General features: G+C 44.1%; 2 protein-coding genes across 2 annotated transcripts; both read right to left on the bottom strand.

Annotated features, from left to right (window-relative positions):
* Positions 1-20,934: 20,934 nt before the first annotated feature.
* Positions 20,935-29,800, bottom strand: LOC132321197 (syntabulin-like). Its single transcript, XM_059834766.1, is given in 7 exon segments — positions 20,935-20,985; positions 21,230-21,431; positions 21,433-22,347; positions 24,295-24,470; positions 25,415-25,622; positions 27,515-27,617; positions 29,731-29,800. Coding segments are annotated over 7 exon segments (1,725 nt in total).
* A 15,409-nt stretch (positions 29,801-45,209) lies between these two features.
* Positions 45,210-66,731, bottom strand: LOC132321196 (E3 ubiquitin-protein ligase RBBP6-like). Its single transcript, XM_059834765.1, is given in 18 exon segments — positions 45,210-46,743; positions 47,462-48,463; positions 50,034-50,071; positions 50,073-50,136; positions 50,494-50,835; positions 51,517-51,574; positions 51,668-51,746; positions 51,827-51,923; positions 53,010-53,359; positions 53,806-53,909; positions 54,635-54,807; positions 56,319-56,458; positions 57,294-57,390; positions 57,509-57,597; positions 60,426-60,462; positions 61,126-61,164; positions 62,949-63,048; positions 66,566-66,731. Coding segments are annotated over 18 exon segments (4,509 nt in total).
* Between the last annotated feature and the right edge of the window lie 5,358 nt (positions 66,732-72,089).

Raw genomic sequence — 72,089 nt, 5'->3', positions numbered from 1 at the left:
TTATTTTGCAAGCCTGATGTAGACTCTTACATTCAAATTAGATGTTCTGCTGTCAGCTCCAGTTTGGGAATAACTTGGGAAATCAAGGCATTTTTTAATAACCTTTGCTGCATTGTGACTGTATCGTTCAGAGACTTGTTAGGCATTTGAGCAGGGATTTCTTTTGAATGTTAGTAAGGCAAATTTCAGAATTAGGGTCAGGGAGCCTGGTTTGGAGTTTTGTTTGCCACCCTACGTAGTATTTGGTGTGTTTCCTTGTCTGAAAGCAGCTTTCAGAAACAGAAGGAAGTATCACATGTGTATTCTAATGTGTAGAAATCGCTTTGAATGCAATGATTTTACCCAGAAGGGAAAGAGACTTTTGAATTACGTTTCAAACAAAGAAACAAACAAAACCCGACCAAACAAAACAGTGAAATTTTATGAAGGATCATTTCAGCTGAAAGCAGTATCAGAACACCAGCTGAAATAAACTACTCCTTAATATCGCATGCCTGTGCGTACCTGTGCATTATCCTTCTGAAGGATTACCAGCACGTTAGAATACAGTATTTGAACAGCCTAAAATTTAAACCTATTAGAATTTAAATGATTCACTTCTTTTCTGTCATTTGAGAAAAGTATAACTTCATGTTTTGGTGTCAGAACTGCTTCATGTCTTCGTAGTCTAGAAAGCTGCTTGACCTGAGCTTCACTGTTCCCACGCAGAGAGGGTATTTGTTCTGTCCCCTTCATGCATTCCTGATGGCGAGCTCATGTGCACAAAATGCGTAATGGGTATTAGCAGAGGATGTTACTGAAAGTAGTTACCTGGAACTCAGGAAATTGAGACTATAATGCGGAGGCGTGCAAATAAAGGTTAGAATTAGCCTTCGGTAAGTTGAAATGTCAGAGGAAAAGTTTAATGTGTTCCTCAGACCAAGCAGCAGTCCAGCCTGTGGCTAGAATTCAGAAGAAGAATGTGGAATTAGTTGCAGGTGTACTACTTGACTTTGTGCTGTCTGCATGAGTATACCGGTAGAAACAACCATTTGCTGTTGATGGTTCAGCTATTGAAAGTATGTAAGATTCTCATTTTACTTTGTCTGTTATGTTTAGAAGGAGCAGTTAGAAGCGGTATTGTCAGCTGCTGTCCGGACAGGTTCTTTAGAACTTCTGACTGGGTGCATTAAACAGTGGGCATCTGAAGGTAATACTTCTTTACATTGTTTTTATGTTATATATTGGTTAGTTTGAAGTTGTTGATTTGTTTCTTTTTTGTTGTCTCTTTTTAAAGAGCAGCCAAGTTCTGCTGCTAATTACGGCTTGTTCTTGAGTGGACATGGAACAAAGTGATCTCTACAAAAGAAGAATTGGACCAAATATGTGAGTACTAGTGTAGTCATTCCACAAACATAAAATCATTCCTTCTAATTGAGCTTATCCAGTAATCTGCTGGTATATGGCATTGCACGCGGTTCTTTAAGTGTGCTTTGAAACTCTGAAATTGCTCTGTAGGCTAATGCTTTAATGTTTGTTCTTGAAAAGGTGTTCCGCTCTTTGATGGCTCTTGCAACTTCATTGACCCACAGACGTTACAGTCTCTTCAGCACTGCCAGTTGCTTTTGAGCGACCTTAGGACAGTCTTAAACTGTTCTCTAACAGAAGCACAAGAGCTGACTGAAAAAGGTTTGTCATAGTATTATTAAATCTTTGGTATGCTTTCTTAAGGTTTGGAATTATGCTTGGGTTGTAATTGTGGGAACGTGAGCTTTTGTTGGGTTTGGTGATTGGAAGACGGTTAAATTTAGCTGGGCGAAGGGGCTTAAATCTGAGAAGCTGGGACGACCACTCAATATGCGTTGAGTTCAGGGAAACAGTTTCTTGTGGAGTTCATGCAAGCGGCTAGGGGAGACTACGCTCAGCAAGAAGCTATGTAAGCAACTGGGTTGAAATTGCAGCACCTGAATGTGGTAATGCTCAACATCATTCTTTTTAATTCTTAGCCAGCAATTTATAATTGCATGCAAATATTGAATTGCAAATTACTAAAAAAGATAAAGGAAGCGCAAATGAGTGACTTGTAAAGTAAGTTACTTGAGTTTCTATAGCTTTTTAGATCATAAGTTGTTCTTGGCATATTGAGAAAAAGAAAGACTGTCCCTTTGCTCTAGTAAAAATCTCTGCTACTTGAAAACCAGGTGTCGTCTTCATGCATGTATTTAATAGTTCAGGCTTAATTTTGTTTTATGTTAACCTTTGGCGAATCTGGTTCTTTGGAGGGGTTGCTTTCTCTTTTGGTGGTGATTGTGGGTTTTTTCTTCAAATAAGAAAGCGATACAGAGTAGAAAATGCAAAGACGAGAGATTTCTACCGGGTCATTTTTGTATTTTCTATGTAGTATGATGAAGGGAGTTTTGTAAAAAGGAAAGGAATTGCATAACAAAAATCATCCTATGCCTTTTTTCAGGTTTTGCAGACTTGACAAACAAGAAGGTGGTAACTAGCCTCATTTCTTTGTATGCACAAGTGGTCATCTGGTTCTGTCGAGCCAGTCTCCTTCCGGAGGGTTTAGGTAAGCATAAACCATAAGACATTTGTACCAAGGAGACTGTCCAGTAAGTGATTCCTAGGAACACATGCTTAGCCACGCTTTTGTAAATGTTTCATCAGCAGCAACTCCTGTTGGTTCAGTGACAACGTATGCCGAGAAGCTCTGGTGGTGAAATTGAGATTCTACAGGTTTTTCAAATACATAGCGTAGAATAATGCAAGCAGTTTCTTTCCTGGATGTTTTTTTAGAAATAGCAATAAGGCTCTGATTCAAGGAGCTGCTTGTGTCCACAGCCTGAAATACTTGGGATTTTAGACAAATTACTGTTAGGCAACAAACGCCTGTTGGAATGCTTGTTTGGACAGTAAAAGCACTACCTGCATGTTTTGAACTTTTTATGTATTGCTTGAGGAAACAATACGCCTTGGAAATGCTTCTTTATTTGCATGGATTATAAGTTCTATTGTCAGCCCTAATTGTCTTTACAAATGCTCACATGACATGTTTAAAAAGCCATTCCCTTTGAGAACTGGTGTTTTTTATAGTGAACTTCAGCTAACGCTACATGTTCTGAATGCTACATCAACTGCAAGCTTGAAATGGCGCTTGAGACAAGAAGGAATTGAGTTTTGTCTCTTACATCTCTTCTGGCAAAGGCAGAAATGGGCTTGGCTTCTTTCAGAGTTGGAGGCTTCTTGATGCTTACCTTGTGTCTGTCTTTTTAGTCAAAAATTTTAGTCGAAAAACGTGCTATTGTTTCTTTAACTTGCTTTTACGTTATTGCCTGTAGATGATGATATGCATTTGTCTCGACCTTTCTACAACTATCCTCTGATTCAGAGCTACTATGCTGGTCAGCGACAGAAACTTGAGCGTTTGTCAAGGTAAGACTTACTGGAAAACTCTGGAACACTTCCACTGCAAATTTAGAAGTGGAAGGGAACGGCTTTTATCTCAGCCATTGTATTTGCTGTGCTTAATGCATTTGCCGGCCATACTCGTGACTTCAGTGATGCATGTGTTCTCTTGAGCCCAGGGGTTACTTGCCCATGGTAAAATGCTTATATATCCCTCGGCTTAGTACCACTTGTTGGTATCATCGTTTTTTGTAGGGTACTTAATTCATTGGCTCATCTGTATAATTTGTCACTACTGGAAAAGATCACGTGACCAGGCTAGGATCAGTCGTGTCTGGTTCAGGAAAGCACAGCGTTCACAGAACAATTGTTTTGGACACAGAAGAAAGCATGTTTAAAAAGAAAAAAAATCATCTCTTTTATGGGATAGTAATAGATGGTAATAATTGTATTGGCCTAAAGCTCCTACTCGCAAGTACCTTTGTGTAATTTCGTAAGACAGTCAGAGTTACGTGTAGTTGGCACACCTAGCACTCTATCGGCTAGTGCATAGAAGTCCCTTCCTAACGTAAACTCTCTTTCCTGGACTAGCTTGCTAGCATATAGGTGATAGGCCTTGGATTAGACGATAATAGATTTTTCTTTGGAAATGGTACTGGAAACTAAGGAAAGACCTAAACAAGCTTAGGCTATGGCACTGTGAAGAAGAGGCTGCAAGATGAGTTAAGGTGGAAGCTGCAGCGTATTAGGTATTGACTGTAAAGTTCATCTTTCTGAGCTTAATTCTCAAGTAACTTGCACACAGGCTCATGTGATCCTTAGAAACACACAAGCTCTGGTGTGCTTTTGGCACTTGCTATCGTCGGGAAATTAAAGGGTAGCGTCGCAGTCAGCAGAAGGCTGTGATGGACTTGTGACGAATGTAATTGTTAAAAGTTCAGCCATGCGTAATTGTAATTCTATTTTGACCTCTGTTAATAACGGAACATGATCTAATGAACATCTTTCACCTGACTCAGAAATTTCTTTCACGTGCATTTCAAGTCCTAATCGTGCCTTTGTATGTCTGTTACTTTCTTTGACTCCTGGGAGCTTTTTTGTTTGCTTTTGACTGGAGGAAATCTGTTACACTGCGAGGGTGGAACTTGTGGTTTACTCTGCCTGAATCCTTGCTACCTTCTGTTCCAGAGGAAAATGGGATTCTGACTGCTTGATGATTGATGGAATGGTTTCCCAGTTAGGAGACCAAGTTGAGAAGTTGTGGCGGAGAGATGAAGGAGGAACTGGGAAATAACATGCTAGTTTACATGTGAGTGTTATGTTCACAGAAAACAAGAATGACAACAGCAACAACAACAAACCCTCACCCCCCCCCCCAAAAAAAACCCCACCCAAAAGGCAGTGATTTATGAAAGACAGGAGTTTTTTAAAAAACTTTCAATTTTTCATTTCAGGCACTGCTGGATCTCTATTTACTAGAAAGCCTTGAAGAAAGTTACAAGCATGCAATTGTATCCTTTCTAGTTATTTTTATTACACCTTCAGTATATGCACGTAAATGTTCTTAAATGCTTGTCACCTACGTGTTTCATAACATTTTTTAATTTATCCTTCAAACACAATGCAAGTGAAAACATTTCGTTTAGAATTAAGTCCTAGACAGAAGCATTGTTTTAGTTCTTTGTACTGTGCATTTCTTTTTTCTTTTTTTTTTTAATGTTTTGTTGCAAAGCTTTTGTTCTGTTAAAAGTGCACGCCCACAGAATAGTAAACAGAGGGAAAAGTCATTGGGCAGAAACTTAATTTCTAAGCTGCGGAAATATCCAGAATTGCTTTTGTTGTTTGTTGCCTAAGCCGAGAGGAGAGCCTAGAGAGCAAGGGGTTTAAAAACTGTTGTACCCCAGAGCTGTCTTATTAGAGTACATCCCTAAAAACAGATGTCAGAAAGCGAAGATGACACTGCCAGTGAGTGATCCACATACTGGTGTAAATCCCAATTTAATCATTCCGAGCTGAGTTGTGTTGTAAGGACACCATAATTTACATTGGTTCATATACTCTGGAAATGAGGGAAAAAACCAACTGTAGAATTTGTTTGCTTTAATAACTAAGCGTGGGATGTTCAAATGTTTTGAATGTCCAACTGGTAGCTCCACTGACTAAAGAGGGAGCCTGAGTTTCTAACTGAAGTAGTTAAATACCCGAAGTTAACCTTTTTGAATGCCTTACAGAAACCAAAGAGCCTTTCTTTCTGGTTATTTATTCAGAATGCAGTTTTGTGGTTAGGACCCGAGTGTCGTCAGGTTAGAATAGCTTAAAACGGCAAGACTAAGCCATTAGTATTTTCTGCTTCCTACCACTTGCATATCCTTACTTCCTGATGTTTTTCTAAATGTTACGTGATAAATTTTGGTCTTACAAATTTATTAGCCTTAATTAGGTACGTGATACCAGGCAATTTACTTGCTGCTAGATGTCATGCATTCCTTTCCGAACAAAACAGAAACTTTAATCGACTCCTTCCCAACTGCCTTTGCTATCCCTTGGGGTCTTGTTAAGCTTGTTCAAGGTTTCTGGCTTCTAGATCACAATGATTATGAAGTAAGTATGTAACAGTTTAGCAAGACATACATTGCAGTACAAAGCGATAATCTAGAAAGCAATTTTAATAAATCGGTGCTTAGCTAGTAACAGGTGATAAAACTTCAGAAGCTTTTTTGTAATACTGCCACGACATCTTCAGCAATAAATTATGCTTTGAAATGTTTGTTTCAATGACTTTGACAGGCAGTTGGTGAAAAGGAAGACAAAGTCCACTTTAATAATGCTTGATATTTGACTTTTCAAAGCCATCCGTTTAGGCTGTTTTCGGCAGACCAGTTGAGCACTTTCTCCAAAACAGTGGTTTAGGTACTTTAAGTACTAAAGCTAAGATCATAGCAGCCAGAGTTGAGACAGAAGACTGCAAAAGTGACTTTTCGACCTAATCCATGTTCTTTCTGATGCTGAAGGTTGTTCTTTGCCTGTCACAGCGTTGATGGAATCGGTTTGTCTGGGAGAAGAACTTATTATTTAGTAGTGTATTTATAAAAAGCCATGTTTGTATACAGAGATATGATGAACCTAGAAAAGTGTGACCTACTCCTTTTAAAACACTCACTTTGTTCTGTATGGCTAACTGAATGCTCTAATGCTTTTTCCTGCAAATACTTGTTATTTACATGTCCCGTATCAGATATTTCATTGGTTAGTCACCTAAGTTTATTTAACACCCGTTCACCCTTCCTTAAGAAACTTTTGAATATTTTTGTTGCCTGCGTGTATGTATGTATCTTAGTAAACGTGATCTCTGACTTCTACAGAATTCACTGGCCCTGCTCTTTCATCCAGCTACAATCAAAACTGTGTCATGGCAACATATGAGAATTCTTCAGTCCCTCATGTGCCAAGGAGAGCATAGGCGAGCCCTCAGATACGTACAGATGATGAAGCCCTCAATGTCAAGCAGTAGTGAAGCACGGCTTTTCCTCACTGTGTTGTTGTCCAATAGGTAAAGAAATATATCCCCCCGTTTTGGCACTCAAATATTGTGACAGGTGGAGAACAAATAATACAAATCATGACGCCCTAAATTTCCTTTAAACTTTGAATACCACAACTTTGGGGCATCTTTTTGGTTATACTATTAATATTCCTTTACGTCCCAAAAAAATTAATTGCAGGTGCATGGTGGAGGCTTGGGGTCTGTTGCAGCAACATACCACTAATTTAAACCTAGAAGAGCTGTTAAAACACATGTTTGAAGTCTGTCAGGAGGTGGGACTAATGGAAGACTTACTGAACCTACCTTTCACAGGCCCTGAACGAGTAAGTGTGGACAAGAAAATAAAAATCTTAATCGTCTCTTTGAACAGAGAAGAGGCAGATTCATAATCGATTTTTGAAATGTGTTATTTCTCATAGGAGTGTTTGGAGAAGTTTTTACAGACCACTGCTGGTGTTCAGAATCGCAAACTTCTTTTAGTCCAGCATCTGCAGCGTACCAACTATATCCCAGCACTACAGTTGAATCGGACAATGAAGGTTAATCGCATGGTAAGCGTTAAGTGTGCAAGGTTCTCTTAGGTGTTACTAACCGTTTTTGATAGTACTCAACAATGCTTGGGGTTTTATACCGTTCTTTGAAATACTAGGAATAAGCTTCTACACCTTAAGTTACAGCCGAACCTAAAAGTTGAACAAAATATTCCACTACTCCAAAGCGTGTGCTGATGGGTAGCACTTGCTGCTGTTCTGTGCGGTGGATGCATTTTACTATATCTGCAGAGGACGTTTATTCACTCATTAGAAATAGCACAGGCAGTTCTGTGCAACGAACTTCTTGTAATTCGTCAGCGTTCTGCTTTACGCTTTTCATTCATCAGAATGATCATGATCCTCGCTTGAGAGAGAGAGCGCTTGCCAGAAATTCTGTATTAGACCAATATGGCAAGATCCTTCCTAGAGAAAGGAAGCTGGATGTAGAGAGAGCCAAGCCTTACCATTTGCCTTCATCGGTCTTAAGAGAAGGTAATTTTTCGGGGGGGAAATACAATGGACAGCTAACCATCGCTTTGATTCCACGAGGCTGAGAGTTTTTCCCTCTGGCTTTACAGTCGTAAGACCAAAGCCATTATCAACAGTAACAAAACAAGCTAATGCAGGAAATGTGCACCCAAGAGCAACTTTCATCAGTAATGTATTGTCCAAAATTGGAGAAGGATGGGGAGCAAACAAGCAGAAAACCAGTTTCTCACAGCATGATAGGTAAGCAGCCTTTTAACAAACTTTAGTCTTGAGCTACATGTTTGGAGAGAGAGAGAAAAATCCATTTGAATTGCGTTAGCGTTTTGGAGGGAAGGTGCGCCTGAATAGAGCTTTGTCTGGCTTTTTTGCGCGTACAATATGTAGCATTTAAGAATCAATACATCGTAAGTAATATTTGGAGAGTGAGTTTTTCTGCTATGATAATAGAGCGGAAAAGAGGCTAGTAGTTGTCAGATGATTTTCCTGCAGGTGGTATGGTCAAATAAACTTGGATTCTGGTATGTTTGGACTTCAGGGGAATGAAAGTCATTTACATTTTCCTTTTAATTCTAGTCCTGGAGTGACAGAACCACCAGTCATAACACATCCTCTCCCTGATGCAGAGTCGCGCAATGCATCTGTTGGGGCACGAGTTAGAAAATTTTTAGGAAAATGTTCCAGGTATAGTAGATCTACAGAATGAATATTTCAAAAAGGTGTTGCTTCTCATATATATATATTTGTGTATGTGTGTGGGTGTGTACACTTCCCGTGCTTGCAAAGCGTTCTGTTTGCATTTAGTTTTGTGTCTGTTAAAGAAAAGGCCAACTTAGGGACACAACTAAATGGAGAATTTGAAGTGGTCCCAGCATTGAAATGTGGATGCATTTTCTTCTGACACGAGAATGACATCACTTGTGCAACTTAACATTGGATTACTCTTGCCTCAGAGGCAGTGATTTAGGAAATTAAGTACGAAATGTAACGAAATAATTGAAAAGAAGAAAATGCCTCTGACTTGTTGGTGGGCCTGAGACATCACCCCAACAGCGAGGGTTCACCTGTATTTCTTGTTCATGGAATGTTTTTGAAACGTACCATCTCAGATTTCTTGAACGCAGCATGATTCTTTCCATTGATTTATTTCTTTTCGTATTTTAAATTGTGTACCATAACAGATTGCTGGGTTTGCTGGCTCGTCCTGTTCCTTCACGCTCTGCAGCACGGGGTGGTAGCTCACATTCGCCATGCAGAGCTTCTACTTCATTCATGCCATCCAGCCCACTGAAACCAAATACGCATGGTTCCGTCTCACAAAAGAAGTTTTCAGGAGCATCAGAGCTGAATTTACTAGAGACTCCTCTTGTGGTTAAGGTTCGTACTGTAAAAAAACGGTAACAACCAACCAAACAAAAAGCCTGTAAACTTTGTTTAAAATGAAACCACCAGAAAAGTCTTTAGAAACAAACACTGATTGGTCTCGAGGAATGGAAAAAGGTTTTCGGTGTCCCAGACTTCAGATGAAGTTAAATAGGCTGTCAGTTAGTTAGCTCATCTCGGCTTTGGGAACAGAAATCTCAGAAATGGAGCATGTGATTGCGTACACTGAATACTCTGTTCTCTGTCCCTTAACCGCATAAACTTTTCTCTGTAGGAGAGAGTACATTGTATGTTTCTAACTTTACATTCAGTGGTGATGTGAAAGGAAACGCAGTATTTCACTGTCCTCAGTTTTGTCTCACTCAGTTGGAAGTTAGTCTGTTTGGTAATTAATAATGCATTAACAGACTTTTTTTAACTCTAGGTCATTGAAGATAGTGCGGGTAAGGCACAAACCTCAGAAGCAGCACCTGAAGCATCACCATCTAGTGAACTACATCCGTCAGGCAATCTTCAATACAGCTATAATACCACAGAGCAACAGTTTCCATGGGATTTGCCTGCTAACCAAGATGGTGAATGTGATGCAGCTGAGGGAGATGGAGAGCAGAGTAATTTTCCTTTAGTCTTGGAAGGAGAAGGTGGTGAAGCAGAGATGGGAGACCCTACACTGTTAAATGCTTCTAAACCGTCTGGCACAACAACAGGGGAAAAACCTGTGAACAGTTTAGGAAATACTGAAAACCAAGAACATGTGACAAATTCAGTGTCCCCTGTAACTAGTGATCAGGAATCTCAAAATATTGCAGAGTCACTCCCATATGTGCCTGAACCCCTTAAGGTAGCTTTTGAGAACATATTGTATGTAATCAAAAGCACAAGAATTAAAGAATTGACATCTGGAGTTGTAGAACAATCTATTCATGAAACCACAGGCAGAAAGGAAACTAGATCCCAGAAGGCAAAAGCTCCCTTACCAACTGTGCCAGAAGAAGTGGAAGATGAAACCAGCACACGTCAAGTAGAGCATGCCGTCACTCCTAGAAGACGCGCAAGGGGACAACTGACTACCAGTCAAACTATTCCATCGGCAGGCCATCAGCAACTACTGAAGACAGCCAAACCCGTTTTGTTAGGGCTGTCTCCTAGGAGAAGTACCAGGCAAACAAAAGAAGCATCTGAGTCTTCTAGCCTTCAAACAGAAGAAAATGCTCAAGTTGATGAGCACATACCTGTGATTCCTGTTACTCCTAGGAGAGGTAGGAAGCCTAAACGGGCCAATTCAGAAAAAGTAGAAAGCAGCCATTCTGGAGGGATTCTCCAGATCCGCATGTTTTGAGTAAGACAGGTCAAAACATTTGCCTGTCCTGTTTTAGACGTCTTGTAGTTGGAGAAGAAATCCAGGGTGCTTTTCCTTAGAAATAATGCTAAGGTCCTAATCATTAAAGAATAACCGTATAAAGAAACTTTGTCGTTGCTGGACTGTGGTACAAAGAGTTCTGTACAATTTCCGTAGTCTGGAAGCATTAGAGGGCAGTCAGTATAGCTCTTGTTTGGCCTGAGCTAGCAAAATTATCCCAGTCCTGCATGCTGTCTGCAAAGGTAATTGCTGGATCTGGAGGAAGCAGACAGTAGAAACAAAGAAGAGGAGGAGGATGTTTCTAGAACGGAACCTGTTGAGATAAAAACAGGTTAGCAAGCAGTTGGGTTTCAACGCCACCAGTCAATCTCTAGAGAAAAGAACAAGCAAGGACCTTAGCTGCATTCTTGTAGAAGAGGGGAAATGGAGTCAAGAAAGGAAAGGAGCGTTGCTGGAATGAGACAGGTATCCAAAGAGAAATGAGAAAACTTGCTACCGGATTTTAAGAAGGAGGGGTGTTTTCTGAAGTTTTTATGTGTTAGGTCCGTAACATACCAAGTTTAGTTTGTAAACAGAATATCAATGGCCATTTTGTTTTCTTGACTGAAATTACGCATCAGACTTCTTGTTTTACTGGAAAGAAGACTTCAGACCTCCTGTGCATTTGAAGTCTTGGTAGCATTATTTTGTTAGATCACTATCGTAGGTGAAATGTGTAAAGGCTCACTGTAAAATCATATGATCATTTTAAAAGAAGTGATGTTAAGTGCAACAGGGAAGTCATCCTTCTGTCTGTTTTTGTAGGATTTGTGGAAGAATCAAATGCTGACTGTCTTACCCTTCCTGAGGATGGTAAATTGGTGTTTAAAGCTGCTGAGGCTGCTCCTTTGGGGACTGCACGTGAAGGGTAAGTTTATAAAACAGATACACCGTTGGGTTCACACAACATGTAACTGCTGGCTTTCCTGTGTTTGAAAACTATGATTGCGAGCCGGTATTGCTTCTTTCCTGTGTTCTGATATACAACGGCTTTTCGATTCCTTTCTGGCTGTGAACAGAACTAATTTGGCGTGAACAGAAGTCAAATTGACTAGCTGTCCATTTGAACCTTTTTTCTGAAATCATTGCAGACCCCCAAGTACAGTGATAAAGATTTCATTCAACAGGCTATATGAACCTTTGAACGGTTTGAGGGTTACTAAGCCGATACTGTGAACAGAAGCCCTGCTTTTGTCTGAAAATGGTGTAGCTAAAAATTACACCTGAGATTTCTGTAACGTTAGTGAGTTTATCTGGGGGCTTTGGATACTTTCTGGCAGTATTTTAGACACTTAATTTCTATTTTCTGTGTGTGCTCCATTAGCATCTCCTTGCTTATGGAAAGGGAAGCAGTTTTCTCACCAGATACTTTAAAAGCTGCAAGTGCTTAGCGAGAAAGACAAACTGTTAGCAATGAAACAACCCTTGATTTCAAGTGGTAACATACCCTGGTACAAACTTTTGTTCGGTTTGTTCTAAACCTCCAATAGAGCCGTTGCACTCTTTCTACAGAAGACAAATGGTATCTTGTTCTTCAATATTGCTCTGTTGTTATGTTATTATCTAGTGTTAGATAGCCGGGAAGAATGCTAAGGACTTGATTCATTGCATAAGAATGAGTCACAAATTGAATGCAGATATGTTGCTAAAGGAATTTCTGATTTTTCTTAATTTTTTCTGTTTTGAAACATGAAGATTTTACAGTGAGAAAGCAACTTGTAAAGCTCTTCAGGGTTTGTTTTGAAGCTTACTGACGACTGTCTCTCTCTCTGTTCATGAAGTGAAACACACCACCAGGAGTCCAAAATGTCCTCTGCATCAGAAGAAAAAGCCATACCAGTTGCAACAAACCCACAGCTTTTCTGGATCCCATCACAGGGTGATAGCTCACATTCGCCATGCAGAGCTTCTACTTCATTCATGCCATCCAGCGTACTGAAACCAAATACGCATGGTTCCGTCTCACAAAATGAAAAAATTCATGAAACCACAGGTAGAAAGGAAACTAGATCCCAGAAGGCAAAAGCTCCCTTACCAACTGTGCCAGAAGAAGTGGAAGGTGAAACCAGCACACGTCAAGTAGAGCATGCCGTCACTCCTAGAAGACGCGCAAGGGAACAACTGACTAGCAGTCAAAGTATTCCATCGGCAGGCCATCAGCAACTACTGAAGACAGCCAAACCCGTTTTGTTAGGGCTGTCTCCTAGGAGAAGTACCAGGCAAACAAAAGAAGCATCTGAGACTTCTAGCCTTCAAACAGAAGAAAATGCTCAAGATGATGAGCGCATACCTGTGATCCCTGTTACTCCTAGGAGAGGTAGGATGCCTAAACGGGCCAATTCAGAAGAAGTAGAAAGCAGCCATTTTGATGGGCAAACATCGCCCGTCAGTACGCAGTCCGTAGCTGTTACTCCAAGAAGTGGATTAAAAAGAGCAAAGGAAGCCGCATCTGAGCTCATGGAAGTGGCTAATGAGGAAACTTCTCTTGCTGGAGGTAGCATTATTGCTTCTGCTGCTTCCAAAATGACTAGAGGAGGAAAACGTTCAGCAGGAGATCAGGGAACTGGCCAGAATGACACTGATCATGAGACAAAAATGGCAGTCCGTCCCAGCAGAAGAGCAAGAAAACGGGAAATCATTCTTTTACAGTTTACTGAAAATATTGTCAAGGATCAAGAGGTGCAGCCTAGTGACCACCTCCTTTTTCCTGTGCCAACTAAGAGAGGCGGAAGAATAAAGAGGAGTTCATTGGAAGCTTCAGAAAATTCTGACCTTGATCTGTGTAAACCATTGCTGCCTCAAACAGAATTTCAACTTCCTGTCACTCCTAGAAAAAGTGCTCTGAAGAGGGCACACAATCTCTTGGCAGGCACAGAATCTGTCTTTACTCAGGAAGACATACGTTCAGGAGGGAGAGCGGAAATCTGTGATACTCCTAAGAGAAGAACAATAAGTGTTCCACATGCTAAACCAGAAAAAATGGCTACTCATGAGCAAACACCCGCCCGGACGGCTGGGGACTCAAGCACACCCAGGAGTACAGGAGGGACAGGGCGGTGCGGCAGAAAGAGACGCTCAGTATTGGAGGAGAGCACAGGGGAGGAGGCCTTCCCCCAAGGACCTGGTGGCAATCCTTTGCTGCCTAAATCCACCAGGATGTGCTGAAATACTTAGAATTTTAGCAGATCGTATGGCAAGAATATGCCCAGTGTGCAAACAAGGCCGCAGATAGCTAAGTAGTTTAATTCCCCCGTCAGAAGTTCCTTTTGTTAGGAATTGTTCCATTGTTAGGCAATGCTTGTAACCTGTTAGCCTAGGCCAAAGGGAAAATACTACGAAAAAAATAGAATTTCAAGTAATAAGCTAGCATTTGTTTCTTATTTGGTTTGTACTTTTGTCTTCTATGCAAAACTTGCAGGTTTCCATTCCAGAAATGCTTTTTTCACCAAAGTAGTCAAGGTACTGAGTCTCTTTGATAGGCTTGGCAAGAACTGTACCATGGTTCCTTTTGAATTAAAGCTGTTCCTAAAAGAAAACGCATTTTCCAGTGCACTGTGCTATGCGGCTGACCGGTATGTGAGGTAGAGGGAAGAAGGCATGTGATGGTTACTGATCCGTCCCTTCGTTCAGGTCACTTCCTCCTTGGCTCTGTTATCACCTCGCATGGTTCCAGAGCAGGCTTCTCCCACAGCAGTCATGGATGCCCTGGCCCCCTCCCAGAACAGACTGGAATCATTCCCAGTCCAAACTGGATCCGCTTGCCCCCTCCCAGGACAGACTGGGATCATTCCCAGTCCAAACTGGAGCCCCTGGCCCCCTCCCAGGACAGATTGGGATCATTCCCAGTCCTAACTGGATCCCCTGGCCCGCTACCAGGACAGACTGGGATCATTCCCAGTGCAAACTGGATCCCCTGGCCCACTCCCAGGATAGACTGGGATCATTCCCAGTCCCAGCTGGACCCCCTGGCCCCCTCCCAGAACAGACTGGAATCATTCCCAGTCCAAACTGGATCCGCTTGCCCCCTCCCAGGACAGACTGGGATCATTCCCAGTCCAAACTGGAGCCCCTGGCCCCCTCCCAGGACAGATTGGGATCATTCCCAGTCCTAACTGGATCCCCTGGCCCGCTACCAGGACAGACTGGGATCATTCCCAGTGCAAACTGGATCCCCTGGCCCACTCCCAGGATAGACTGGGATCATTCCCAGTCCCAGCTGGACCCCCTGGCCCCCTCCCAGTACAGAGTGGGCCTTGACCCAGTCCAAACTGGATCCCCTGGCCCACTCCCAGGACAGACTGGGATTATTCACAGTCCAAACTGGATCCCCTGGCCCCCTCCCAGGACAGACTGGGATCATTCCCAGTCCAAACTGGATCCCCTGGCCCCCTCCCAGGACAGACTGGGATCATTCCCAGTCCAAAATGCATCCCCTGGCCCCCTCCCAGGACAGACTGGGATCATTCCCAGTCCAAACTGGAGCCCCTCGCCCTTTCCCAGGACAGACTGGGATCAATCCCAGTCCAAACTGGATCCCCTGGCCCCCTCCCAGGACAGACAGGGATCAATCCCAGTTCAAACTGGATCCGGTGGCCTCCTTCCAGTACAGACTGGGATAATTCCCAGTCCAAATCAGATCCCCTGACCCACCTCAGGACAGAATGGGCCATGTCCCAGTCCAAATTGGATCCCCTGGCCCACTCCCAGGACAGACTGGGATCATTCCCACTCTAAACTGAATCCCCTGGCCCCCTCCCAGGACAGACTGGGATCAATCCCAGTCCAAACTGGATCCCCTGGGCCCCTCCCAGTATGGACTGGAATCATTCCCAGTCCAAAGTACATCCCCTGGCCCCCTCCCAGGACAGACTGGGAGCATTCCCAGTCCAAACTGGATCCCCAGGCCCCTTTCCAGGACAGAATGGGCCCTGTCCCAGTCCAAACTGGATCCCCTGGCCCCCTCCCAGGACAGACTGGGATCATTCCCAGTCCAAACTGGATCCCCTGGCCCCCTCCCAGGAGAGATTGGGATCAATCCCAGTCCAAACTGGATCCCCTGGCCCCCTCCCAGGACAGACTGGGATCATTCCCAGTCCAAATCAGATCCCCTGACCCACCTCAGGACACAATGGGCCATGTCCCAGTCCAAATTGGATCCCCTGGCCCACTCCCAGGACAGACTGGGATCATTCCCACTCCAAACTGGATCCCCTGGCCCCCTCCCAGGACAGACTGGGATCAATCCCAGTCCAAACTGGATCCCCTGGGCCCCTCCCAGTATGGACTGGAATCATTCCCAGTCCAAAGTACATCCCCTGGCCCCCTCCCAGGACAGACTGGGAGCATTCCCAGTCCAAACTGGATCCCCAGGCCCCTTTCCAGGACAGAATGGGCCCTGTCCCAGTCCAAACTGGATCCCCTGGCCCCTCCCAGGACAGGCTGGGATCATTCCCAGTCCAAACTGGATCCCCTGGCCCCCTCCCAGGATAGACTGGTGTCGTGGTTTGAGCCCAGCTGGCAACTAAGCACCACACAGCCGCTCGCTCACTCCCCCCCTGCCCCAGTGGGATGGGGGAGAGAATAGGAAAAGTAAAAGCGAGAAAACTCGTGGGTTGAGATAAAAACAGTTTAATAAATGAAATGAAGTAAAATAATAATAATAATAATGATAATAAAAATTGTAATGAAAACAACAACAAACAAGAAAGGCAAGTGATGCAAATGAAAACAATTGCTCACCACCCTCCGACCGATGCCCAGCCCAAGCAGCGGTCCCCCGGCCAGCCTTCCCCCTAGTTTATATACTGAGCATGACATCATATGGTATGGAATATCCCTTTGGTCAGTTGTGGTCAGCTGTCCCGGCTGTGTCCCCTCCCAACTTCTTGTGCACCCCCAGCCTACTTGCTGGCGGGGCGGTGTGAGAAGCAGAAAAGGCCTTGACTCTGTGTAAGCACTGCTCAGCAGTAACTAAAACATCCCTGTGTATCAATACTGTTTTTAGTACAAATCCAAAACACAGCCCTATACTAGCTACTATGAAGAAAATTAACTCTATCCCAGCCAAAACCAGCACAACTGGGATCAATCCCAGTCCAAACTGGATCCCCTGGCCCCCTCCCAGGACAGACTGGGATCATTCCCAGTCCAAACTGGATCCCATGGCCACCTCCCAATACAGACTGGGCCCTGTCCCAGTCCAAACTGCATCCCCTGGCCCCCTCACAGGACAGACTGGGATCATTCCCAGTCCAAACTGGAGCCCCTGGCCAGGGGGCACACGTTTGAAACGGAGGTCTCGCCAGCTTGTGTTCTGCTGGCACTGGCACTGGACAGGTACGTCTTTGTGTAACACCACCACCCCCAAAAAAAACCCCACTCCCCCCTGAAACTGAAGTCCAGTTCTGGACCCCTTGTGTGTCTTTTAGCGGCGAGTCATTTTCTTTCAGGCGACGTGGATCCAGACGTATATCCTGTGTCACTTCACTGTTGAGTGCACAGACTTCTTGTAAACCTCAGCTGCTCAGGTCACATCCTCTGTCGGTGTCGGAATAAGAATTTCAGGTAAGACGGATTGATGTCTGCGTGCTGCTGGGATTGTATTTGGGAGATCACAGACGGCCTTCAGCTTTGAGGATCAAATGTAACCATGATTCTAAACGAGAAGTAGAAATACCTTGTATATATTTGTACTGAACAATAGACTACAACACAGATCCTGAACACATGAAAGGGAATGTTAGAAGTTATCATCTCATCTGACCATGAGGAAAATGTTTGTAGTACTTGCGTTACAAAGAGAAGAGCTGCTGATGCCTCTGCTGAGGGAAAGCGGGGGGAACACAACTCGATGTTCTAGACAAGTCAAATTGTTTTGGTCTGAATGCGACAATACGGATAATCGTGGTACTCAAAGCATTCGACAGATTTTTCTAAATAGGCTCAAGGCCTTGTAACTGTCCTGTGCTCTCACTGACTCACTTACTCTGAATCTTTGAGAACTGAGTGGCTTTAGGTTGCACAGTATTTGAACAAATATTACTGCCTAAGACTAGATTAGTCTGAGAAGCTGTGCTTACCTGAAACATGTCATTAAAGAGTTTAAAAACCCCTTTGCTTCCTGCCTGATGAAGAATGTCTGCTTTTGCTTTTTTATCAAAGTTTTTCTAAATACTTCACCGTTTCCCATGGGAGATCATAGTGACCGCTGCAGGAGAAAATGACTTGTTATGGCTGACCTGCAACTCTAAATGTACTCCTGGTAGAGGCCACTATGGTAGAGCACAAGTTAGAGCCGAACACGGAAGTGGATTTCTTGTCACTTTGTCACTTGCAGCTTCCTGCGCTACCATGGCCATTTACCACACTGCAGTGGTTACCAGCGGGGGCATCACCACAGAACAGTGGTGCACACCGCTCCTTTCTGAGGAAGGTTGATGTTGTGAACGTAGGGGAGCGATTTAACCACTTACTTCCATTGGTAAATTCGTATTTCTAGCAGAAATTCTTTTATTTCCTACAGTTAGGGAAAAAAATCCTCCCACCTTATACTCGTTACATAGGTAGTATAACTGAAAAAAATTTGCATCCTCCTGTTCATAAAGCTACTGTGAAAACTCAGTTCAGTTAACAGCACTTCTCAAATGCAATTTTTGTACACTTACTATATGTATTTACAGTGGAATTCCTCTCGGAAAAGTGTGCAAGGTAAATATGCAGTAGAAGGCAACAGTGCTTTAATGAAGAGGAAAAGTTAATGTCTGGGGGAAGGAAAAGTGTGTAGGAAGAGGGGAGTCCCTGTGGTTCTTAGGTGCCGCTCAGAGCTTCGGTGAATACCTTCTCCATCTTCTGCTGTGTGGATGCTATTATCCCTGAATTCATGGGTTGTATGGATTTCCTGTCTTGTGACAGATGAGTGAAGGCAGCAAATTCTGTGCCTGAGCCTTAGTCCCTGTGCATACAGGTGTTGTAAATACTCTGATTTTCTAAAATAATCAAAATATGATCATATAGAAAGGTTAAATTTGATTAATAAATAAAATAATAAAATACAAAGGCATAAGTTAGGATTTTTCAGTTAGAAACAATAACCATAGGAACCTCACCAGGGAGTCGCTGTTCCATACCAAGGAACTAACAGTAACGAGATGCAACGATGAAGAATTGAATAGAAAAGTCTTGTTTGAGTCCTGTGACAATGTGACCTGATATGCACCAGTGATGCTGCTTGGAAAATTCCTTACCTTTCCCACCTTGATTCAAATATCAAGAATGCCAATCAATAAATATTAATAGAAATAACCACTGATTGTTTTAAGGATGGATATTGGTAGAATAGTATAATCCAGAGAGCGATTAATAAAAATTAAATTATATATATTCTGTATGAAGGTAACTAGGTATGAATTATCTGTGATTTAATCATAAACTAACTGTTGAATAATGTAGCATCATGAATAGGTAGAATTTGCTTGTCAAGACAATGATAAGTTGTAGGCCTGATCAGTAAACCGAGGAAAACTTAGGAAGATTCCAAGAATGGGATTTCACAACCAAGCTCAGCATGCACAAAGATGGGGTTCAACTAAAGGACACCATGAGGAAGACTATGGACGACCACCAGAGGACCTTGGATGACCACCTGTGTACCTGAAGGCGCATGCGTCACGAGCATTTACATATATTAATGAGTTCTCGGAAACGGTATGAGTATGTTAATTGTTTATTGGAAATGTGATGAATATGTATACTTTGATTGTAAATAACTTTTGTAGCAGAGAAACTAAGCACGCACACGAGGTGGAGTGATCCCCTGTGCGTCCAGCGCTGCAATAAAGAAGTGTCTGCTCACCTACATACAGTGTGTAGGTGACTTTTTATATTACAGATTTGTAACACAGGGAACAGTGAAGTTGTAAAAGAATGGGAAGGGGTGGGGGGAGCTATCGGCCTAGATCATCTCTGCCTAGAAAAACAGAAATTTTAACTAAGTCATAAGTAGGTTCTGACACAAGTTTTGTTTAAAAGAGAAGTAACTGAGCAAGCAAGACAGTAAGAATTACCTTCTTTGTAAGGTGTTGATGAAAGGTTGGGTGGAGCCAGACAAACTCCACTATTTCATCTGTTGGATAGCATTGCCCTCATCTGACCTAGGCACAGATCTCAATATGGGACACGGAGAATTCGTGGTTTGATGGTCACAGTGACATCTCATTGGGCACACGGAGACTGCATGCCTCTCGGCCGGGTTAAACGAGGCCTTCTGGATGTCTGTTAAATGCCAGGAAGACTGATACTCTCCTGGCAGTGCAGAAATGAGAAGTTGCAAGCTTCTGGAAGATTGCATTGGGTTAAAGATGAGGTCACTTGCATCTTTAATGCAGCGTGGATGCGGCAGAGCGGCTGGCCTGCGTGTCCACAGACCGGCTGGAGCCTTTTTCTCTGACTGAGTGCTTATGCTCGGAGCTGAAATGAGGTGTTCTCCGGGTCCTGATGGTTCCTTATGCCCTGACACAGTGCCCCTCCAGCTCTGCCTGTGCCTGATAGCTCAGCTGAGATGGGCCATTTTGTATAGCTTTGCTACAAGAAAACACTCACACATGTTTAATATTTTTAACGTGCTTTACTGAACTTGTGATTATAAAGGCAATTTACAATAAAGCAATTAAATAAACAATAAGTTAAAACACCATACATTTATACAAAGTATTTCAAAGGGCTCAAATGACTATCAGGTTCCAACTCATTAAGACTTTAAAACAACATCAATCTTCAAAGTGTATCCACACCTATACTTAGCATTGTAACATGTTTGAAGACTCCCATCAACGATTAAGAGCACTGCATGAGACAGGCATGAATGATGTGCTTGAAGCTTCCTGGGAAATACGGGTTTTACCTCTAAATTGAATTGACTCTTTGGACAACAAATTGTAAACACTAGCAGCCTTTCTGGAGTACATGAGTGATACCCTTAGTGGGAACCAGTCTCCACGTCCCTCACTTAACACTGTAGTTTCACAAATGTTTCAGGTTAGTGCTGCCTAAAGACATGCCCCACCTTTCTCCGGCCATCTGTTCCCATGCGCATCTCGTGCTACCCTTGAGCCAGCGCAAAGCACTTGTACGTTTGCTCAGTGAACCGGCCAGGGAAACTGATTGAGCTTCAAGCTAATTCAGCAAACAAACATGGCAGAGCGCTAGCTGTAATTCTGCTTGATTTCCCTGGTCATGTTCACTGTGCAGATGTGCTGGCACCAGAAAGACATCAGCACAGGGGAGAGACACAGTGCCTGGGAGCAGGAAGACTATTTCTGTAGGCAGCAGTACTGTTAAAAACACCAGTTAAAACCATCTTGTGGAACTACAGGGTTCAGCTTTTTCATTTTGAAACAAGAAATGTGTTTTCGAAACAATTTATAGCGCCGATCAAATAGTCAGGAGCAAAATAGTGGACTATCAGAATAGACAATAACTTTTTATGATCTCTCTCACCCCTCTTTCTCTCTGCCTCAGCCAGCCGGTGCCCGGGGATGGAGTGGACTTCAGGTTTTCATCTCGAAGGGTGTATGGTGTAGAGTGCAGGGCCACCAGGCCGCAAACACGAAGCAATGCTCCAATACTGTAAACGGGATCTGTTCCTCCTCTCCGAGTATGGAAAGCCCACAGGATAGTTGGTACAACAGGGGCTGCTACAGTATCTCTTCTTTATTCCTGTCTTGACATACCCAAAGGCTTCATCATCATGAGGTTCTGTAAAATCACGTTCCTTCACGAAATGGTTTTCATTAACTCCGTGCTCCACCTTCCTGCATGGAGACTCCATAGGTGACAAAAGGATGGCAGCGTTTAGATGACTTGGAGTTAAGTCCACTACGATACCAGAGTCACTGAACCTTCCAGGAGAAAATTCACCCAGTTCCTTCAGTGAAGACGGTGGGCTTAGAGGACAGGCGTCTTGAGCTCTGAAGATGTTTTGAATGAGCTGCTCCACATCTAGGCTAGATGCCACCACGTCAGTCTGGATGGCCTGTTCCACCATCACGTTGCTGACTTTCTCCTCCTCCTGGAAAGAAGTTAGTTTCTCATCCAGAACACTTTCAAGCATCTCTTGATTCACAGCAGAACTGGAGGGAGCTGGATCACTCAACTCAGAGGTTATGGTGGTGAAACTGTCTTCACAGGAATCAGTCCCGTTAGCTGTGCCCTCATTAAAAAGCAGCCCACTATCTGCCACCTCCTTCAGAGCTTGGTCCTCTGTGGTGAGGCTGTCTGGCATTGTGGCACACACCACCAACGGCTTCCCCTCTGAGTCACGCCTGTGCTCCAGGCACTGCTCATCTCTCACAGAGCTGCTCTGAGCCATCTCCATGCTCTGCAGCAAAGATTCCAGTTTCTTGTTTTCAATGCTAATGTCTATGAAGTATTGCTGCATTTTTTTGTCTTTCTCAGCCAAGCTGTTTTTCATGCTTTCAATAACCTGCTTGAGTTGTTTAACTTCCCTTCTTGCTTCCAAGGCGGCCAGCTCTGCCTCCACACGATGACACTCTTCCTCAACCCAGTCTTCCTTCATCCGTCCCAGCTGAGCTTTGAGTTCTTCTATTTCCATTTCCCTGTAGCAAAATAAAAAAGTTACAACGCTTCTGCTGACCGGTCAGTTAAAGAGTCAACGTGAGGCTCCACTGCACTGGGATGGCTATGCTGCGGAGATGCTCCAAGAAAGAAGCAAGCTTTTCCATGCAGCACTTGCTGCTGCCTTCGACGGAGCTGGCAGAGATGTAAGTCGGCTGCCCAGACACGCCGGCTGATTGCTAACTAGAGTCACCGACCTCGCCACACAGCCAGCAGCCTTGTGGGCTGTGCTCTGATCCTGGACATACTGAGGTGCAAGTGCTGGCTCTAGGTAAGGTCCAACCAGTGCAGCGCTTAACATCTCACCTACTGCCTCACTCTGGAGGAAATGGAAAGCTGGAGGCTGGAATGCTGCCCGGCAGAAAAGGACCTGGGGCTGTTGATTGACAGCCGGCTGAAGATGAGCCAGCAGTGTGCCCAGGTGGCCAAGGCGGCCAACAGCATCCTGGCCTGTATCAGAAATGGTGTGGCCAGCAGGAGTAGGGAGGTGATCATGCCTCTGTACTCGGCGCTGGTGAGGCCGCACCTCGAATGCTGTGTTCGGTTTTGGGCCCCTCACTACAAGAAAGACATTGAGGTGCTGGAGCATGTCCAGAGGAGGAAGGGCAAGGAAGCTGGTGAGGGGTCTGGAGCACAAGTCTGATGAGGAGCGGCTGAGGGAACTGGGGATGTTCAGTCTGGAGAAGAGGAGGCTGTGGGGAGACCTTATCGCTCTCTACAGCTACCTGAAAGGGGGTTGCGGAGAGGTGGGTGTTGGTCTCTTCTCCCAGGTGACTAGTGACAGGACTAGAGGAAATGGCCTCAAGTTGCGCCAGGGGAGGTTCAGGTTGGATATTAGGAAAAACTTCTATACTGAGAAAGTGGTGAAGCATTGGGACAGGCTGCCCAGGGAGGTGGTGGAGTCACCATCGCTGGAGGTGTTCAAGGAATGTGTGGACGTGGCATTGTGGGACACGGTTTAGTGGGCATGGTGGTGTGGGGTTGATGGTTTGACTAGCTGATCTCACAGGTCATTTCCAACCTTAATGATTCTGTGATTCTGTGAAATGAGGAACTGCTGCCTGGATGCGTCCCCTGTGCCTGCCAGCAGCTCATCACGTACAGCCAGAGCCAACACTGGCCTCAGACAGCAGGAGGGCTCGGGGCTGCAGGCATCTGGCTTGCTTTGCACCCACCCAGCCCAGCGTGGAGCCAGAGGCTGCTGCCTTGACTTGCAAGCAAGTGGGGAGAGGGGGCCCTTACTGAGATCCAGCCCTCCCAGATGCAGAGGTCGGGCTATCCCGAGCTGGTCCAAGGGGTCCCTGGGACTCTGCCTTGGGGCTCCACTCAAACACCCCTTTGTGCCCGCTTGGGCTGTGTGTGCTGGAGAGCCAGCTCTCAGAGTGCAGCTTTAGTAAAAGAGATGACAGAGAGGACGTCTGTTGCTGTGGAATGCACATTGTCGCTTTTTTGCTCAGCATCCATACAAAGGGCTCTTGCGAAAAATTCAGTATCTAAGCGACAAAACCACAAGCAGGCACACTGGTTGGTCTAAGAGCTTTTCTTTCATTAGGGGAGAAGGGGGACAGCTGTAGTCATCTTTCACTGAATCAAGTAGAACAGGAGACTAAGGTAATAACATGCTTGCAAGTCGAAACTCTTATGTAGAAAAGGTCTCAATGCTAAATTAGACTGGTAAAAAATGACCCTTTAAAAACATTCTGCTAGGGAAGTTCAGAAAAGGGAAAAGAGGCAGCCATATTCATAACTAAACTGCATGGTACGTATTCACGGAGCATGCTATGAAACCTGAAATACCTGAAACGAACCTGATCAGATTGATCATATTTCAAATTTCTTAATGAAGACTTTATGTGGTCCAGAAGATTCCCACCCCTAAATGCTCCTGAATTAGTCTTTCTAATTCTGATTTCTGAAGTGAAATATACCTTTCTTTAAGTTTGCTCTCAGATTCCTTCAGCTTTGTTTTCCAATGCTGCACTGTAAGTTCCTTCTGCTGCAGAGGAGTCAAGCACTGCTCTGGATTTTCTGGCTTCACACTGTGATTGTCACCACAAGAAATGGTGACAAGAAAGAAAAATCAAACCATCACATAACATCGCTCCTACAGTTCGTAAGTCCTGGCAAAAAGAAAAACATCCCATACACTAATACAAAGCTTGACTCATTTGGGGCTCCTCACCGCCTGCACAAGTGACTCCCTCCGGCAAATCAAAGTACTTGAGGAAATGGCTGATTTGTGGCTATAGTGCAAAATTTGCTATTTGTTATACTTGTCTTCAGTGCAGGGAGACATTTAACTTTAAAACACGCAGCCAACCCCTCACCCTAAACAGGTGGTGTGCCCAAGGGCAGGCAGCCGGGCCACCGGCAAAGGCACCCAGCTGCAGACACGGTCAGGTGAGGTAGTGTAGGGACTGCGTTCAGCTCCACATGTGAGGTAGGAAGCTGAGCACCCTGAAACCTAGATTCATCCTGTCTGGCTTTAGGTGCATATCTGACATGCTTGGCTGTTGAGTTGCCTGAAAGAGAGAGAGAGAGAGAGAGAGGGCAACAGCAGCAGCGTGGTGGCAATTTCTTCTCTGCAATATGTGTTGCATGCTCTGACAGGTATCTGTTTTCTTTCCTGTACGGGAAACTGCACAGAGAGGTGCCTAAGGCTGGGCAGGGTGAATTTTCACCTGAGTGTATCATATTTTCTATACTACCCCATCCAAGACTCTCCAAAGCGAAAGGACCCTTATACAAAAGAACCAGTAAATCCACATGGGAATTGATGCCATGAAACCACATGAAGGAGCCTGCCTTGGAGTGAAAAACAACTATAAGGGGCTTTGACTAAAAGTAACCTTGAATTTTACAGTGCTGAAACAATAAAGCTTTTACAGGGGATGGAGCACCCTGTTGACTGGCGAGCCACCAATATGAGGAGTCACACCTATGCTGAGGAGCAAGTTGACCTGCACGGCAACCCAGACAGCCAATGCCACATTACCGTGCAGAGACGGTAAGTCAGTGCGCTGAACACTGGCATGCTGAAATAAAGACTTGCCTCATCACTGAGCTGCTGTCGCTTCCTTTGCATGAGCCTGGCTTGCTCCTGCTGGCTGAAGAAGCCCCGTAATTCTGGCGGATGTTAGCAGGACACAGCTGGCTTTTGCCCAGTCTTGACAAAGGGTCCTTTTCACGAGAAGCAGGTGGGCTGGCTCTGGACTTGTAGGATAAGGATCCATTATTCCGACCATAAGGGCCACGGCTGCAGGGGAAGCAACACGGTTAAGGCATATTGGATTATCCTCATCACGCAATCCATTATGTGTCTTATTTTACACACAAAGTTGTCTAAACACTAAAACAGACAGGTAACTGTGAGTGGCTGTGAAGAAAGTCAGTCCCAAAGTCATCAGCCACTGCACGTTCTTTCACTGACTGTGGGGCACTCAGTCTGAATTACGTGATCTAGGAAAACCTCAGCCATTTTCACATTTCTCAGTGGATAGCACGATTCCCAGTGACTCCATCAGATCATCCACGTTCCCTGAACCTCTGACTCCATTAAGTAATGAGAGAACTGCAGCCTGGACTAGTGCCAAAAGAACCACGCTTCAGCCTTTCCCAGCCAGGTCTGCATAGAGATGCCTGTCCACGGAGGTCTGCTGTAAGACTGCTTTCAAGCTCCTCAGCAAGCAGCCGGAAGGATCACAGCGTGCAGCGAAAACAGATTTTGGTTGAGCCACTGTTCTTTCCTGCCTTTGGCATACCGGCTGCTTCAGCTGCCATTGTCAGCTATTCACTTGCTTAGATATAGTTCAAAACCCACTGTGAGCAGTCTGAAAGAGTATTAAAAAAGCACAGCCTTTTCTTTCTTCCTTCCAGTTTCCCCTCATACATATCTACCTTTCTTTTCCCACTCTTGACTAAATAATCGGACTGTCAACTGTGTGCTTGACAGCAATTGGTATCGGCATTGCCTGACAGCTGCCAAAGGGCTGGGGTGCTCTGAGGACAGCTTCTCGAGGGGCATTCCTCACTTGCTTTGCCTTCTGCACTACTACGCTGCTAACTTCGTCCTCTCATGCCAGTTTTCTTCTAAACTGTAACGGAAGGGCTGGTTTCAAAAAAATATGGTAAAAGGCAAATCCAGACAGCAAAAGAGAAACCTTAAACATAAAAATTGAAATACCACAGAATTATGAAGCAAGCTCTCTTCTCAAAATCATCTGACTTGGTTTCCTCCCTTCTCCGAAAATGGAACCGTTTATAAGGAACAGGTGATGGAGTGGCTGCTGCAGACCTCCATCGCACTGCTGCCGTTTGGGTCATTTTATAACCATTTTACAATGAAGTGCAGGACTGTGGCTTGTGACAACGTGGAAACGTTTCACAGCGACTTAAGCCAAACAGTTAAAAGAGAACATATTGCAAAGGAGACATCTCTTTCCACTCGGTACAGTACAGCATCAACTCTTGTGTGAGGCAGAATTTGCCCAGACTGTGCGTAACACAGCCATGCATTTGAAGGAGCATTCTTACAGAGGACTTCTGTCCAATTAAGTAGGTCAGTATGCTCTAACGTAAAGTTACATTTAAATGCACAATAATCTATCAAATGACACATCATCTTACTGCAAGTAAGGTGATTTTAGGGCTTCATATTATATCTAGTATTGCTTTTTCCCCCAGCCAGTACTTTGACTTGTTAGATTTAACCTAGAGAGCACTTAAGTAACATTTATTTTTCCAACAGTCTCATGACACAGACAGGAAACTGCTCATTAAGCATCATTCTGCCAACCTCTGTACACTGGGGCAAGCTGCGACCTTGGAGACGTGTGTGCCTTAAGCACAGGGCTATCCCACTGCCAGTCCCAGCCTGCCTGCCAGCTCTTCCACAAAGGGCAGGAAACCAGTCCTGTCAGTTTGAACTCTTTGGTTTTGGTCTCCACACACAGCATTTGTATTTTTTTTTTCTTCTTTCTCATATCACAGGTCTCATCAACATAAGTACTGCCCGAGAGCACAGCATCACCCAAATTGTTTTACAACTCACAATACTGCTATTGTCTGTATTAGCTGCAAGACCTTACAGAGTAGTCTACCTCTGCACTAGTGACACCTGCACTATTCACGAAAGATTGCTTTGCTTACTTGAGAGAAAAAGAAGATCTTTTGCTTCCAGCAGCAGACACGTGGACTTCAGGCGCTGAAATACCGCCCATGCTGCCTGAAGAGCTGAAATCGGCTTCACTCCCTGGCAAGGAAAAGGGAAGAGTAAAAACATGATGATAACTCAAAGTCTGTTTTCAAAATAACAATGAATCACAAGCATCCTTCCTTTGTCCATCCTGTGTGCATTTTAGAAGTCGCATGAATTTTCAAACATCCCTGAGGACAAGCGCTGGGCTTGTTCCAGATTTTCAACGTGTCTTCAGAACCGGCACTTCAACAAGAGCAGAAAAAACATTTGAACACAAACCCCTCATGCTACAGAAGCCATTGTAGGACGCGGCCAGGAACATTTGTTGTGACAACCTGTTTGCTTTCTCACAGCCATCAGCACGTGAATGAGGCTGCTCACGTGGCTCCTTCAGAAGCCCAGTGATTCGGAACACACAATTGTGATGTCAAATGAGAACCAAAAATAGAGCGAAGGCATCTAAAACACAACCTCCCCAGGATTTAGATATCTAGGTACATAAATGCAAGTAAAATCCCAGTGTTTAAAGGGGCCAAATGTTCGAAATGCCACCACTATCTCTCTGCAAAGACCTGCTTAGGTCTTTATGGTCGAGCTTCCACTTTTGAGCCCAGTAACCACCACTTACCCCATGCTCTTATACCACAGTGGAATCAAATAAGTGAGATTTGCATGACTAAGATAAAGACATTTGCTTCGCTTTCTATGCCTACACATAAATAGAGATACATAAACAGAAGGAACATATAGACATATGCACTCAATACTGCTCAAAAAGTGTTAAAAGGAATCACTCTGAGGGAAACAAATACTTTTAGGGAAGTAATTTGGCCACCAAAAAACAAAGTTCAGCGAACACTGAAACTGTTTATGATTTGAAGTCAAACATGGCCAGAAAATGGAAAACCAGAATTTTCTGTTTTCTGTCTGAAATAACGCTTTCATTTTGAAAACTGTCAAATTTCTTTCTTCTTTTAAAAAGGGGTGAAAACATTAAAAAATCTCCCCAGTCATTCTAAAGATTTTAGGTTGAGTATCATCTCTGTTCAGTCTGAAACACAGGTTTTCTTTAATGCATTGATTTGGCAGCAAAGCCCCAAATCAGTTATTCTCATAGCTCCACTTTGAACATAACAGGGTGTCAGACAAAAAAAGAAATAGGGGATGTAAAGGAAAAGAGAACAGGGAATAATCTACCAATTCCTGAGTAAACATTGCTCAGAAAACAGTTCCAATCCCAGGATTCTCATTAAAAAGGCGTTAATAACCTGCAGGAATCCCCGAAAAGGTCAACAAAAATGGTAACACAATTACAGGGCACTGTTTAGGAAGGGAGATGATGGGAACTTGTGTGTTCTAAGATAAAAAGAAATACTGGCAACACAGGGAGGAGGAACACAGCTGGAAAACTGTAGAGGAACTGTAGAGAAAACCAGGTAACAGCAACACAGGATTCTGGCTGCGATGCGTGTTATTTCATGAAAAATGACTTGAGATAAAATCTGATGGTTGGTGGGAGTTGTGCATAGTAAAATGTAGCTGGAGTAGGTTCAGAATACTTTAACCAGGGAATCAGAAAGCTATTTTAAACGTTGGCATAAATAATAAAGATTGTAATTTAAAAGCAGAGCACAAAAAAAGTATCTCCCAAGGGAAGATTCATAACGGTCTCTTTCATATGCACAGTATTTCTTTCTGTGGAGGTGAAACGAGCTAAAAGTCACAGAAAACAGTCAGAAAGAGCAGAAAATTTGCTGCAGTAAATACCCAAATTGCAAAGCATGTTCTAGCTTGACCTCACGCCTATTTTAAAACAAAGACTTAAGAGTGCGCAGTGTGTGTAGCATTGGCTTCTCTTTTTTGACTCATCTTCCAGACTACTTGAATATACAAAAAGGAATTTTTTTGACTAAAGATCACAGCTATTGCCATCTTCCATACCTGCCTCAACTCTGACCTTGAAACCCCAGGGCCCTTCTTACGCCAGAACTCAGCCATCTTTTCCAGATGCAGGAGCACGTCCCCACAATCCCCACGAGACCTGCATCTCTGCCAAAAGGCATGTGGAGCTAAAAGATGAATTGGCTGGCATGGGTCTCACCCTGTCCAGCAGCCCGGCGGCTCAGGCGCTCCCTGCAAAAGTCCCATCTCTGCATCCCCTACTCACTCAGCTTTGCAGTCAGAGCCGTGGCTTTCTCATGGACCAAGCGCAAGGCTAAGCTCGAGGTGGCAGGCATCCTGAGGCGAGAACCTCCCTTTAACGGTGGGCATCCCACTCTCTGTAAATCTGGAGCAGTATCGAGACAATTAATGGGCCAGAGAGAGAGAGAGAGAGAAAGGAGTTATGGTGTGCCTGCTGGGAACTCGGCTTCAAACCCCCAACAAAACAGTTACTAAATTCTACGAAGGGGAACAGCTTCCCTGGGAGCAGACTCCCCGCATCCCCTCAGCCTACCCAGCAGACTGCTATTAGGGTGCCCTTCTTCTCTGTCCTCAAGTCCATCCTACACACACATCTAAATAGAAGTTTCTTTTCCCTTTACTGAACTAAGTAACAGGCATCTCCTTTTTTTTTTTTTTTTTTTTTTTTTCCCCTTCTGTGAGGAAGGAGATAAGTACCTAACTGCAGAAGATTTGTGCCCGACACCCTGAATTGCAGGTGGCCTGTGCCACCAGCCCAGGGCTGAGCAGTTCATTATTTAGGACAGATGGGACTCAGGCTTTTGCCTTTTACTTGCCCATTCCTCCTTTGTAACTTGCTGACTTCTTTTTTGCATCCTCCATTTTCGCTGTGACGTCTGGGCGCTTGCTACAGCCTAAGAGTCTTCTGAACAAAAGGAGAGACGTGTCTTGAGAGGCCACAGCCCAACCACTAATTGTCAACATCTCCACTAAGCAACGGCAACCATCATTTTTTAGAAGGGGGCGGCTCATAAAATTTGCGACACAGAATTAAAAGATCACTTTTCTAGGCCACTTGAATTCAACAGAAACTTGTAGATTTGCATTCAAACATACAAAACACTTCAAAGCCAAAACTGTAAGTGCTACTTAGCTTACTCTCCTTTGAAAGAAATGCTTGGCTATTTGAACATCTTTTCCACATCCATTCAACTAAATTTGTTTAAATTCAAACTTTAAATTGAAGAACTATAAAAATCCAAACTAAAGAAAATAGCGCTATGCTAATAATTTTTATCTAACACTTAAAGCATCTTTTGCTCAAAATATTTATATTCCGATTACATTCCAGAATTATCTCTCGGATGTTACGGAGCACCTTTTTCACTTCAGTGCCATTTAGTTAGCTTATGTTCTAAAAATACTTCATGCCTGCTGACTAACAAAATTCATGATGCGAAATGAGATACAGAAATTTCCCTGTGCAATGCTAGGCGCCTTGGGCAGCGGTCCTCAGAAACAGGACAAACAGAGAGTGCCTAAGCTTATCAGGGATGAACAGAAGAGGAAAAGGCATCTAATAAGACCTACTTGAAAGATCCAAGCGTGATCTTCAAACACAAACTTTCTTCTGCAGCTGAATGTCCAAGACTGACTTTCCTTTCTGTTAAACAAAAAAACCCCCAAAACCCTAAACAAACAAAAAAGGAGAGATGAAAGAGACAGTGACTGTACTTGGCTTCCATAAGGGCTAACAGCAGAGCTGTCAGAGACCTGATGAGGACCACAGGAGACTGGGGTGGGATTCATCTGACTAAACACGAATGTCTCTAACGTAGACACCCGCGTCTGAGCCAACCTCGGTCCCATTTTTAGACAACGGAGAGTTACTCAGTAGAACCAGTGAGTTCAAGGCACTGCTTACCTTATCCTAAAGTAAATGCTTACATATTTGGGCAGAAAGACCGCACACTAGAGTCACTGATTTTATTTGTTATATCTCCTTTAAAACAAAATAGGACCTCAGTCCACTTCTGCAGGCGGAGGCAATTACGGCTACATTACAGATACACAGCTGAGGTCAGACAAATGACAGTCCATCTCTGCTCTATCCAATTTGGCTCAAGACCGTGAATGTACATCTCCCTCACCTCCCAAACAGCTCCCGTAACCCCCAGAAGAAGGGAAATGGCAGATTCACCTCTTAAAGCTGTTCCACTTAGGAAGTGGAAAGAGAGCCAGTCCCCACCCACAGCCCACAGCTCCTGAAGGTCATCTAAGGAGACCTGGAGATTCAAATGTCACCTCTTCTAAATCTCCAACACCGAGGGATTCATGCCAGAGAGAGGAGCTCCAGCGGGATCCACTGGCTGTGCCGGGTCCGTTGAGCCAACTGGGAGGGACCACTCACAAACTGCCACCGGAACCCAAACGTTCTGAAGCGTGCGGGGGAGGGCGGGGCTATGCAAATGACGGACCCCCCAACAGCCGCATCCACCCCCCCACCACCCACCAGACTTCACAGCGCTGGTGCCTTCCAGACCTCACAGCTCCAACTGCTACAGCACACCACACCTTCCCAGGGTGACGCCCCTCCATGCCCAACTCCAGGACGCAAGCTTTGAGGATAGCACGGGCTTGAACCCGGACACGGCGTCCTCGCTCCTGGAGGGCGAGATGTGCATGTTCATCTCCCTCTGAAAGAGGAAAAAATAACTTTAGAAACCCTCAACCTGACACGACAAGAGCTTTAACTCATTTAAACCAGACACAGAAGATGTTTCTATGAACTTCTGATCCTAGTATTTAGGAACAAAAATACAGGCTTTAGACAAGTATGATTAATTGAAGGAAATCACGCCAGATAATCTCAATGCCACTTTAAAGAGGATTTCATATTGAAGCAAGCTGGGAGGGGATTTTGTCAGCCAGGAATCCATCAGCAAGCACTTCAATCTTTAAGGGAACTGATTTTGGAACACTGAAGGGATATTTTTAATGATAAAACCATTTACTCCAAGCAGGAGAAGATCATTCACTGTACACTCGCATCAGCTATTCACACACCCCTCCCCTCTCTCCTTTTGTTTTTTAAAAAAAAAACAAGTGCCACTAAGCAGTATTTCCGATGGAAGGCAAATGTGGGTAAGCCTTCCAGAAATACAGGCAGCTCAAAGCAATTGTCCTGTCCCACAGAGAGCATCCCAAAGGAAGACTGAGCTCCCCAACACGCCTTGCACAACTGCAACCCCTCCCCAGGAAGCCCAAAGAGAAACATGATGCTTTTGAAAAATCCCAGTCCTCCGCACTTGATGGTGTCAGAGCAAAAGTCTGGACAAGAACAAGAGCCCCACCTGAGGCTCAACAAAGCTGTATTTGATGCACAGTCTGGGAAAACCAGAGCCAGCAGATGAACTGAGAGCTTTTACAGAAGGCCTCAGACCTCCCAGCGTCAGCGCTGAGAGCAGCTTCCATACACCAAGCACAGGGATGGAGAAACAGCTGGTCACGAGCAATGGGTCCTTCCCAAGGTCTCCAGGCAGCCTGCACCACAGAGGGTTGCTTAAGCAAGCCGTTTGTAAGAGACAAGGTCTAGGAGGAGGCTCTTCCATAAACGGCATTCTCAAGCCGAGATCCTCGAGAACACGACCTTGCTGCTCGCTCTCTTCCCCTACAGAGCCTGAAGGAGCTGCCCAACGGCTCAGGCAATCGCCATTTTCAAGAGAGGCAGAGTCCAGCAGTATGTAAGGCTGCCAGATCCAGAGACATCTCCTGTATGGATCCTTCCCCTGACATACAGGCCCATGCTGGCCAGACTGGTATTTATGACTGGAGCTGAAGTGCTCTGGAAGGTCTGCACACACTGGCCACTGAAAAGCTCTGCTCAGTGCTACCAGATGACTTCTAGTTAAATTCAGCGGCAGAAAGACCAACACGGGAGAGGCCACAGTCCCGCGTGCAAAGGGAGCAGAGAACAAAACAAAAGATACCGGGGGCAATTCTGGAAGCAGCAACTGGCCGTCTGGCAGACGCATTTTTACCCTCACCTGGTTCAGGTTTTGGGGGGAAGATCTCCGAACCAAAGTCTTCTTTAAGCAACTCCAGCGGGTGGAGAGGAAGGCAGTTGGGAATGGGGACGAGGTAGCCGTGTCACAGGGAGAAGAACTGCAGGAATAGAATGACAAGCATTAGAACCACAAACAGCCAGGGAAATCGAACTAGAGCAGTCTTCAGCCTCAGAAAGACAAAAAGAATGGAGAAGAGAAGGCAAGTCAGGAGGCAGGCAGGGAGATTTCCCGTTTTGAGTTGTACGTAGAGGATCTTCAAACAAATCTCTGTTTTCACAAAAAATATGATCTCGAGCAGGTGGGGCGAGGAAGCAAGGACTGAGTTCAGCAGGCTGGATCAAAGGAGTCAGGGAACTTCTTTCAGAATTCAGAAAGAACTCACCCATGAAACTGAAGCCCTCTCTCAGAGCAAGAACTTCTGACATCATCCACCTCTGACTTAGCAGGTTTGTTACTGAGCTACAGAAAACATTTCCCCAAAGAACTGGAGTCAGGCAGCTGCGCAGCTATAGCCTAACGGGTTTGACATCAGTAGTATGCAAGGCTCTGGAGAATTTGAAAAGGAATTAATCAACACCATCAAACTAAGCAGGATAAAAGACACCCCTGGGCAACCAAAACAATGCCAGCATCCCAGCCCCTCTAGCACATCTCTGAAACTCTCCCAGCATCATCTGGGTGCTGGTGATTACTCAAATCGTGTTGTACATGAACGCTCCAAGATGAGAAGAACCCTGCGTCAAACCCCATTTGGGGTGCCCCCATTTGGCTGGGACACCTCATGCACAGGAATAAATAGTTACCCTTGTAGTTCTATACTTTGTGTCCCAGCATCGCTCCTCGGTTGGCATGGGCCACTTGCCAATTTTCTCAACAGCCCTACAGAGGAGAGTTTTGCTTGCCTGAAGTAAACTCTGCAATTGGGTTCACTGTGATCACACAAAAAAGTGCTAACCAGAATTATGTGTTTCTTTTCTTCTTAGCCTTTTATGACTTTCTCTAGCAGTTTCACTTCAAATAAAAGTAAGAAAAGAAAAGCATAGGGGGAAAATGAGGCAATTATTTAAAAATTCAGTCAAGATGAAATGAACACTAAAATCATTGATGCAAGTCAACAACGGTGGCTAGCACGGCTCCACGGGCATCCCACTCATTCTATTAAGTCGCATATTTATAAACTTCTATTAAAATCACTTTTGCCAATACCTTGAACAGCGATTCTTTAAGCAGCCTAAACCACTCATTCGCAACAGTGCCCAGTATTTCTTTTTCTTTAAACCTTCATGCCATTCCTGTCAGTGTTTTCTGGCTTCAGCTGTCTCCTGCACTTACCGCCACGCCTGTCTTGAAAAGGAGCTAAGGGACCGTCCATGTCACATCTGTGGCGTGCTTCAGGTTGTGACAAGGATTTTTGCACGGGCCGTAGCCAACATGCCTTTTTTTGTACCCCAGTGGACGAACAAAGGCAGACAATCTTCGCTTTCGAATGGGAAAATCCCACAACAGGAAGAAAGGCGCAGCTGTGCTGGACTCTGCTGCCTCACGGATTTAACAACAGCCCTACTCTGTTCGGTAACGTACTGGCAAAGGAATTGGAACAGTGGCAAGGTAAATATGACAACGTAAATAACCCTGTTACAATATGTTGATGACATACTAACAGGAGCTGACACCAAAGAAAGCTGCTTGGAAGCCACGGTTAGTTTGCTGAATTATTTGGGATTAGCAGGATACAGAGTTTCCCAGAAAAAGGCTCAAGTTGCAAAGGAAAAGGTTCGATACCCACGCTTCAAAATATCAAGAGACTTGGGAATAGAGAGAAAAGAAGCAAGCTGTAAAACTGCAGAACCAAAATCAAAAAGAAAACAATTGAGAGGGTTTCTGGGGATGGCTGGATTCTGTCGAGCATGGATTCCTAACTTTGGATCGATGGCCAAACCATTATATGAGGCGGTGAAAGGACGAGGAGAATTGCTAGAATGGACTTCTGGATGTCGGAAAAGTTTTGAAATGGTAAAGAAAAGTCTGATGGATGCCCCAGTATTGGGATTGCCAGATAGGACAAAACCTTTTCGCTTGTATGTGCGTGAAAGGCAGCACATGGCCCTGGCAGTGATGACCCAAGTTCTTGGAAGCTGGGAAAGACCCGTTGCTGACTTCTCAAAGCAATTGGATGAAGTAAGCAAAGGGTGGCCAGCATGCTTACGAGCTGTAGCTGCAACCGCCTTCTTGATCCAGGGAGCTCGAAAACTGACCCTGGGACAGCCTCCCACTGCGGAACAAAAACATTTACAGCATGACTGCACAGCCACCATTGAACAAGTTAACAGGAAATTAACCACAAGAAGTAGTCATAATAGAGGACAAGGAGAAATAATGGAAGGAAACAGAAAAGCTGATTTAACAGCAAAGAAAGCTGCCTTATGTGCATGTGTAAGTGGAGCCTTGATACCCAGAAATTGATAGGAAACCTCCTCAATATTCTGAAAAAGACGACCGATCAGCAGAGACGTTAGTGTTCGAAAAATTCAGAAGGATGGCAGGTAATACCAAGTCAACAGTTTCTCACCACAGCCAAAAGGATGGAAGCCCTCCTCAAAAACTTCCACGGGGAAATGCAAATGGGAGCAGATGCTACGATAAGCAGCGTGAAAAGATACGCTCTAGGACCAAAGATGCAAACAAATGCAGATGCAATAGTAAGAAGATACTGAACTTTTTGTGTAAACAATCCCAAAATACAAAGAAAACCTCCTGCGCGTGATGTGAAAAGAGGAATAACCCCCGGGGAACGCTGGCAAATAGATTTCTCTGAGTTACCAAAATGTAGACAGTATCTACTAGTGTTAGTAGATACATTTCCAGGATTGCCAGAAGCTTTCCCTTGCCACACCAATCGGGCTAGAGAGGTTGTTAAAGCATTATATTAAAGGAAATAATCCCTAGATTTGGGATTCCTGAAGGGCTATCTTCTGACAATGGGCCTCATTTCGTTTCAGAGGTGGTCCAGGGAGTGTCAAAATTTCTCCAGTTTAAATGGGATTTACATACCGCATGGAGGCCACAGCCGAGTGGGAAAGTAAAAAACAAAAAAATGAACCAGACTCTTAAGAGGCACATCTCAAAATTATGCCAAGAAACTCGACTTTCGTGGGTGGATGTTTTACCAATTGCTTTAATGAGGAACAGTGTGAAAAGTGGATGGTTAAATAAAATACTTCATGGGATGGGATTCTCCTTAACAGGTTGGTCACAGAGCTTACTTCAAACTCTGATTATGTTTATAATACTGATTGTAGTAGTTTGTATCGTTTTTGGATGTATCGAGAGTATAATTGTTCGGGCTGTAATGTCACGATCCTCACCCCTAATGATAACCACAACTCAGGAAAGAAAAAAGCCCCCTCCTCACAGGATATGCGCAGTAAAAAGAGAGGATCCTGTGACTTCAAGTGAAGATGAGGCACCTAAGAGGCAATGGGAACGAGGGCAACTAAGCTCAACTGTAAAAAGTACTTGTAACTGTTGCTCGGAATGTAGAAATGCTTAACCGTGTGTTTACCGAGGGGTGCTAGCTTTGTGGAGTTACCACCTAGCACCCACCTCTGCGTAGACATGAAATAAACAAGGATCTCGACTCTGCGTGTGTGTCAGCCTCTTGCACAGTGGGTAAAGAACCCAACTTCTGGGACAACGCTGGGAGCCAGCAGCTTCCCCCCGCAGGCGAGCATCTCTGCTGCAGGGCTGGTGGCCCCACAGCCACCCTCGGGCCTGAAGCGCTGGGGGCTGCTTAGTCTGAAGAAAATAAAGGGAAAGTGCGGTGAGAGTCTGCACGCGAGGAAGAGGGTGGCAGGAACAGGATCTCTGCCTCTCTAGTACCACACACCTCTCTCCAGCCTGACATTGCTTGGACACGGTCTCTCTCACTGGTTCTGGTTTCTGCCTGTCGGTTGCAGTATTTGTCTCTTCTTCTGATTTGCTCTTGAGAAGCGATGGGTTTTCTTGAGAGACATTGTCTTTTTTCCCCTCATGCCCATGAAGCTTTCTCCAAATAGAGATAACATCCAGCCAACACTTTGGCTCCTCGAGGACAAGGCTTTTCATCTCATGCAGCATTTTCCCTGGAAGAAAAAGCGGGTTCAGATTAAGTAGTTCAGTCTCAGCATTTAATTTTCCTGCCGACTGAGAACAGCTGTTAACAGAGACTGTGTTCAGATCTCATCCACGTGTGAATCCAGGAACCACAGCAGCAGCAGACATCACAGGCACAGCTGAGCTCTCAACACCCACATACCCCACCAGCAGAGACCGAGGCATTACTCTGATTACGACGAATACAGAGGCCAATTCACTTAAAAACCTTGCAGCCGGTCAAGGGGAGGAAAATAAAAAAGGTATTTCTATTTCTCATTTAGAATCATGGTTAAATTGGACCCTAAAGCTGAAGGCCATTTGCGATCTCCCAAATAAGAATCCACCAGCATGCAGATATCGGTCCATCTTACTTAAAATTCTTATTCCAGCACTGACAGAGAACGTGACCTGAGTAGCTGAGATTCACAAGAAATCTGTGCACTGAACACTTAAGTGACACAAGATACACGTCTGGATCCACTTCACCTACAAGAAAATGACTCATCCTTCAAATGCACACAACGGGTCCAGAACTGGACTTCAGTTTCAGGTGGGGCTGTTGTAAAATCACTGAATTTAGTTGTAAGTAGAAATAGAATGTTAGAATATTGGTGTGTTTTGAGACTCGTAACCATAGGAACCTCACCAGGGAGTCACTGTTTTGTATTAAGAAACTAATCGCAACGAGATGGAAAAATGAAGAATCGAATAGAGAAGTTTCATTTGAGTCCCGTAACTATGGGGACCTGGTATGCACCAGTGATGCTGCTTGGAAATCCCCTTACCCTTCCCATCTGGATTTGAATATCAAGAACGCCAATCAATAGACATTAAGAGAAATAACCATTGATTATTTTGGGTATGGATATTGATCGAATTGTATAATCAAGAGACTAATCAACGAAAATTAAAAACCATGATATATTTTGTGCTAAATAATTTGTGTAATGGCAACTAGGTATGATTTATCTATGATTTGATTATGAACTAATTGTTAAACAGTGTAGCTTTGTCGATAAGGAGGATATTCCTGTCAAGACAATGGTAAGTTGTAGGCCTGGTTAGTAAACGGAGAAAATCTTCTGGAGGTTCCAAGATTAAAGGGGAACGGAATTTTGCAACTAAGCTGAGCATGCGCAAAGATTGGGTTCAACTAGCGGACACAATGAGGGAGACTATGGATGACCACCAGAGGACTTTGGACAACCACCAGTGTACCTGAAAGCGCATGCGTTATGAACATTTACATATATTAATGAGGTCTCAGAAGTTGTATGGATATGTTAATTGTTTCCTGGAAATATGATGAATATGTATACTTTGATTGTATATAACTTTTGTAGCAGAGTAACTCGGCACAACACTAGGCGGAGTGATCCCCTGTGCGTCCAGCGCTGCAATAAAGAAGTGCCTGCTTTCTAAACTTCAAATTAAGTCTTAGAAAGTTCTTGGTTTTGCTGACTTACGGTAACAGTTTTGGCGACCCAGATGGGACCTTGCGAGTGAGACTGGAAGGGATCGAGTGCTGATCAGACTCCAGCCGGCACCGAGGGATTCTCGGCGAGGACCATCGCCCTCGACCCACACAAGCTCCTCGCAACGTTCCCTGGAAAAGGGTAAGGCACTTCTTGGGAATTTGTTTGGATAGCCTGCCCATAAGGTGCAGTGAAAGCTTCGCAGGGTTGGGGCTTTGTTTGCATTGGAAGCCTAGGCATCTGCCCCTAAGTCATAAGCGAAAGCTATTGCTGGGTTGGACATTTGTGTATTTGAGACAGTCGTCATTTGCATTTGGTAATTTGATATTTGATAATATAATTATATAAGAATAATAAACATAATGGCGTTAACAAAATTGTTTAAGAGTAAGAGCACGGGGAATTTAGCTGTTGACGAGAAGATACCAAAGACGTCACCCTTGGGACATTTATTGACACATTGGAATGAGTTGCACGATGATTTGCGTAAAAGTCAAATGATTGAGTATTGTAATAATTGGTGGCCTTTATATGTTTTAGATGATGAAGAGAAATGGCCAACTAATGGGACTTTAAATTATAATACTATCTTGCAATTGATGTTGTCCTGTAGGAGGGATGGCAAATGGAATGAGGTACCTTACGTGGATTTGTTCTTTTACTTGAGACAGCGAACTGACTGGCAAAAGGAGTGTAAATTGATAAGTCGAGGTCATTTAGTGATGGCTTTAACCTCTGAAAACAGGAAATCTAAAAGCTGTTGCTCAGCTTGTGTTATTGGAAAGAGATGCAGAAAATGCACAACTCCAACAGAGGATGAAATGGAGCTAGAATTAAATATAACCCCACCGTCGCGTGAGCGAAATTCTTCCCTGTATCAGGCGCAAGAGGGAGGTATTAGACCAGGAGAAAGGGTGGAACCAGATAGTAGTAGTGGAATGGAAAAGGATGTGGCGGGACCACCTGAAGTAGCGGTTCATACACCGGTGTCACGGAGAATCAGACACCAGACACAATTGTTAGCTCCTTTGCGACAAGGGGTTGGTCAGTACGGACCGCTATATGTGAAAGTTCCGTTTTCTGTTACTGACTTAATGGCGTGGAAACAGGCCGCAGGAACGTATAGAGAAGATCCGGAGAGTGTTACAGAACATCTTGAGAAGAATGAGAAGAATGTAAAGAAGATACTTCATAACAAACGCACCTGGCACTTAGACATATTAAAGATAAAAACTGTCTCCACTAACTCTCTACTAACTAGCAATAATGATTAACACAAGGACGAATCGTAGAAAAATAGAATGGACTGCCAAAATAGTGCGCTAGAGTTAACCTGTCTCATTATAATCTCATTATAATGTTAAAGAACACACCTCCTAGCTAGAAAAGCCCCCAACCCAACTAAGCCCCCTACTCTCTGAGCATGCGTAGTGAATTCAAAGAGAACTGTAGCTTTAAGATGAAGTAAGAAAAGTATTAACCAAGAGTTAATTAAGGGGTAGCACCAGTAGGCATAACTAACTTTGTTAACTGTTTTAAATACCTGTCATGATCTTAACCGGCTGTGCATGTTAGGAGAAATCCCCCATGCCCCCAGCTGCAATAAACCAATGTCGGCTTTCTAAACTATCATTTGGTTTGGAGAGTTTTCTTCGTTACGATTTTTGGTAACAAGAGTAGCTAGAGTTGTGGAAACGATTATTAGGACTCAGGACCCTGCCTGGAATGATTTGCAAGTGGTATTAGACAATTTCTTAGATTGCACGGAAAAACGGATGGTGTTAAAAGTGGCGAAAACACAGGCAGAGGCAGCAGGTGCAAATGGTATACTTACAGGAACTATAGAAAAGAACTTCCCTTCGGGGGACCCCCAGTGGGATCCAAATGTTGTGGACCACAGGCAGAAGCTGACTCATTACCAAAGATGGGTATGGTATGGAGTTAGACGTGCAATGCCAAAAGCTATCAATTGGTCGAAGTTATATGAGGTGAGACAGGATAAAAATGAATCCCCCTCGGTATTTCTAGAAAGATTAAAAGAGATGGCTAGAAAATATACTGATAGGAAATCGGAAACACAAGCAGAGCAGCAACAGTCAGCTTCGATTTTTATGGGACAAGCAGCACCACATATCAGGAGGAAACTTCAAAAATTAGAAGGAGAGGATTCAAGGAACCTAAGTAAGATGCTTCAAGTAGCACAGAAAGTTTACAATAATCGGGAAAGAGAAGAAGAACAGAAGAAGGAGAAGAAGGAAAAAGTTAGGGAGAATCGCCTGATAGCTGGTTTAATAGGAAATTCTGGAAGGGGAATAGGGAGAGGACAAGCAAGGGGAAGAGGAGCTTTTAGGAATTTTGGAGAAAGAGAATTCAACACGCCACTAGGGATAAATCAGCGTGCGTACTGCAGGGAAGAGGGGCATTGGAAGAAGAATTGCCCTAAACTAAAGGCAAACCAGCAGGAAGCTGTGAGAATGATGATTTTGGATGAATGAAGGGAACCCAGCTGAGCCTCTGGTTACAATCAGGCTGAGAGATTCTAAAGTTGAGTTTTTGGTAGATACCGGGGCAACGTATTCAGTATTAAATACCTGTAAGGGAAGATTGGGAAATAAAACTGCTAATATAATTGGAGCAACCGGGAAGCAGGAAAACAGGATGTTCCTTCAACCCCTAGATCTGGAATTTGGAAACAAAATTATTACACATGAATTTTTGTATATGCCAGAATGTCCAATACCCTTGTTGGGACGGGATTTGTTATCCAAACCGAGTGCACAAATAGTTTTCGAGGAAGGGGATATTCTTTTGAAAATACCTGACTCAAAGGCAGCAGAAGTATTACTGACACAAGAGAAAGTGCAGGCGCAGGGGACAGATACCACAAGAAGTGGATGAGGCTGTGATACCGACGGTCTGGAACACAGAAGTGCCTGTGGGGTGGGGTTTTTTTGGGGCGGGTGGTGGTGCACGTACACATCTATGCACAGTGCCAGCAGAACACCTATTTAAAACAATTTTAAAGCCATTTTCAGCACAAAAAAAAGCACTGAAAACATATCTGGGTGAAGGATACTTCAGAATCTATGACTGCCAATGAGAACCACAGCCGTCAGAAACTAAATAAAATAATCAAACGGTGACTGTATGAACAGGACTTGAACTGGGGCTTCCCGCTCCTGCGCACACCCCCCCGAGCAAACCGGCGGGTGACCCGAGGGAGGCGCAGGGCCGTACCTGGGCCGAGGCACTGCCGGGGAGGGGGGGTTCTTCCGCAGCAGAAACAGCCGCTCCCCGGGCCCGCGTCTGCTCCGCCCGCCCGCCCGCCCCGCTCCGTGCCGGAGAAGACCTTTCCCAGGCGCCGTCCACCCGGGGAAGAAGCGGAGCCGAACCCCCGCGGGAAGGCGTTCCGGGCGAGCGCTGCCCGCAGCCCCGCAGCCCCTCAGGCCCGCTCGCCCCGGGCAGGGCGGAGGGCAGCGCGGAGCTCAGCTCCCCGCGGGGGGCGAGGGGACGCGGCCCGGCCGAGCGGCTCATGTCCCTGCCCGCGGCAGCGGCGGGACCAGGGGGCTTTAGAGGTTCCCTCCGGCTCCGGGGCGCGAAGCGAACGAGGCCGCCTTCCCCGCCGCTCCGGACCGGCCCGGACCGCCCCGGGTGAGCGCCGGCACCGGCGCTGAGCCGCGCCCGCCCCTCCTGCGCGAAGAAGGGCTCCCGCCCGCGCCCGCCGCGCAGACGCACCGCCCGCCCCCCGCCGCCATTCCGCTCCGCCCCGCCGCCCTCAGCGCGGGCCCCGGGGCTCCGGGGGGCTCCGGGGGGACCGGCGGGACCGGCGCTCCGCGGCGGGGCCCCTCCTCGGGGGGGCCATAAACTTCCATGCAAGTTTACTCATTATTCTGAACCTTGATACTAAAGCATAATTCACACGTTCCAAGTCAAGTAAGAATCCCATTTCGCTGAGTCCTAACTTTTCTGTATTTCATTGGGCCAAAGTATGTTCACAGAGAATGGTGCAAAAGAAATCTTCTGTTTTCAATGGCCTCATCATCACGAGCACAGACTGTGCACAAAGGGAGAGTCTGAGGCTGCCTTAAATTCGCATACATCTGGTGTTTACTTTGGTGGTATGAGTTCCCTGGACCACCACACGGAGGAAGCGCTAGATGAGCACATTTAACGACTATTGCGGACCTGTGCTTTTTGATTCTGGGCAGTAACGATTTGAGTGGCTTAATCGAAAAGCCTGCTGTACCTTGTGCAGAAAAGACCTGAAGCCCAAGAATGCCTTGACATGAAAAGGCACAAACTGCAGGAATTGAAATCCAGTACTAATTCCGGTTTGTTTTGTTTCAACCATCAGAAGTACAGGATGCTCAATCTCTAGCCCAATATTTCAGATGTGATAGTCACCCCCACTGAAAAGCAAGGTGAATTATTACTGTGACTGTTTACTATTTCTGTACTGCCAAATACCCCAGTAACAGTACCTATAAACAAGGACACTTTTTGAACAAAGTAGTCTCCGCAAGCAGGAAGCCCTAAAATGCTGCTTTAATTTAGAGCATTATATCACTTTATATGCTACTATATTTTATAGAATATGATACTAAAATTTATTTATTAATTTTACAATACCAAAGTCAAACAGTCAAGGGCTTTCACTACTGAATTCAATCGTTACCCGGATGTTATGCCCTTAATGCACAAGGAGCAGTATTTCTTACCATGCTGGCTTACTGACAGTTAAGCAACACCCACCACTACCACCTGTTCTGATTTTTCTTTAAATTACATCTGTCTTAAAAATATCAAGCTAACTAAATTTACATTTTCTATGTTTCCTGCCATGGTTCAAAGCAGTTTAAAGCAGAAGCCTGCCTTTCTAGCGGGCTGTCTTCTTCTGCCAAACTCATCTGCTGAACCCCACCTTTAAGGGAAGGGTGTGGAATTTGGATAATGAGGTGGGATTCCTGTGCTCAAAGAACCACTAAGACCAACCTTGCTATCTCCTGTGCGACCTGGGGGAGTGGAGACCTGCCTGGCTATCACAGGATGCAGATAAGGAGGGGGCCCCGTGGAGGCAGGACAGCCCTGCTTATGGTCAGCAAAGATGGCAAGATAACAGAAACCTGAATGGTTCTTTGTTTCTTCCAAAGGCTCTGTGTCCGGTCACTGACCTTTGCCTCATTACCGGTGAAATGCACATTACAACTCACACCCCAGCATATGCTAATGAAGATTACAGAGATGATGCTAAACATATACGACTATAGCACTCGTCTCTCCACCCAAATCATGCTACACCTCACATATGGGGAGGGCTAGACCTCACATATGGGGAGGGGAACCTCGTAGTTTTTGGGGATAAAAGCTGTTAAGAGCGGCTATACGTTTGGGGCCATATACTGCCTTTTACAATATAAAACCAAGTCCACTTGGCCCATGAAAAAAGTGCACCTCTTGGCAGTACCTCCCCACATTGCGTCAGTTCAAAAGGTTTAAAGTCCTACCTGTCTTTTCAAAATTAAGCCCCTGGATGTGTTATTTTTCATACATGTTAGCTACCAGCAAGCTTTGACTGGTAGCTTTTTTCTGTCCCTCGTCTTTTCTCTGCTAATGTTCAGGTATCACTGGAAATCTCATCACATTGGATAGGTTACGGAAAACTTTTTATTGTAATCAAAAAGTGACATCACAGGGCTGTAATGTATTCTGCAAATTGTTCTGATGATATTTTATAACTGATACCAGCTTCTTCTGCCAGGCAATTAAAAAAAAATTCAACTGTGAAAATTTTCACAGTACAGTGAACTCCACCCAAACTAATTAACAGTGGTTAAAAATAAGATGCCCCAGCAAAACCTTTCATGTTACACGGTCACAACTCACAATTCTGTACAAAAAGTTCACTTTTATAAAGCTCTGATGCAAAAATCAAATAATCAGGCAGCAATATTTTAAGTGCGGCACAGGGTCTTCATGTCATTAGTTGCAATGCCTGAATTCATTTACATTTTAACAACATTTAGCACAAATGACCTGGGAATTAAGTAATTTTTTTGTTATCTCTCATTCTACGTAGTGACAGATTTCACTTTTTGGCCATCTTTATCTTTGCTCTTCTTTGATTTTTTCTTCTTGCGTTGGTGCTTTTGGCTCTTCTCCAATTCCGTTTCATTTCCAATGTGTTTCTTATGCTTCTTGTGTTTCTTATGCTCCTTGTGCTTCTTTTTCTCTTTTTTCTTTTTCTTTTTCTTGCTGTCTTGTCTCTCTCCTGAGCTGGCACTGCTGCTGTGGCGTCGAGCCTGACTCTCAAAAGGGCTTTGACTATAGCTGCGGCTAACGCTGGGACTGCTTTGACTTTGGCTTGCTTCAGGCTGCTCGACTGCAGCAGGTGCTGCTGTATCCTCTTCCGCCCTATCAACAGCCTTTTCTTTCGGTTCTTTAGGATTTTTTCCTGCAGCTTCCTCATCTTTTGCAGATACATTACTCTCACTGTCACTTTCACTGTAGTCTGGTACAATCACAGCCTCATCAGTCTCTCGAATTAGATCAGAAGAGAGCCATGAGGAGCCGCTTACCTGAGGCTTAGGCTTGACAACACTTCTATCATTTTGCCCAGTGACGTTCTCTTTCTCATTTCTTACACCTGGCGATTCGTCTCTCAAAGGCGGTTTATTACCATCTGGCTCTTTCTCTTTATTGCCCTTTACTTCTGGTACATGCTTCTCTTTCTCTTTCCCGGAATTTTTATCTAGAGGCTTGTGTTCCTCCAATATACACTTGGAATCGTGAGCAGCTTTGTGATCAGACTGCTTCTGCTCATGCGGAGGAACGTAGCTGCTCCTTTTGACATCTTCAGCACCCTTTTTGGACGGCTCTGCTCGTTCATCTCTCAGCTTACTTCTCTGTATTGATGTAGGTTCTGTGTTTCGAGAAGGGGAGTCTTTTCTCCTTGCTAATTCACTCTTTTCATCTCTACATTTGGAACTAGAATGATCTCTGTTGCCATCATGGTCAGATTTTTTGTCTCGGTTAAGAGTGATGTCTGTAGCAGTGGATGCACAGCCAGTATCATGCTTCTCTGAAGACCTGCGGAATTTGGAAGACTGAGAAATATTTTTTCCATTTCCTTCTTCAGTTGCATGTCCCGAGTGGTCTTCTTCTTGCTGAACACTGCACTTTCTCTTCTCAGAAGTGTCTTTGCCTGACAAAGAATGATCCTGGTCTTTGGTTTTTCCTTTTTCATTTGACATCGAACTTCTTGAACTTTTTGCATCACGCTGGGAGCTTTCATAACTCGCCTCTTTTGTAGTTTTCTGTGTTTCCTCCAAAGGCTCAGTCTTGTTTTCATTATATTTTACAGTGTTTGGTGGTTTAGCACTCACATTTTCGTTTGCGGGCACCCGGGTAGATTTAATGTCTTCCTCTTCAGACTCAGAGTCATCTTTATCCCACTTGGACCGAGGGACCTGGATCATAACAATGACATCTTCAGCAGGGGCCGTTGTATCATGATGATACTCCTCCATGGTCTTAATGACAGTTTGTTTTGTATCTGGTTGTTCTTCAGTCTTTCTAACAGGGCTTCCTCCAGGAGAAGTAGTGCTAAGTGGAAAAAAGCGTACGTTAGTAATGGGTGAGAGACACGCACTGCCATCTTTTGGAACATTTCGTAAAACGGTTTTTGTTTCAATTCTAAATCTTCAGTATTTTTTCAAAAGATGTTCAATTAAGGGAACAAACAAGAGAAAGGATGAGTCCACTAGCTAAGATTATGAGTAATCAATTCATCTAGTATCTTCCTACCCTACATTTAGTTAAGAAAGACACAAGATTATCAGATTGGGGACTGTCTGATCTGGTAATTCCTTCATGTCTGGCTTCTACCAATGGTAGATGAATTAGATATACATTCTTGTTTCAACAAGTAAGCAGGCAGTTATGGAGAGGTATACACAACCAAAGTGTTATCCTCGTGTCCCACTGTTCTTCTTTAGAAAAATGTACATTTTAAAAACTTTTTAGACTATCAAGACACTATCCTAAGTCTCCAGTGATGTCTTAAATGCTTTGAGTTTGCTTTGCCCTGCTTCTTTAGACGCTGAAATGTAAGTAATAACAGCTCCACACTAGATCACTTTTCTTTTTTTCTTTAACAAAATTTGGTTTTGACCCAAATACAGTTTCACAGGAAAGATCACAGATTATTCACTCGTTTCGCACAGATATAACTGTTCCTTTCATTTTAGTCACCATAAAGAATTTTACATTTTTGGGGGGATGAGGGAGGAAAGAAAGAATAGGAAAAGAAATGATGAGGTACCTGGTGTAATCTACAAGAGCTTTCCGCTTTGACTTGTCAATTTCTGCTTTTGGCTTAGCCTTCTCTTTTTTCTTCTTTCCAGGCAGCGCTTTGAAAGCAACGGAATCTGCTTCCATAGGCTCATCTCTCACACGGGTGGCATCATCTCTACTTGGGTGCATGAACAGAGAGTCCGTTTTAACGTCTTCTGCTGTAACTGACTCTTTTGGTTTTCTTGCACCTTCTAACAGCTCAGCATTGGGAAATCTTTCTTTCTCATCCCCTTTTCTTCTCTTCCGGTGTTCTTTATGTTTATTTCCTTTGCCATCTCCCAGTGGATATTCCACCTTCTTCTCTTTTGATTTTGTAGGCTCTTTGAGGCCACGGCTCTCTCTTCCAGAAAGTTTTTCAGGGTCATTTCTAGCTATATTACGATTTCGATGGCTCTGCCCATCAGGGTAATCCTCTCTATGTCCCCAAGCATATGGCGAATTCTCTTGCCCAGATGGACCAAACCGATGTGGAGAATAGTTCTCTCTAGAGAGAGAAGTTCTCTTTAGAGCTGGAGGTTGAGTGCCAACAGTATAGCCCTTGTAAAACTTTTCATGCCATTTGCTATAGTTCCTTTCCCATTCTCTGTATCTTTCCTTTTCAAACGGATCTCTAAAGTCAACAGATCTGCCATAGTAAGCTTTCATATCATATGATGGAACTTCTTTTATCTGGTAAAATACTTCCTTCCTACCTTGAGGTATAGTCCGTTTAGTGGGAGACCTGCCTCTAAATACTGGAGACCTTGACTGAGAATGGTATCTTCTGTATGGGGGTGACCTTGACCTCGAACGATGGTTACAACTCTTCCCTTTGCCTCTTCTTGGATATGGGGGTGATCGCAAGTAGGAACGACAATGGGAACGACTAAATGATCGAGAGTAGGAGTGAGAGCGGGAAGAACCTGATCTTGACTTGGAGCAGGTATATGAACTTCGAGAATAAGACGAAGCACGATAGGGAGACGTGGACCTTAAAAAAAACACAACACAAGAAAAAAAAAAAGAAGTTTGAATTAATAGTCACTCTCCCCAGTTTTCTTCCTGCCCAACTTGGATTGGTTCTTTTTTTTCCTCTCCATATGCTTATGTCAAAGCTTCTTTCAGCTGCTGACATAGTGCTACTGCAAACTGAAGAACTTGAGAACAGATAAAAGTTTCTGCCTGCAAGACAGAACAGCTGCTGCTTTGTTAGTGTAAAAACATCCAGGAAGTGAGTCCATTTCCCTTCACTTCACTACTTATTTAGCAACTGGTACAGCATGCAAAACACTTGTACTGCAATCCTACATACAGGACTATTTAATCAACACTTCTAGCCAGATGTCCTAGCAACATTTTGCACACACCTCTAGCTCTAACCAAGGATCGTGACCGCATTTCAAGAAAAATCATATGCAAAAGCTTCTAAACTCAGCCTCTAGTACCATGACTCAATGCCATTAGCCTAGGAAAGAGACTGACAGCATTACTAATGGAGAGCTCTTCAGGCTCCTGCCCAAGTGAGTTTTGGGGATAGAAAACATCAGCTACCCTAAGTTTTTTCTTCACGAGTTTTTCTTTTATGATTTTTCAAAGAACCATTTCACATTATTCCGCAGATGTTCATTAGCGTCACCCCTCCTCTTAAAGTCCTTCAACAGTTTAAGATTTCCTTGCAAACAAGTCTGATCTTTTAGTTCCTAAGAAAAATTCAACAAAGTCAACAAAACACTAGCAAAAGCCTCCAGTTTGCCGTCCAGGTTAAAATCTCTCCGTGAACCCACATGAGATAAAGAAAAGAGGAAATGAAGGCAATTTCTCTCACAGATCTCCTCCCAAGTGCTTTGAGGTAATGGTTACAATCAGAACAGGGAGATGCAGAAAATCCAGCAACTACATCTCTCCAGTTTCTAGCCTCTTCACGGTTTCAGGAGGTGAAGGATGTCATGGCAGAGTGTGCTGGATTTGGCTGGGGTAGAGTTAGCTTTCTTCGTAGTCACTAGTATGGGGCTGTGTTTTGGATTTGAGCGGGAAACAGTGTTGATAAGACAGGGATGCTTTCCTTATTGCTGAGGAGTGCTTACATTGAGTCAAGGCCTTTTCTGCTCCTCATACCACCCCACCAGCGAGTGGGCTGGGGGTGCCCAAAAAATGGGAGGAGACACAGCTGGCACAGCTGACCCCAAGTGACCAAAGGGATACTCCATACCATATAGAATCATAGAATGGTTTGGGTTCGAAGGGACCTTAAAGATCATCTAGTTCCAACCCCCCTGCCACGGGCAGGGACAACTTCCACTAGATCAGGTTTTATTCCAGGTTGTCATTACAGAGAAGCGTTAGTGAAAGAGACACCTGTTCCTTAACAACTACTGCCCAATTATTACTATTAGTCAACTGTAAACTCTGCCATGTTTGAGTTAGTAACCTACATATGGAACTCCTACCACTGCTAATCCCTTGAATCATCCAATCCATCTAATGACAGAGAGGTGGAGTGGAACTCCTCCTGCTTCTCCTAGAAAATCTGCTTCTCCATTATGCACATGTAAAGCAGTTACCCAGAAAACAAACACCTACGCTCCTTTTGATTTTTTTTTATATTCCATCAGGTCCTTAGCAAAACCATTTGTAAACTCATCAAGTTTGGACTTTTTCTTTTCCCTCTTAAAATAAGTTTGACCTTTATTACAATTATAGTTTGACCTTTATTACAGAAAGACATCAAGAAACAAACCATGGCCAACATGAGAAAATGTATACTGCGTGCAAACGCAAAAGGTGACCATCCTATTTAGGCAAAAACAGTTTAGAATTCCTACCAGTTTTAGGGAAAGTTTTAGAATTATGTTTGCCTTGTTTTAGTTTTGCATGTTTACCATCTGCAGTGAAAATCATATTGGAAAAAACACTATGTCATTTCTGCTTATATCAGATGCACTTTGGTGTAACTGCAGTCTGATATGCTATCGAAATACAAAAAAAGAAAAACAATGCAACTTCATTGAGCCAAATACTTACTCCTCTTTAAGTCTCTGTTGTTCTCTGTAAAACTCCTCCCTACATAAAGGAGCTGCCTGTGTTGTTGGTACTGCCCTTGGCACCCAAGCTGATGACACGTTTGCAGGAGCTGGGAGATATCCTGGAGGGTGGACAGTGTAGCCAGCAGATGGAAGCTGACCAGGTGGAAACTGAGCAGGAAACTGTGGTGGTGGTACCCCCAGTGGAAGAGGAAGTGCATGGGGTGGTGGAGGAAACAAGGGAGGTGGAGGCACAGGCACAAAGACTGGTGTTGATGCTGGTAGCGCTGGGGCCTCAGTCCTTTGGGTACGTTCACTGTGCAGGTGTCCTCGATTTGAATTCCTGAAGAAACCCAAAAACCTGTGTCACTCTTTATTACACTCTGCCCTGATTTTAAAGAGGGAAGCACATGAAGCGGGAGCGTGGTGAGCGCTTCTTCTCTGTAACAAATATATACCAAAAGGAAGGACTAACTTGAGGCTGCAATAATAGATACAACAGACTCCTCTCTCTCTCCGACTGAGAGAAAGCAGCTTGGCTAATTCAGATGACTAAATTGAAGAAATTCACAATTGCCACAAAATGACAGCGTTGACTTTTTCAGTAATTTGCTCCATCAGTATCAACTAAGTTGTTAAAAACAGAATGTTGGAGGCTGATTTTGATTGGGAAATCAAGTTCTTCAGCCAGTAATCAAAAGGGTTGGCTTTCCACCTGACCCTTTAATGATATTTCATTTTTCTATGCAATTAGGGTTTCCTCAAAAAGCATTCATTTCTTGGAGTCCTTTTTTCAGTCATGTACTGGAGTTGGATTTTCAATAATCTTACTGCAAGCACAGATCCCCTTTGTTAAAGCCAATTCAAATGCAGCCATTTAAAAATCAGCTACCACTTGCCTTCTCCACAACTATCTGTGGACATACCTATTTCATTATAAATCAGCTGTTGTGTAAGTTATGTGTTACGGCCTCATTTAACAGGTTACAAGTAGTAATATACTGAATTTCTGTAGAATACTTACAGTTCCCAGCCTGGTCCGCCACCTGCTGAGCGAATCGTACTGGCTCTCATTGGAACACCTTTTGGAGTGGGGAGCGGAGAAAGAAAAAAGTCCCATTCAGTTTCTCAGAAGGTAGTTTTTTAAAAGAAATTCTAAAGTTGTAGCTACTTACCACTTGTGGATATTGATTGTCCTTGGGGGCCCAGAAGACTTGGTAATGCTGGTTGCCTTAGTACAGGAACCTGATAGCCCTTGCGAATCAATGCAAGCAGTTGGTAAATAAGTTCCACTAAAATACAAGAACCACTGCATATGTTGAAATAAAACTTACCTCCTCTTCCAACAAACTGCTGATTGACAGAGAGGAAGATTTACAAAGTTCAGAGGTAGTCACCAGAGCAGCAGGAGGTAGAACACTATCGGCATCACTACAAAAAACCCAAATTCTTATTATTCAGTGTTTTGAAGTGCTACTTGAAATACAAAGTCCAAGGTGAGAAAAGGCTGACTACTGTAAATGGAAAAAAAAAATTTTAAAAAATAATCTTCACCAGATTTACAAATGTGAAGTTGGCCTATTCCAAATGAAGCACTGACGAGATGTCTATTTGGACTACTGGCATTTAAAGAGAAAGCTCCCTGGAAAATATAATAAAATATTAAACTAGCTGCACATGAAAGGACGAGAGTACGTGCTGAATCTCAGTCTTGGAAGATGCAAGAACTGAAACTTGATTAGGAAATGTGTATGTGCCACTTCAGAGGCTGCCTTAGAGGTTCTTTTGAATTATGATCCTTTGTATTCAACAGTACAGCTGAGATTGACAGTCTTCTGGACAGAGTGGCTAATTGCATTCAAGGCATAAAACTGAAAGGATATAAGCCCTAAACAACAGTACAGATTTTTAATGTATTTTCATATGACTTCACTGGGTTGCCAGCTTAGACTGTCATGTTTGTAAATGCCTCAAATTTACAGTGCTTCAATGTTTAGTATCCAAATCTGTATGTGTCACTGACTACACTGTGTATTACTGAGGACAACTCTGAACTGATCATGATATTGATGACAGAAATACTGTAGAAAAAAGTCATGTGGAAACACCTGGTCAATTTTACCTCTCCTTGTGCTTTTACGCTTTTCATGAGAAGATTATTTCCTCAGTACTAAAGAGAAACTAATGCCCCTAAGAAGGTTTGACATAACTAAATGGTAACTTTAGGAATTGCTAGCCACTTAAAATCAAAGGGCTTCTGGGGAAAAAAAGTTCCTCTTTCAGAGAAACCTGTACTGAATGACTGATAGATACTTTGGAGGAAATTCTTGCATGAAGCACACTTTCAACTTACCAAAGTGTCCTCATTCAAAGTAAACACAAAACCCGGAACTTCCACAATTATCTGGAACTGTCACTAATGATACAGAAATCGCTAGCTGAGAAGCTCAAGAAGAAGAGCCTAACTTCAGCATTTTGGTGTCTTTTATATTCGTGTTGATCTACAGATTTACTTACCCAAAAGGTCCATCTGGCTTTTCAGCATGGGGAGATAGGGACACTGCTGGAGGGAGACCAGAGACAACGACAGTAGATTGATTTATTGGCAGCCCAGCTGCCACAGATGACTGACCAGGGGCCAACAATGACAAAGCAGCAGCAGAACAAGAAGCCAGAGAACCTAATGGAATCATTGGTGGATCCTGCTGTCTGGAAGTTGTTGGCCGGAGTAGAGGCTGCAGGTTGTGCGTTACTGCTTGTCTCATGAGTGGTGGTGGTGGTTGTGGCGGCTGCTGCTGCTGTGGCTGCTGAATCTGCTGACGGAGCCTTTTTGTGTAGCCAGTTCCATTTTTGAAGTTGTTCACAGCCTAGAGGCAGAAAAACATTGACAGAAAGGTAGTATGAAACTTCAGTAGACAGACGGAGAAAAGCCTGCACAGAGTAAAATTCCTTGCGTCCTTGCTTGGTAAATGCTACCAATCCTAAAATAAATCAGCATACAGATACATGAACACATCACATTCAACCCTGATATTAATGATTGGTAACTCAGAGTATCTGTATTTAAAGTACTTCTGTGTAAACCCCAAACTTGAAAGTGAGGCAATCATGTCAAACAAAAGGGTGACCTGAATTTGCCAGATTGTCTCTAGAGTTGTAAGCTTCTGTGACAACAAATAATGTATTTGAGCAGTAAATTGAGCCTCATTCAATTCAGCCTTGCTTAAGGAGATGGAAATTCTTATTTTCTTCCCTTTCCGCTTTTTACAGAGACTTTTCCTACGAACAGTTTACGTAACAGTCATCAGGTTACCTTGCGTAGGAACTGGTTGGCAATTAAAGAATCAGGAGAAACATCTGTCTGATGACACATTGGGCATGTATGTTCCTCAGAGTCCAGTAACACTGTTCTAATACCTGTGAATCGTTAGAATTGTCAAAATAGTTTTCAGCCAAACTAAGGAAATTTTGGGGGGTTCTAATCAATTATAAAAACAAGTATAGGATTAATAGCTGAATATGGTCTTGAATTGAGAGCACGAATCTATAAATGTGCAGTAGCATAAAACATTTCTAGTATGCAGCAAATAACTACACAGTTTTCATATTCCACTATTGTAACATTTGAAGATGTACAGTGGGCTGTGTCTTGATGTTTCGACTAGTCTTCTTTCCACTATCTAGTACAGTGAGAAGTCACCAACCTCAAGGTTCATTAATAAAACACATCTCAAAAAACCATTAGCAGGTTTGAGTTCTGAAGGTTTTAAGCAACTCTCCTGTGGAGTAGAATGTGGATTAAATGCCTAACTATCCATTTGTGGCAGACCACAGTAAGTCACCAGAGTTGGCTACATAATTTTGTACAAGAGAAAGGGCTGTGGGCAAACTAAATGCATTCGATATCTAACACTGTAATCACCTGCACAATTACGCACTCTTCTCATACTCATCCTACTGCATGTAAAGAGGATTTAACTAGAGACGTCAAAAGTGAAAAAAACCTTTCTGCCTTTTTTTTTTTTTCCTTTGTACGAGAAGAATCCTTCCCTGGTAACAAAATAATTTCATTATCTCCTATTTCTGCTTTCAGAAGATCAGACGTGATGTGTTGAATTAACGAACATGGGAGTAACACTTACATTCGTCACAAAAACTGTTTCCACAGCAGGGAATGACAGCAGCATCAGTCATTATATCTTTACAGATGAGACATAACAACTCATCTGGAATAGGATCATCGGACGAGGTGGAGGAGAACGGCTCCTCTGGTAAAAAGGGAGGCTTTTCCTTCTTTCCTCTAGCATAAGCTTCCCTGGAGGTGGGGTGGGGAAGGAAAAAGAAAAAAGCTAGAGATGGGTAAAGGAAAACTTTTCCGAGCTTTGGATTTTATCAAATGATGATAATAGATGGAATTCTCCTCACTCCATGTTAGCCTTCTAAAACATAGGCATTAATTTAAATTACTTTTCTATAGCCACAGCTCCAGAAGAGGAGAGGGGGGAACAATTTTCCTCCTGCAGAACTCTCCCATTCATTGAATCAACTGAGAAATGAGCCCAGACTAGAAAATGCATTTTTTGACAGCTAGAAAGCAGATGCAGTGAATCCCACCTCTCCTTTGCCAGAGGGTAAATGTAAATGGCAGGCTCAGGATAAAGTTAGTCTCTGAGTAATTACATTTTATAAATGAAAGAAGTCTAAGTTACAGCTTCTGCAAAAGGAGATCCATGACAGAAAAACAGAAGTGCTACCAAGTGTATTTTAAAACAGCCACTCTTGTCAGCACACAGTAGTCTTCTCTTAGCTTAGAACAACAGGAAAACTCTGTTTCACACACGGGATTTGACAAGAGTCAGAGGGGGAGGAAATCTCAGTCCACCAGCCATTTATTAAGTTTTGCAAGAAGCCTTTGAAACATAAAACAGAAGCAAAACAAACTTTCAAAGAGAACGACTCCACTGTAAACGTGACTTGGATGTTTTGCAGAAATACAGACTCTTAACATACCACGAATTTAACCAACTTCCAGGGTCATGAAGAGTAGGACCACCCTATTTTAATATTAGAACAACGTATCACCGATTTTAAGGTTAAGATACAATGCCAATGCTTCCTCCCCCATAACTACAGAGGCTGGCCAACTTGGTTGCACTGCCACTCAGACATTTATGCATGGTTTCTCTCGTTCACTTTTTGAACAGTCCAATTGTGCTGGTTTTGGCTGGGATAGAGTTAATTTTCTTCATAGGAGCTAGCATGGGGCCATGTTTTGGATTTGTGCTGAAAACAGTGTGGATACACAGGGATGTTTTGGTTACTGCTGAGCAGTGCTTACACAGAGTCAAGGCCTTTTCTGCTTCTCACACCACCCCACCAGCGAGTAGGCTGGGGGTGCACAAAAAGCTGGGAGGAGACACAGCCGGGACAGCTGACCCCAACTGACCAAAGGGATATTCCATACCATATGACGTCATGGTCAGCATATAAAGCTGGGGGAAGAAGAAGGAAGGGGGGGGACATTCGGAGTAATGGCGTTTGTCTTCCCAAGCAACCGTTAGGCGTGATGGAGCCCTGCTTTCCTAGAGATGGCTGAACACCTGCCTGCCGATGGGACGTAGTGAATGAATTCCTTGCTTTGCTTTGCTTGCCTGCGCAACTTTTGCTTTACTTATTAAACTGTCTTTATCTTAACCCACAAGTTTTCTCACTTTTACGCTTCCCATTCTCTCCCCCATCCCACCTGGGAGGGAGTGAGCGAGTGGCTGTGTGGTGCTTAGTTGCCAGCTGGGGCTAAACCACAACACCAATTTATGCCGTACTTACACATTAATAGTTGGGATTGCATATTTTCCAGTGCTTGTCAGCATAGCACCCTTTGTGTTGGGATCTTTCACCTCCGTCATGAAACTCCTTGGAATTCCTGTGCTCTTTTTAATTCTGGGAACAGACTCAAAAGCTTTGTCCTGTTCAGAAAAGAAATGCAGACATATCTCATCTTAAGACCCACACGTAAAATGGCATTTCAATGATTATTTGAAGCAGCAAAAGCCTGTAATCCTCTCCTTTTACCAAGTGTAAGGGTTGCTCGACTACAATACTTATTTTCCTGAATGAATATAGCCAGGATGTTCCAAAGGCTTGAGCAGTGTGTTGAACTCAATCGACATTCTTTGGCTTAATTTCAGGTTCCTTAAGGGAGGCCCTCAGCTCACCATTCCCTCAGAGAAGAGACACAAACCTGCTCCTCCTCCAAAGCGCAATTCAGAGTGAGAGCTTAATTTGGTGCTCTGAATCAGTCTCTGGAGAAACTTACATTCACCACCCAGACAGGAAGGTTGAATTCATAGCTCAAGCACATGCATTCAGTGACTAACGTTAAATGGCATGAATACTCACTCAGGGACTTGTGTAATTAACACATGCAAATATTCAATAGATGGGGTCAACAGAAACCGCCTGTTCTTACACGAAATACTACAAACTGTGAACTGCCATTAAAGAGAGTTAAAAGCATAAACATTTCCAGTAATATTGCAATATATAAAAATACGCACGAAAGTTCACAGAGAAAGCTCTATGCACACATTTAATGTCTATGACCTCGAAAAAAGAAAATTTCACATTTGTGATTCCAGGTTTCCCTTGAATTTTGAAGGGCTTTGCAACATTGCCATATAACCGACGTATTTCACCCCAAGAGAAACAATTCTTCCTAGGAGCGTTCATGGACTTGTTACCTAACTGCCAAGATAAAAAAATGAAAAACTAAGTCACACCACAAGTCCCCCACAATCTTACCCTAGTTCTTGGGCAGTTCTTCCTATAGTGGCCCGGTTTTCCACAACGAAAGAAAGTATATGATGGTGGAGGCGGACCCAAGGGTTTCTTCATGTAACTAAAAATTTTTGGGGAAAAGAAGAACAAGGTATGCATGTGTCTCTTGTGTTGAAACAAACATCTCTACAATTTTTCCGTCAGCTTCAAAGAACAGTTTTGACATGATCAACACTTACTTGATTGGATCATATGCACAGCAAGATTGTGTCATCATAGCTTTTATTTTCTCTTCTTCAGAAGCATTGGCTTCAGCCAGATTGACGGTCTGTTTAACAGGAAATTATTTGACACACACATTAGAAACACACGTTCTCCCCCTACTAACTTCTTCATATTAAGGCATTTAACTGCAGTAAGCAAAACCTGCAGGTTTTTTCCAGTTGACTCTGTCCTTTTAATACACAAATTGGAATACAAACCTTATGTAGAACTAGATCTTCAAATTATTGAAGCCAGTGGATTGTTTTTAAGTAGTACTTGCTCAAATGTTTTTATGACACGCTAGTCCAGATACAAGCAGGGTCTAAGGGAGTGACTGTAAAAGATGTGGCCCTTCAAGCACCTACCATTCAGATCAGCCACTCATGTTTTTGAGAGCAAGACAATGAAGAGAGTCAAAGTACAAGCTTTTGTGCAGCCTTTTAAAAAACATCTTAACTGGTTTTCATTTTGCTGCTTACTGTTCAACAACAATTGGCAAGCTTTCCAGTGATTTATTTCTGCCACACTAAGATCCAGGTTCTGCTTTGAAATACATACAGAAATCTGTGTGTGTATATATATATATATATATATAAAAATCAAACCAAAACAAAAACCCTGCACTTTAGATGAAGACCTGAGTCAGCTTTAAGAAGAAAGGTCATTGTGTCTCCAACACTAGAAGCACCTGAGGCTGCCGTGCTTTGACACTGAGAGAGAGAGAGGACTTGTAAAGAGAGATGCCAGGCTTCCACCCTCCCTGTGGCTACCCACAACCCAAATCAGGTACAGTCAGAGCAAACAAGAAGGGAATGTTTCTGCTTTGTCTTTCATTTACTTTAATAAGTTCTAATGAACACTAAGTCTTCCCTCCCACTCCAGGATTTCTCCTTTTCTTAAAATTTTTTTTGAGACATCTATGTTAGCTTATGGTAAGATGCTAATTAGAAATGTAATGCAGACATGCCAGGCAACACACGAGGCTAAAAGAATGTTAACCTTATTGATGAACACGTGATTTGTGTTTATACGCATGCTAGTAAAAAAAAAAGAAAAATAACTGTTTCCAAGAAATAAAACCCCATCTGAATTAGATCAAAGGCTATAAGCATGGTTTGCGTAAATGCATTACAGCAACTACTAGGGTCACTGGGCCAGTTAAACTAACTCAAACTCACAATGAGAGGTATTCATGTCCAAAAAGGAAGTCGAACCAATCAGGGAGAGAATTACGGATGTCAGATTTAGACTTAGTGTTTATAGAGCAACATAAAAAAAGTTTTCAAATTTAAGTTGATTGTCTACCATTCCACGAGAATCACAGGCTGTATTCTTCACAGAACACACACCCAGAGTTCATGAATTTCTAGATTAAGTTATCCTAACAGCCAATCAAATGATCAGATCCAGTGATCCAGGGTTAGTGTAATGCCTTACACCGTTCTAGCAAAGAAAAAGCGGTTATCCTTAAAATAAAGATGAAAAATAAAAAACACCACATGGTAGTTTTTATACTCTGAGGACTATTTTGAAATGCGTAGTTACACATGGTATTGGAGCCAAGCGGCAAACCAAGAGCTAGTCCCTTACCAGTCAAATATTCCCTTATCATAGAATCATAGAATCTCTCGAGTTGGAAGAGACCCATAAGGATCATCAAGTCCAACTCCCTGCTCCTCACAGGACTACCTAAAACTAAGCCATATGACTAAGAGCATCATCCAGATGCTCCTTGAACTCTGACAGGCTTGGTGTCATGACCACTTCCCTGGGGAGCTCCTTCCAGTGACCTTGTGTCACTTATTTATATTTTAGCAGCAGAATGACAGTGTTTTCAAACCTGAAGAAAAATGCTGCCGCTCTTCCAAATCTAGATTCAGAGTGGTGGTATACTAAAGAAAGGCTTAACCTCTGGGAAATTAAAGCAGCATCCAACGCTGGAGTCACCCAGAGCCCAAAATGGGCTGCAGGCAGAAGTTAAGAAAAATGGCAGGGATTTGACCGACAAATGCACCAGGCTCTAACCTTGTGCCAAAACTTGTACACTGGGTTTTAGATGTTTTCATTTGCAGGCAAACTATTAAACTAAATTGCTTCGTCAGATAAAGTGGAAAGTTCAAATGCAGAGATTTAGAATACCACTTTGTGTAGCCATGATATTTAAATTCATGGCAATCTATTAAAGGCATTTATGTACTCAAAGGGGCCCAAATAATATCACTTAAATTACAGAGTTTGAGGAATAAATGTCCAATGCACAGATCTGTCCTCAAAACGTATGGGCTATGCTGGGTTTGGCATTTGTTTGAACCCCCAAGTCAAAAGTAAGAAACAGTACCAATTTCAACACACATGGTTTCTCAGTGGTTTTTGATTACATTTTCAAAAACGATTAGGCAAAAAAAAGTATTTAAAAACAAAAGCTACATGACAGAATGTGAAAATGGCAAAAAATACACTCCAAATAATTTTTATTGCAAGGAACAAAAAAAAGCACACAACCACCTATACCAACATCCATATTCCTAGCTGTAGACAGACAGATGTAGAACATGGCACCACGTTCAATTGTGCAAAGCTTGAACCTACATGATCTAAAAACGATCCTACACTATCTGTACAACACAAAGTCATTCAGGAAATATTCTGGCTTATTCAATGTGAAATACAATGCATTACTAGGCACAAATACCAAGATTCACATCAGAACTGTGCAGACGATGGCATGACTCAGTTTTTACTAGGCTCAATCAAATACATGCTATTACCAACAGATACTATGTTTTACTGGGAAATATAGATAGTTAATGTTTGGAAAATTAATACAAGGCTACACTGTTGAGAATTAAGTGCAGTGTGTAGAAAAAAATGTGAGATTGTGTTTTTACATACCGCTTTCAATGTTCCACTCACTGGCTCAGTTCGACCTCTAGAAGAAAAAATAAAGGTGATCAGAACATAAAATAAAGCACTTGTACCCAACACAAAGCAGAGAAAACACATTATAAAGCCTGAATGTCAAAACATTATGTTCTGATAGTCTAGTGAGTGTGGAAATTTATTCCTATACATAAACTCTCCTCTCTTTTGATACAATTCAGTGCAACTGAAACAAACCCCCCAAAATCCAATTACTACTTTGTCACAAATTCCTCTAAGACTTACAGCTCTAGAACACAACAGTGCAAGAGAAAGCCCTCAAATATTTTGTCTCTGCTGTATAAGTACCAAAAATATGAATTCTGTACTGCAGTTTTGTGTTCTTAAATAATCAACCATCAACATAGGAAGGTAACTTCAGCCAATCTGTATATCCCTAGTATTACAAATAGGTACCAGAAAGAGTACTTTAGTGTCCAAGAATGAACAGGGGTAGTCGAGACCCTTCGCAGTGCAAGTTTACTTAAGAGAAAAAAATCAGTCCTCTGACAAAGAAAGAACAACAATGTCAGCAGCAGAGTCTGTAGAACAGTGTTTCTTTGTGGAAGCCTAAGCACTGTGTTCAGATAGCGACCACACTTAGCCATGAAAGTGCCAAAATACTACGTGTTACATATGCTGTATTGACTAAAAATAGTAGTAGAAATGTCACCTGAGAGCAGTTCCTAGGATTTTGTGCGATTTAGGAGCCCTGTGACAAAAAAACAAAAAGTCTTAATTGCCGGAATTTGCTTTAAGATAATCTTGAAAAAGCCACAATATCTCAGGGAATATTTATCACATTTGAAAACTTGCTGAGCTTCCACATACTCATTGATCTGTATCTGCATGTTGCTCATGAGGAATCAGACATGCAACCATTGGTACAGTTAACAAACCCTTCATACATCATCCAAAGTGTCCCATGAGCAGAGGCAATTCAAAGGCTGCTGTGGAACTGATGCACAAATAGAAAGGTTCATGCTTCCTGCCACTGCTAGGACACCACCAGGCTCGCAGTTACAGCCACGTACCTCCTGAAGATGAAGAAGTACGAGGAAACACTTTAGATTGCCACACACGGGTTTCTTCATCGATTGACCTTGAAGACCATACTAGAAGGCAAGTAACACAGTGCCATTCTTTCCTTACCCCCACATACAGCTGTTTATTTCATCTTTCATGTTAGCAGCATCTGTCCTGTCATTTTAGGGCAGCATTCCAACAGCAGGAGAGGGTGCCATCCAACCAGAAACGGAGGATGCACTGACATGACAGCACTAAGCATACAGCTTTCAATTAACCCCAGAGACAAGGCCATGTTTATAAGCACAACGCTGTCGTGTCCAGAATTACTAGAGAGCACCTCAAAGCACTGCAAGAACTACTGCGGTAATATGCCCAAAGTTTACATGCAGAGCCACGTGAGTTCAGGGTTTTTTGCTTGTAAATGCTTCATGGGCACCAGGATGCTGCTGTACTGTTTGTTCGAGAGACACTATAACTCATCAGTCTACTTTATTTCTTGAGAACCCACGTTACAAAGACGTGGCAAAACCACAAGCTAGTAACAGCTACTCATTGTGGTGGAGACGCATATCTTTAAGGCGGCTGCAAAACATGACCATTCAAACAATGCTAATGTAGCTGATACAGAACTGGACTGTATGAATACAGAAATGACAGCCATAATCCTGCAGTCACGATTGCATTTGCATAGCTGTAATTGTAACCAATATACCCCATTCTCTGTCCTCCGTAAATCTTAGGAACACAGAATTAAACCCTGGAGCAGAGATATCAGCTTAGGGGAAAAGCAGGCTTAGACAGACAGCTAGTAACATTTGGGAAGGTCCTAAACTGCTTACGCAGTTTCAGGTTTGGAAAGGATTCACTGTTCCTTCATCGTACTCGCACAAAAGGCAGTACACTTTAGGATATTGTTCTTTTTCTCTGCCTGAAACGGGCATTGTCTTTAGGAAACTAAGAGGAATCACTTATGAATGCCACTTCTTGTTTGCGTGGTTCATCAGCAGGCAACCTTGGTCTTTCCTCTCTAGCTAGTATGCAAAAACCCCAGATTTGGGGCAAAAGAAAACCTGCCATATCCTACCCCCTGCTCCTCCAAATACCAGAAATAGTCAAACACTCAGAATCAGACTCTTCTGAGATGGCAACAAATTCGAAGTTTACACTACAATGCGTATCTCCCTCTACTATAAAAGCAATAAAAGCAAACACACAGAATGAGGAATCTCTCCACCGAGAGGAAACGGGGTCTACAACTTGGCCCTCAGAACAACCAACCCCAAGAACAAACACAAAAGAATCATCGCACAAGTTACCAATGTTGGAGTTCGAACCCCGTGTCCCAGCAGGCCCAAAAATGTAAGTCTACTTTGGGACAGATGCATTAAAATCTACCCCACGACAACAAAACTTGTCGGCAGCTTTAACAAGAAAGAGCCCATCTGAATGTGCTTTATGGATACTTACAGAACACAGGTTTTGCTGGTAGCTTTAACTCCTCCCGCAGGGATTCTTCTAACGATTACTGAGGAGTTCTTAGGAATCAGGGCCCGATCATCGGTGTATTCTGAAAACAACATAAAAACAGAACAAAACAGGAGTCAATTCCTAAGAATGTGTATTAATCTGCAATTATATAGCACTTCAGAGAATCCCTTTAGGGATACAGAAGCAAAACTTTATACGTAACATCACGCTGTTACCGTCCCAACACACTAACGGTACATTTCAAGAAATCTTCAGGTTTGATAATCAAACACAAGCAGCAAAATCTTTTCCAGTTTTTTACAATAGTTTGAACGCCAACAGCGAAATAGTCTCAAAGGTCACTAAAGGAGAGCCTGCTAATGCACAAGGTTCTTTCCTGACCTAGCTTAAGTTGCTTTTGCTTCCATTAGGCTACAAAACCAACAGAACTTTGGAGAAAAACAAAGCACAGCAAAGTCTCACCTGCATAAACCGGATTCTAAAGCTCACTAGCTTGCCCTGCAACAAAAAAGGCACTTAGCTAAAGCATGAAAACTCTGTGCCATCGCTTTCATAGCTGTGAACTAGAAAGGATTCACCCATGCTGTCCGTGCTCCAGACTGACCAAACACAGAAGAGAGCCGGACATCGCTGCCTATTTCTTGGAGCTTAATCCACCAACAACCACACTTCTCAGCTGCTCTGTGCTTTACATTGAAATGGAAATGAAACTGGCAGGGCTAGAGTATTCTTTCTGGTCCAGATCACAAACCACTGGATGAAGACCAGTTCAGAGCCCCATTTTTGGTGTTTGGGTTTGGTGGTTTTTTTTTTTTTGGTTTTTTTTTGTATTTTGTCTGATCAGCAGAACTACACATTCTCCAAGTGTTTTGAGTCAGAATGTTACAGGGCAGGAAAGAGTACTCAAGAAACCTGAGTTCTGGAGTTTGCAGTTCTTCCACTATATTGCAAGAACATTTATTAGAAAAGACAGGTCAAGAAATTCAGACCAAATTAAAAGGAGGCAAGTTTAAATGCATCATTCTTGAGGATAGGTTTTTTGAAGGGAATTCTGCCTTTATAGAACATGCCTGTATAGTAAGCATGGAAGAGGACACAGACATCCCCCTGCCGCCTTTTAAAATAGGTCCCAACCATCCATTTTGCCTTCCCAGCATCTTAACAAGAGTCCATTATATCATTTTTTTCCACTGGTATTTAAAATCCTGTTTACTTTCAGCTTACATTAGCATTGCTTCTATTACTAGATTTCCATGACGAAAAGTAACAGATGCTGAACTGTAAAAGCTTAGAGTACTTGGACAAATCTGAACAAGTAGGCCACCTTCACCTAAGGCTCACTTTGCTCTTCCCATGATCATTTCAACATTTCGTTAGGACTCCTGCACAGACAACGTTATAGAAAGCAATACTTTATGTCTGCCTGTAAGAATTCCAGACATCACATTTGGGCAGAATAGCTGGGTCTGGTTTCTTCTTTCATCTTCTGAAGGTGAGTTGAAGCATCTGCATCTGATTAATAAAACCTGAAATTCACGGTTACGCATGTAAACCAAAAATTTGGCATGCATATATATTGCACTGAAATGTTTTCTCTAGCTTTGCTCTGAAAACCACTGGGGGATTTTTGCATTTTCACGTGGAAGACACCCTTACAAAAGCTTCAATAAGCATCTGTGTTACTAATATACCAAGTGTAAGATTTTATACTCATTTTGCCAAGGTCAAAGTGCAACACAACCGACCTAGGGGAGGATCTTGTCACTGCTAAACAAGAGTGACGCTCTTTCAAGTAGGAAAGATACTCCTGCTTTAACTTCACCTTTAGGCAGCACCACATTTAACAGAACCTTGTGAAGCAGATACGTTTTCTTCACTGTATTCTGATTACGTATGAAAGCAAAGCAACACACTTTGTAAAACTGGTATGATGTATATTAGAGTAATGCTTTGTGGGGGAACATATTTATGAGCATAAATTTTCCTTCTAAAACTTTGCTTTCTGTTCCTCACCTGCTATAACAGAATCCACGTGTTCAGCCTGTTTCAAAACATTTTTCCTTCCGGTGATAATAATTGGGATCCATCACAGTTTATTACCATCCAACATTCTGGTTTTATGGCTCTGTTTGACACAGACCCAACTATTACAGGAGTGACATCAGCCAGTCGGCTATTTAGCCTGCCTGCATTTGTGAAGCTGAAAGTACATCAGCAACTGAAGACAAAATTCAGAGACCTTTCTGCAGCAAAGCCCTTCAAGCTCTTGATAGTTTTCTGCAGTACTACTAGAGGAATTCAAGACTTCTGAAATGTATCTCTACCTACACATGTCATGCAGTCCAATGGCATCCCTAACACTCCTAACATTGTGCTGTTCAGTCTCTTGACAGACATTCTCCTGAAAAGTTTCAATATCTGTAGCTACATAGCGAGCTTTAGGTTCAACCACTTCAAAGGCTGGGGCTGAAGGTACAGTTAGCGTAGTGTACATATTATTCTGTTTAAGTTTTACTACATCAAACAGGAAGAAGAAAAAAACCACCAGTACACATTCTAAAGAAAAGACTGTTGTAAGTGTGTCACAGAACCACAGGGAAAAATATAAAGAAATTTAATCTTAGCAAGGTGGCAGAGTACCAGACTGAAATATCATACTAAGTAATACAAAACCATTATCATCTCTGAGAATCAGGCACCAATTAGTAGATTTAAAAGAATTTATGACTTCTCTAAGAAGAAAGTCAAAAGAAATGTTCTGCTATAAAACTTCAGTACTGCCCTGATATGGTTAACACGTAGTAGCAGGAAAAAAAACACAGTTAGAAATGAATGATGAAATGATGCTCAATAGCAGCTGAATGACAATGTCTTTGGTGTAGAAAACAAGAAATTCCAAAGTATAATTGAGATACAGGGAACACTCATGTGCAAGATGGCTTTAAAGGCTCTGCATAGATTATAACTCACAGATGCACTCTTGATCCAAAATGCTGCTAGTGAGCAGTTTCTGCAACAGCCACAAAACCAGTTTTCCAATGCAGTGGAGTAAATCAAGTTGAAGACAAAATTAAGTCACCAAAACCACTTCTTTTTTCTTTTTTTTTTTTTTTAAATTAGCCATCTGTTCTATTTCTATCACTTTCAGCTTCCTCTTTGTTATTATAAGATATCTTCCCACATTTCCTTATCATTTTACATAGAATAATTTCAGGAAACCGAAATGCTTGTAAGCACATGTCACACATCAACCATGTACTCTTCTACGCCTAGCTCTGTGTCTAAAACACAGATCCGAAGGCAGTTGTCAGAACAGCGACTACGACTGAGCAGCTCTGTGAGGCCCCCAACACAAGTCACAGCTACCGATCGTGGCCGAAGTGCATTATCGCTTCCCACCCCACTTAAGCCCCGGAGCTGCTTGCCCTCCCAGTCCCCCCGCATGCTGGTGGGATTGGCCCCAGGCTGACTCATGCTATGTGTTTGACGAGCAACAAAGAGCAGAGCGTGCCTCCTGCAGGCCGCAGCTGCCATGGGGCATTCTGTGAGGCCCCAGCCAGCAGTGCCCAAGGCCCTGCGCCCACTGCCCCCCCCACCTTCTTTGGTCTGGGCGTTGGTGATCTGCAGGTCGCAGTTTGACGCCTTCAGCTTCTCACGGCCCATGATCTGGTGCTTGAGGTCGCACAGGGAGATGTGGAGCCCGTCGAAGGTGACCATATCATAGTTCAGCTGGGAGGAGAACTTGTAGTGCACACACGACATGGTCAGGGCCAGGCGGTGCCTGCTCCGTGACAGCGTCTACTGTGGCAGACGGCGTCGTGGCCTCTGTGCCGGGATAGGTCCCGTGGCAGCTTGGGGAAGGTCCCACCGAGGTATCCAGGGCAAGCAGCACGGGCTGAGCTCAAGCAGGCCAACGGCGCTCAGAGGCCGCGGTGCTCCGCCGTGGCCAGACCCTGTGGCCTCAGCCAGACTCGGCTAGCGGAGGCCTCAGGACTCCATGGCTGCAGTGCTGCCCCCTGCCCCCACAACAACTATGGCCCCTGGCCCTCAGCGATCGAGCTCGGCTGCGGCGGCAGGGCCTGCCTGACCTCTTCCTCACAGCCCTGGCAGGCAGGCGGGTGATGGGGAGAGGCCCCAGAGGCCCCGGCTCGGCCTCCACTCCCTCTCTCACAGGCAGCACTCCCAGGCCCGATCAATCGCTATGGCAACGCGGGCACCCCTGCCTCAGCGTTCTGCTGAGGGGCTTCCCGGCTGAATATCGCAGGGGCCGCTGTGAGCACCTCACTGCGCACGCACAAGGGCACGCCACACCCACCCCCCCACGCCTGACGTGACCCAGCACGTTATGGCAAACCGCCCTGGGCCGCTGGTGTCCTTGCTGTCCCCCAGGCCTCCCCCTGACCGGTGTCCCTCCTGTCACCCCCCGGGCCTGTCACCTCCTGGTGTCCTGCCACCCCTGAGCCTGTGGTGTCCCTCCTGTCACCGCCCAGGCCTTTACCACACTGAGCCACCTCCCATCAGCCCCTGGGCCTGCGGTGCCTCTCCCAACAGCCCTGGGCCCATCACCGCCCGACGTCCTGCCACCCCCCAGGCCTGTCACTGCCCGCTGTCCCTCCTGGCACCCCCAGGCTGTCACCACCCGCTGTCCCCTCCTCTCAGCAGCCAGCCAGGGCAAGACAGTCTGGCGGAGATGCAGCGGGCTTTGCCGTGTGGCTCTCGGCTGCCCGCACCGCAGGGCCAGTGAAAGGAAGGGACATCTCAGAGTGTTTGAGTGGATTTGTGGGAATTTATGGGAAGTTCAGTCAATGAACTGCAGGCAAAGCACAAGTCACATGTGGTGCCCAAGTACGCCAAAAAAGGGCTCCTCACATCAGTTCTCTGTAGGATCAGGTTAGTTCTTTTAGTCAGACACACAAATGGGAAGGGATTTCTCCTTCCTTTGCTGAAGTAGACTTTGAGGTAGATATTGCCAAAGAATGCAACAACAACCAAAAAAAGTTAAAGCAGGTACTTTCATCCTCACTAGATGCGTATCACTGAAGCGTTTCTCACATTCTCTTCTCTGCTCCAAAGGGTCCCCACTTCAGACGCATTTGAGTTCCATTACTGTTAAGCATCCACCACTGCCAGACGTTTCTCTAGACTCAAGGCTGACAGCAGGGTACAAGGACAGTCGTTTCTGGACATCTCACTCCTGGGCAAAAATCCAACAGGCTTCCTTTAATGACTGAAATTCAAAGAATTACAATAAGCTTTTTAAATTAAGCACAGCAAATAAAAAGCAAACAAACCAACAAAAAAATTGCAGGTAACCACCTGAGGCACTAATGAAGAACAAAAGGTCTCCTCTTGAGTCCACTACCCCTCACAAAACAGACATGTGGCTTAAAAAGAGATTCCCACAAAGAAACCGCACATGGAAGGTAACCCTAATAACTCCAGAACAAGTGAACAACATGGAAACGGCAACACTGACTCTTCTCCTGCTCCTCCTGCGAGCTCTTTGCCAGCCACACAAAGAGGCACACAAAGGATGATTGAATCAGATCTGACAAGAAATTGCCCCCCCAAATCCAAAATAATCAAGAAATCTATTTGAAATATGGATTCACATCCACTATCATGGATGATGAACTTCGCCCTAAACACACAGTGTGCCTTGATATAGGAGCAAACGACTGCATGAAGTCACCACCACAAGCAGACGTTTAACCCCGAAGCATCCACAATGTGCAGACAAACCTCCACCAGTTTTTCAGCAATGTTTCAAGTCACACAATACTCCGTCCAGGACTTTATGAATGCCATTGCACTTAACGACAGCAGCCTCTTTGCAGGTTTCTTACTCAAGAGCAAAAACCAAGGATCCACGTACCCTTGGGGAAACCCTTGTCCTTCCATGTGGCTGGTGTCTTCCCATGGCTCTTCCTCAAGGCAGGAGAAATGACCATGAATTTGGAAGTCCACATAAATTCATAAGTACACTTAGCCCTCTGGCAGTCATTACCCATGGGCCAGAACTTTTCTTGCCCCTCCCCAGAACTGCCCGACAGTCATCTGGCAGTCATTCTCCATGGACTGCAAGTCCTCCATACCTACCTACCTACCGACCGACTCACCAGAAATGAGTTGGACCGCACTAGAAGTGACACTGCCCGACCTGCAGTAGACATATTAGACCAGAAATGATGGTTTCAAAATGCCACACAATCCACCACAGCAGCAAAAAAACAACCAGAAGAAACATCGTACGCAAACCAAAGGCCCCTATCCAAGCCCTAAAAAGGCATACAAGCTGAAAAAAGGGACTGGCCACAAAAAAACAGACCACGCAGAACACAAGGTAAGCTAAAAGTAACATAACCCCAGGAACCCAGGGCCAACAAACCCAGATTCTGTCCATAACAATAACACGCTTTAATCCTAACTCACTTAAACCCTGGCATCCATAACCCTGTCACCCCGTAACCCTAGAAGTTGTAGCCCTAAGAGATCAGAAAATGGAACACGAACCCCCTGAAGACCTCTGCCAGAGCCTTCAGGTGGCCCTGCATCTCAGACATCACAGCTGTGAAGCGGGAGTGAGACGGAGCCACCAGGACATCACTGGCATCCATCTTCACACCCTGAAAAAAGCCTGGGTTCAGCGCTCCCAGGGAGAAAGGCTGAGGCACTCGGAGCCTTTCAACTGACCAGCCATGGTCACAGGTGCCAGAACCACCAGGCAGACGACCCCATCCTCCCTGCAAGACCCCTCAGGGCAGCCGTCCCCAACTCCGGGGGGCTGGATACAGCCTCTGCTCTATGGGGAAGTGCTTCCTGGGAGCAGAATCTCTCACGGGGGCACTGGAAAACCCTCCTCAGGCCTGGATGCCTGAGAAACATCTCTCCACTGCTCCATCTCTCACCAAAAGCAGGGGCAGGGGAAGGCTGCTTTGCTGGCCTGGAGGAGAACCAGCTCACCTGGGCTGCTCTGCGGCCACCGGGTGCCTTTGCTGTTAGGCGGGTCTCAGCGCTGCTCTGCAAAGAGCTGTCACCTCCCTACAGGATGCTCTCCAGCGTGCAGGACATCTCCACTGGGTCACCCTGTGGACAAACATTGGAAGGAAGGGATGGGGTTTGCTTTGCCCCCCTTCTCAGGGTGCCATAAGAGAGACCTGCCACCCCCAAATCAGCTGTGTGATTTGGACACCACGTACAAGCTGCAGACATGGGGCAGCACAGCTGTGGGGAGCGGGCAAGATATTCTGTGGTGCCCCCAGTGCTGGCAGAAAGCCGAGCTCAAGACAACGGGGGGAAGGCCAAGGCAGCTGGCAGCCGGCGGTGGGGTGCTGCAGGTTGCCGCGTCTCCAGAAATGCCCGGTTCCTTGAGCCTCAGCCCTGGGGCTACAGCGCGGGGCCGGCACCAGCTCGGACTTCGCTGGGAAAATACAGGCAGGGGTGACCCTGATGTTATAAGCTACATGCAGGACAAGAATACTAACGTGTCTTATAGAAGCATATAGAAAACCAGTGCCATATTGATATTTCATGTCCAAGTTACAATATGGTTCATTGATTTTCCTAAACTTATGCACAGAATGTATTATAACCAAGAAGGACCCCAAATATGAAGAAATTATTTTTAATTCAGTACTGGAAAATGGTATAAGAAACAAAGAAGCAAGCAGAAAGTTAAAATTACTTAATGCTAAGAAAATGCACATCAGTGATGTTTTAACATTTTCGGTGTTATTGGTTTAAAACTATATTAATGCTTATTTGTGATCGGATAAATCCTTTATTTTATGCAACAATCAGAATAATAGTTGTATTGTATGAATAAAAAAGAGGGCCAAAACATTTAAGAAAAATTGAACACTGATAAATCACAGAATCACAGAATCACTAAGGTTGCAAAAGACCTCTAAGATCATCAAGTCCAAGCATTAAAAAAAAACAAAACAAAACGAAAAAAAAACCAACTACACAAAAATCCACCCACACCACACAACACCATGCCCATCAAGCCACGTTCCACAATGCCACGTCCACACGCTCCTTGAATACCTCCAGGGAGGGTGACTCCACCACTTCCCTGGGCAGTCTATTCCATTGTGATACCACTCTCTCAGTAAAGAAATTTTTCCTAATATCCAGACTGTATCTCCCCTGGCACAACTTGAGGCCATTTCCTCTAGTCCTGTCACTAGTCACTTGGGAGAAGAGACCAGCACCCACCTCTCTGCAACCCCCTTTCAGGTAGTTGTAGAGAGCGATAAGGTCTCCCCTCAGCCTCCTCTTCTCCAGGCTAAACAACCCCAGCTCCCTCAGCCGCTCCTCATCAGACTTGTGTTCCAGACCCCTCACCAGCTTCGTCGCCCTTCTCTGGACACGCTCCAGCACCTGTGTCCTTCTTGTAGGGAGGGGCCCAAAACTGAACACAGTATTTGAGGTGCGGCCTCACCAGAGCCAAGTACAGAGGCATGATCACCTCCCTGCTCCTGCTGGCCACACCATTTCTGATACAGGCCAGGATGCTGTTGGCCTTCTTGGCCACCTGGGCACACTGCTGGCTCATATTCAGCCGGCTGTCGATCAACACCCCCAGGTCCTTTTCTGCGGGGGAGCTTTCCAGCCACTCGTCCCCAAGCCTGTAGCATTGCCTGGGGTTGTTGTGGCCAAAGTGTAGAACCCGGCACATGGCCTTGTTGAACGTCATCCAATTGGCCTGGGCCCATCGATCCAGCCTGTCCAGATCCCTCTGCAGAGCCTTCCGACCCTCGAGGAGATCAACACTCCCACCCAACTTGGTGTCGTCTGCAAACTTGCTGAGGGTGCACTCTATCCCCTCATCCAGGTCATCGATAAATATATTAAACAAGACCGGCCCCAAAAATGAGCCCTGGGGGACTCCGCTTGTGACCGGCCGCCAGCTGGATTTCACCCCATTCACTACAACTCTCTGGGCTTGGCCATCCAGCCAGTTTTTAACCCAGCGAAGAGTGCACCTGTCTAAGCCACAAGTCGCCAGCTTCTCCAGGAGAATACTGTGGGGAACACTGTCAAAGGCTTTGCTGAAGTCCAGGTAGACAACATCAACAGCCTTCCCCTCATCCACTAGGCGGGTCACCTGGTCAT

This window comes from Gavia stellata, unplaced genomic scaffold (genome assembly GCF_030936135.1).
Source record: "Gavia stellata isolate bGavSte3 unplaced genomic scaffold, bGavSte3.hap2 HAP2_SCAFFOLD_68, whole genome shotgun sequence".
Taxonomy (NCBI): Eukaryota; Metazoa; Chordata; class Aves; order Gaviiformes; family Gaviidae; genus Gavia; species Gavia stellata.
This window is presented reverse-complemented; position numbering and strand designations above follow the sequence as displayed.